At 38.9% G+C, this 72089-nt stretch overlaps 1 protein-coding gene across 1 annotated transcript; it reads left to right on the top strand.

Moving 5' to 3' along the window:
* Positions 1-17802: 17802 nt before the first annotated feature.
* BBOX1 (gamma-butyrobetaine hydroxylase 1) lies at positions 17803-62861 on the top strand (the record flags this gene model as incomplete). The annotated part of the gene is made up of 7 exons (XM_079788810.1): positions 17803-18021; positions 19169-19283; positions 34555-34753; positions 50000-50105; positions 55832-56028; positions 60781-60947; positions 62701-62861. The coding sequence occupies 7 exons, from the start codon at positions 17803-17805 to the stop codon at positions 62859-62861; spliced, it is 1164 nt and encodes a 387-aa protein (XP_079644936.1).
* Between the last annotated feature and the right edge of the window lie 9228 nt (positions 62862-72089).

Here is a 72089-nt window from a genome sequence, read left to right as displayed (position 1 = left end):
TGTCCAAACTTCGGCATATAATGCCAAGACCAATGTGTTGGATTAGAATAAGAATACAGCTTTCAAATGTCAAATATTCATATTAGCCTGAGCAGTCCATTGTCTCCCTCTAAGAAAAAAATAAAATCTGTGGAGGCCAAATTTTGACATAAAAATGTCTCTGTGAGCAAGAACTATCTTTGGGTCTCTGATGTTACTGAATAATACATGCTATCAGTCATTAATGCATCCATCTGTTTTGCCAAATCCTTGGATGGTGCTGGAGGGGTGACATCAGATTTCCTATTGTAACCCTTGTTTTTCAATGTTTCCTCACCTTCCTACTTATCCTTTCCTTAGATATGTTAATATCATTTATCCTACAAGTGCTTGGGTCCTACTAATGCAGCCAGGTGAGAGATGGAAGAAACTTTTCACCCACTCAATACTGTAATAATTTTCTAGAATACATTTTCTAGAATCGCATTCTCAAAACATATTATTTTAAGATCTTATTATGCCTTAGTATATTTCATATTTACTATTTGTGTCTATGAGTTCATACATTTGAAAATTGTCAATGACAATAGAAGTCATAAGGATTTCCAGATATTGGGACTGTTAAAATAATATTCCAATTTCCCCCTTTCAATAACATAGTTGGACTATAGTTCCCTACTTCCTTGAAGGGACAAGTGACCACTGGGCTTACTTTCCCTCTTCACAGCATCGGGTGGTGTTCCAAGTAGTAGAGACTTTATCAGTCTTGATCCCCAACCTCATGGAGCAGATCCCACTGTCTACACGTGATTGGCATGCCATGCGTGTGAGAAATACCCCTTAGTTGTCTTAAGCTGCTGAGCTTTTACAGTTATCTATTTATATACCATAACCCAGCCCATTCTCACTAATATAGACATGAAAATCTGAGTGTCCCTTGATGATATTTGGTTTTCCTTTAGATTGGAAGTATTCCAGATTCACTATCTATAGAATAAGATTGTTGGATCAGAAGATATCTAAGTTTCTTCCAAACTGTAAGTTGTATATCTATATTTGCTGATGATTTTCTGAGCTCTGCCTTTAACTTAAAGGCCATTTTGATGAATCTGTGTTTTCATTCAGCAGCCTGTTCAGATGAGTTTTCAACACTTAAGTAATCTGATAGGAGATACTCCTTTAAGGAGATCTTTTGGAGAAAGAACTGTTTTTTTAATAATATAAAGGAAGATTCCCAAAGTCCCTACTATGTTTACCAGAGATTTATTTCCTAAGGTTTTTGAGTTTATAAAAAACAGAGCTCAGTCAAACAACTGCTTTGTAGGAATTCGTTGGAGAAACTAAAAGCGATTTGTGGCCCTGAAAAGAGAAAAAAGAAATGTCTATCTAACTGCTGGAGCAATACTGAGGAGGGAAAACAATGGCTCATGGAGCTCATGTAGCAACACTGAAGTACTTTGGGAGGAAGAAAACATTCCCATGAGAAGCAAAATACCTTCTCTTAGGAATTACTGAAGGAAAAATAATGTTTATACTAAGTGTACCAACACCAACCAATGGATTTTGTTCATGAGTGACAACTATTCCAAGTAGAAATTATCACTCATAAAGCTTTACTAGATTAGCCAAGCAAATGAGAAGAAGGGTGCCACTGTTGAATCATTTGTATTTCCTATTTCTTATGGGTTCATCTTAAAAACTTAATACATTCCTCACTCAGGGTAACATATGGAATGATAAAATTTCAAGTATTAATTCAAAACTATTTTTCTCTCTACTATCTCAGAATATAAAATACAACTGAGAACAAAATTAGAGCATAAAACGCTGCCTTTCCTCCCCTAGGCTCAGACTTGCAGCCAAATGGAATTTTACCAAACTTTCTGAAGTGAGTAACATTATGTGAACACTGTTCCCTTGGGAACTGTATGAAAATGAGATGTCTATCACAAAAGGTTCTACAAGAAAAACCCTAAAAGCTATGGGCATGTGTCTTGACCTAGAGACAAATGCAGAAAATTATGAACACCTAAGATTAGTTTAAACTAAAAAACTTGAATTTTCCCAAATATGATAATAAAAAAGATAAGATTGATTGAATGGAAATTATTGTTTCAACATTTATTGATTATATATGAGGTGCCAAGAACTGTGCTAGATACTTTCACGTGAACTGTATCATTTGGTCAATAACTCTGCAAAGTGGAGATTAATTTACAGATGAATGGCTTACCTAAAGCCATACAACTAATAGGGCCTTTTATTCAAGAGGCATTTATTAAGGATCCACTACATGTCAGCACTTTTCCATGCACTAGAATGAAATATTAACATTTGGGGGTCCGAGGATGTGAATACAAATTGGGGGTCCCATACCATGCCTCAATATAGTCAGTCACACACTACATAACAATGTTTCAGTCAATGATGGACTGCATATACCACAGTGGTCCCATAAAATAATAATGGAAATGAAAAATTCCTATTGCACGTAGTGACATCATAGCTGTCCTAATGTCATAATGCAGTGTATTACTCATAATGCAATGGTGATGCTAGTGCAAACAAACTTACTGCACTTCCAGTCATATAAAAGTATAGCACATACAATTGTGTACAGTACATACTTGATAATGATAATAAATGACTGTGGTACTGGTTTATGTATTTACTATACTATATCTTTATTTTTTTTTAGAATGTACTATTTCTACTTATTAAAAAAGTTTGCTGTAAAACTATGCCAGTTATGTCGGCAGTAGCCTCATACATCTTCTGTTTACTGTCTCTTGATTGCATCATTTTCTCTTGTGCTTTATTTAATTCCATGTTGTTTTGTACAATTACATGCCTTATAGTCTTGTAGCATAAGAGCAATATGCTACACCATGTAGCCTAGGTGTGCAGTAGGCTGTATCATCTAGGTTTGTGTAAGTGCACTCTATGATGCTCCCACAACCGCCTAACAATAATTTCTCAGAACATACCCCAGTTGTTAAGTGGCGCATGACTGTATTTAAAATTATAAACAGGGGTGTGCCAGGTCCAACTGTTATCGGCTCAGGAGAACCAACTATATGCACCTTTCCCAAATTCACATTCAATGACGTTGCATTGGTAGCTTGAAATTGGCCATGGCAGGATCATTTACACCATAACAATAGCAAACACTGCAATCAAGTCATTGTTTTTTCAGAGAGCCTCTTGTTAAACAGCTACCAGAAACACACCACTGCTTATAACAACCTGTTGAAAAAAATGTGCTATATAACCTAACCTTAAAAAAATATACCTTCATAGCCTAGAAACTCAAGCTTGAATTTAGAATTGCCATATTCCTTGTTGTTCCACATTAAAATTTGGTAGGGAAGGGAGAACCAGTCCTAGACTCTAGCCCCCATCCTGCAGCCCATGGCCCACAACTATCTCCACTTCCCATCGCATTTCAAGTTTCATCCTGCAGTGGGAGAGAGATCAGAGATCGTGTGGGCACTCCAGACCATGCATCTCAGTGACATCTATCTATACAGCACACTCATAGAGAGCTGCCCTGGAACACATCCTGGGATGAACGTGTACAGACCAGCAGGGCAGAGCAACCTGGAGGAAGGGAAGGGAAAACTCACAGGCCCTGGAAGTAGACACAAGTCTTTGAAAGTCAGAAATGTCAGAGTCTGGCTGGCAGAGCATTATCTAGAATTGGGGTATGGTGCAGGCTCTGGGTGGGTCCCTTGGTACCATAGATATATCACTATGGAGAGTGGTACAAATGGAAGAGGGCCAGAATAGAGCCCCCTAAAACACAGGTAGCCTCCATTTCCTGTTGTAAGAATGGGACTAAATACGGAAGGCCCAAAGCTTTCATGGAGGGAATGTTCTACTACAAGAAGGTATAACAGTTTAAATATTAAATATTTAAATACCTAAGATAAATTATTTTCAAGATTAAATTGGCTTATTACCACCCTTCTTTTCAGCCCAAGAAAAATAACATGAAGAATTACCATTTATTGACAGCTTATTATTTACTCAAAAATTACTAAGTTCTTAGAGACTGAATGACTAAAACTTCAGAACTTAGCTATTGATTTGAGTTAGCAAAATGAGTACTAATATTTATTTATCATAATAGTTTTTGTTATTAGAAAGACTCAAGACAGCTTCCTACTCAATGCATATCTAGCCGAATCCTTTTGCAAATTCTGGACTGGGCTCTCTCCTTGCTCATGGGTCCTGTCATCCTCGGTAATAAAAGCACTTTCATTATTACCTGGGAATTAAAAACACATGGGCACACAGAGCGGATTGTTCAGTGTCTACCAGCATACCACTGCATTATACATGCATAGTAAATACTTCAGTACAGGCCAAAAAATTATTAACAGTAATTAGCTTTGGGAAAAGGAATTTGAAAGAAGGAGAAAAGAGAAGTACATGTCATTTAATATCTTTCTATAATTTTCTTAATAATATGAGGGCTGTGGGATTATAGGCCATTTTGGTTTTCTTCTGTTTATTAAAATATATATATAAAATTGTCTTTAGTATCATAAAAACACATTTTTGTGCTTACATGATATGAAATTTTTTAAACCTTTAGACAATTACCAAAATTTAATTTTAAAAAATGCTGCTATCAACTGTTTGTCTGAGAAATATCCTTGGCAAATCCCGTTTTTCCTTCTTCAAAATAGGAAATGGTGTGAGCTGCGGAATCTTTCTATAGGTACTAGATTTCACTGAAGCTAATTAGTCCTGCCCTCTATAATAACTTGTTATTCCCAGGACAGCTCCCTGAGCACCAGCATACGCTAAAAATAATACAAGTCTACTGCCACTGGAGTCACCAGACTCCAATGGCTTCAGCCTCAAGAAACACCACTCGCCATCAAATCTCTGAGTGATGGACAGACCTAGAGAATACCCTGCTCAGTAAAATAAGTCAGACAGTGAAGGACAAATACTGTATGATTTCAGTTACATGTGGAATCTAAAAAATGAAATAAAACAAAACAGAAATAAACTCATAGATACAGACAACAAATTAATGGTTGCTAATGGCAAGGGGGTCAGGAGGGGTAAGCAAAATAGGTGAAAGGGATTAAGAGGTACAAACTGCCAGTCATAAAATCAGTAATGTACATCATAGAAAACATAGTCAATAAAATCATAATAACTATGTGTGGTGACTGATGGTTACTAGAATTATCATAGTGATCACTTTGTGAGGTATATAAATATTGGATCACTATGTTGTAGACATGAAACTAATATAATATTGTATGTCATAGCTATAATAATAAAAGCATAATATGCTAATTAGACTGAATAGCCAAACAATCTTTCAGATGTCATTCCAGATGAAGCTGCCGTGGCAGGGGCCGAGGCAGAGGCAGTTAGGGGTGATCAGGCAGACAGGCAAGTGGTTAGGGCAAGCAGGCAAGCAGGCAAGTGGTTAGGAGTGATCAGCAGGCAGGCAGGCAGAGGGGTTAGAGGTGATAAGGCAGGCAGAGTGGTTAGGGGCAATCAGGCAGGCAGACAGGCAGGCAAGTGGTTAGGGGCAATGAGGCAGGCAGGCAAAGTGGTTAGGGGTGCTCAGGCAGGCAGGCGAGTGGTTAGGAGCCAGCAGTCCTGCGGGATCAGGCCTAAACCAGCAGTCGAACATCCCTTGAGGGGTCCCATATTGGAGAGGGTACAGGCTGGGCTGAGGGACAACCCCCCTCCGTGCACGAATTTCGTGCACCGGGCCTCTAGTAATAATAATAAAATCTCTTAGTGAGATCCTGCTCCATGTCATAAAACCCTGCTATTCAGACATTACTGAAAAAGTCTTTTAAGCAATCCATCCTGGCAGCTTTCATTCATCTGTGCTCCCTGATAATGAGGGCATTGGTATATTTCTGTTTTAAATGAACACTGAGTGTCAACGTGTTTCTAATGTCTAATGCATTGGCTACAGTGAAGTTCAATTAGCTGACCTTCTCATGGAATTAATTTTAAGAACAAACTTTTCTTAAATCTAAAAAAAAAAAAAAAAAAAAAAAAAAAAAAGAAGACAAAAAGAACACCTGGGCAAAGTTTGAACATTTCTTGCTCTGGTACCAATGCACCTTTGTCACCTTTTGTAGTTCATGAACCTCTATGGTCTCATTTTCTCCATCTGGATTTCAGAGTTAATAGTGTTTGTGACTTCCAGGATATTAGACTGAGAAGCCATATGTGAAAGCAAGCTGGAGACTGAAGGGTTAGCACAGGGGAGAGAGAACCTTCAGGGAAATGCTCCTTTTGTTTTTTTTCAAACTTAAAGGTGCTTCTCACACTCAAGGTTAGGAGTGTTTGTTTTGTTGTTTGTTTTCAATGTGGGGAGTTTTGTTGTTATTAATTTTCACTCAAGGATATTTTTCCATTGATTTTTAGAGCGAGTGGAAGGGAAGGCGGAGAGAGACAAAGAGAGAAAGAAACCTCGAAGTGAAAGGGACACATTCGATTGGTTGCCTCTGGCACACGCCTGACCAGCGCTGGGGATTGAGCCTGCAACTGAGGTATATGCCCTTGGCCGGAATCGAACCCAGGACGCTTCAGTCCGCAGGCCCACGCTCTATCCACTGAGCAAAACCAGCTAGGGCAATATGTACAGGTTTTTAAACTTTAACTATTGGCAGGTTTGTTTGCTGTTTTTTTTCACTCGTCTTTTAGAAACCATGTACATGCAACACCTTTTTTTCAGCAACATTTTTAAAGCTTAAACAGAATTTACCAAATGTATTCCAATAATTGTTACTAATCACCAGGTGTGAAATAAAAATAGTTGAGTGTATCTTTATTATATCCTCAGAAATTTTAGAATATAATTAACTGATTGCTACTGGCATGCCTGTAAACTCAGTTACCGTGGGTTTCAATGGCTGGGGGTGTTTACAAAAGCATCCCAAATCCACACACTGTCCTGCCCTGCATGGGAAACAAAACCTGCTGTTATTGTCACTGGGCACTGGGTGTCAGTAACTTGACCGGGACTTGGAGGAAGGAAGGAGAAGATGGAGGAGGGGACCCCATGAAGGGACACAATTTAAATGTTGCTGTGAAAGGAGTTGTCAGGGCATCATCGAGGGAGGGGAGGAGGGGATGCTGCAGCCCTGGAAGGGGAGTTGTCCTGGACAGCCAACCATGAAGGAGGCCATGGAGAGTTGGGCTTTCTCTCTGTCTAGCTCTTTTGTTCCTGAGTCTCCCAGCTGTGAATGCCCTTCAGGCAAGAAGCAACAAGTAGCAGGCTGATGCTGCTTCTGGTGGTGGTGAGAGGAAAGCAGAGAGCTCAGGCCCCTCTTTCCTGGGTATTTGTTGCCACCTGAAGACTTCCTTTAAATGGAATCTGGACCCTGTTAGAAACTAGGACTTTAGCCTTGTCCACCAGCCCTCCCCCTGCACTGGGCACTTCCCATCTGAATGCCCAGCACGAGGCTCTGGGTCCCTGGCTCTCTGCCCATCCTGGCCTTTCCCTTTTGTTGCCCTAAGGGCTGTGTGTTGTGAATCAAGTCACTGGGCAACCAGGTGCCTTCAGAAAAGTCCTCTCTGGCAGCTACTGTTCATTCCAGCCAAAGCAGCAGAGAAAGCAGGGCATAGGGCTCAGGGAGACCCGTTCCCGCCTTGTACCAGCCCAGGACAACTGATCAAGCTCCCTCTAAAGGGGGTCATATGGAATATTCTACGGTGGCTGGGTAGATACCACCTCACCTCTTGCTCAGGTGAGAGCTGGTAGCTCCTCCCTATTAAATGTGCATCTCAATGCCTTTTCTCCAAGCGAGTTTTGCAATAAGAGAGCTGTCTCTTGAACAGGTGGGACAGGAGTGACAGCTCCTTCACTTGCTGCTGCTGCTGGTGCTGGTGCTGGGACAGGAGACAAGACAGGTGAGACCTGCGCCTCCTTCGGTCAAAAAAGGTTCTGAACTAAGGTAATGCTTTTCACTGAATCCTGGGGCTTTGTGGTTTTAGGCACTTGTAGTAGTGAAAGTATTTTTTTTTTCTTTCTAACTGCTTTCACTTTAGGCCATAAAAGCTCTTTTTTTTTTTTTTCTTTTCTTCTTTAAAATTTCCAAGCTCCTCTCAGGAGTGGCTACACCTTCAGATTGTGACATCGCTCCTCATTTGCAAGCCTTAGCTGTGTCTGGGGGCAGGGCTGCGGTGGAGCTGCCAGTAGCAGAGAGAAAGGTTCCCAAGTACTAGCCCTACATCAGACATCGGAAACTGGGGGGCAGATCAATCCTGGAGGTGACGGGCACCAGGAGGCTCCCTCCTCAAAGAACATTTAGGAGACATTTTCTTTCGTTGGTCTATTTTGCGTGGTTTGTCGTCTAAAGCACATCTGAGAACAGGTATGATGGAGCTGAACTTGCCTATCTTTGAAGAGTCTGTGGATTCAGGTCTATGCGTTGGGGGTGGGGGGAACATCCGATTGGAAATCCAGGCACATGGATCTCATGGCCACGTGGGGTGCAATGGGGATGGTCCAACAGGCATTTGGAATAGACTTGATTTTGGAATAGACTTGATTTTGGAATGCAGTGGATCTGATTACTTCTTGGCAGCTTCTCTTTCCTAATTATGTTTGGCTTAGTCTAGCAGTCAAGTTACTTTGCAATCCCTAAGTTGATCCAGGAAGCATACAGAGGGGACAGAGAGAAGATTGTCTATAAAGCAGACTGGGTGGTAGGGGGTGGGGGAGGAGTGTTCTGGTTGGGAATGTTCCTCATTGAATAATTCACAGCCCAACCCAAAAGAAGGTGACTGCATATTAAACCTTGGCCCTTTGTTAAGCCCCAAAAGCTAGATGTACCAAGTGTCTTTAGGAAGGATATTGTGCACCCTTTCAACTGTTTTGCTCCTAAATGTAGCTCAAGAAGAGCTATGACAGATATTTTGCATCAATTTTATTGAAATATAAATTTTCTCATACTGAATATATGTTCTGGTTCAGAGCTTTAGAAATCTTCTTAAGTCTAGCATCAATACTCTGCATTACATTGGTAAAAGGACGCCTTGATCACTGGAGTTCCAATCTGAATGTGGCAATTCCATCAGAGCGAAGCTAAAGTTTTCCCTTTTATAATTTAGGAACAAGTGGGTGCATACAATTTGAGACTTTAAACAAAATAGCAAGCAGAATAGTGAACCTGGTCAGGATAATGAACTGGTTCTTTGAATGGCTTTATAGAATTTGTTATTCAGCTGAACATATATTCATAAATTAAGTAACTCAACCACTTATTAAATCAAGTTTAAAAAATAAAATAATATATAAGTTGAAGGGCCTATGTAGCAAGTATAATTATTAGAGCGTGTATATATTCAAATTATATTAAAGTTCAGACACTGCTAATAAAATCCGGTCAACCTCAACCTTACCAAGTGGAAGTTAATTGAGTTTTATGATTAAAAGTTGAAATATAAAGGAAGAGCAATATTTTTAAGCCTTTATGGTGTAATGTCTAGGAAAAAACTTTCGGTCTTCTCCCTCCAAGGATGAAATGTAGCATGGTGAAGTCAACTAACAACCAATAGTCTTGAGATTTCAGCTACTATTTTAACAGTACATTTTTGGTGAATTGAATTTATTGCCTGGAAAATTATTCAGCCATAGGTTCTCCATGATGTAGTACTAGGCAGTGGTCAAAAATTCCTATTTCCTCTGCTTTCAAGTCAGCTACTTCACCTATCCAAGCTCAAGACTGGTCTATAGCCCACTAGCATGGCTCAGTGGTTGAGGGTCGACCTATGAACTAGGAGGTCACTATTCAATTCCTGATCAGGGCATATGCCCAGATTGCAGGCTCAATCCCCAGTGTGGGATGTGCAGGGGATAGCCCATCAATGATTCCTTCTTATCATTGATGTTTCTATCTCTCTCTCCCTCTCCCTTCCTCTTTGAAATCAATAAAAACATGTTTTTAAAGGAGATTATCTATAAAATGGAAGTGATGGTACTGATCCCATAGGATTGTCAGGAAGATTAAATAAGGTTAACACATAGAAAGCACTATCAGAGTGGCCAGAACATAGTAAGTGCTGAATAAATGGTTTTATATATACACCTTATACATACACACCCCTACAATATGCATGTTTCTTGCATTTTGATCATTTTCTGATCCTACCACCTAGGAGCAGGAGGTCAAATACACAGGATCCTGCTAGTATGATAGCAGGTCTGATGGCTTACCTAAGGAAGAGAAGATGAATTTTAACTGATATTTGGTAACATGAGTTCACTCTATTCTTGTCTTCCAATTAAAAAACAGTCAAGAAATAATTACTTTTCATTTTGGGTGATGAGTAATCTAGTAGATGAATCAGCCTTCTCAAGTGTATATTATTAGTCTCCTTCAATTTTAATTTTATGTATAGTTACTATGAAGTTTCTGCATCAACTTCCTGAGAATCCCGCCTGAAACCTATGATTCAAATTAGTTATAATTTGCATTCGAGAAATTTTTGCACTCTCTTTTATTAGAATTAGAAAATATTCACTTTATTTGTGCACAATGGGCTGGCCAACCTGTTTTGGGACACCCTCTTCCACTAACCAGCAGAGTGGGCTCGGACAAGTTCACCCAACATCTCTGAGCTTCCCTTTTCTTTGCACCCGAACCCAGGGACATCCCAGGTTGTTTCTCTCTGGTTCAAGAGTTCTAGTTCTAAGTTTATTTTTTATTTCATTTCTAATTTCAATGCACAAAATAATTTTCAGAGCCACTTTCTTGACTTTCCAAAAAGCGCTGGAGAAACCAGCTGACAAAATGTGAATTCATCAAATTTTAAAAAAGATAAAAAGACAGAAACCACACCCATAGCTGCAGCAAGATAATCTCTAAAACAAACTTGGTTGTGCCAAACAGGAGTTTCAAACAAACTTCCATAACTCTGAAGGGGAAAAATAGGGTAAGGGAGTGGGGAAGAAATATACACATACACACACACACACACACACACACACACACACACACATCAAGTAATAGGATGAAATTAAAAGAACTCTATCACATCAGATAGGAATCTCCACCAATCCAAGCTCTGATTCTTGGGCCAGGAAAAACTACCTCCTCCCCCCAAAACTAATGTGATATTTCATAAATTAAATTATAACTGTGGAGTAAGTAGAAATATATATATATATATATATATATATATATATATATATATATATGAGTTATCTACTTTTTTCTATTTCTTTCCTCCAAAGAAACACAATAGTTTATCAAATATCTAAATGTCCACGATGCTTCAAATGGGCTCGCTTTTAACAAGTCAAGTGGACGAAATTGAAAAATAGATTTTAAAAAATTACACTCATATACAGCTTATAAATTTTCATAATTTGCTTTCAAATACTGATGATCCTTGACTTTTTTCTTTTTTAATGTTCTTCACATTTGCCCCAACAGACCTTTACATAAGCCAAGGAACATTAAAGAGGGAAACTGTTTCCCATTCGTTCCTCTGTGCTTTGGTTTGGATTGCAATGCACATCTGTCCTACAGCTGAGAAAGGGATTGTCAAGAGTAGAAATGACCCGCCAACTCCTTCATAGACACTCAAACAATTAACTTCAGCAACACCCATGTCTTTCCAGTTCTTCCACACTCTCATGTGCCTCAGGCAACCTCCCATCAGCCAAGTACAGATGGTGCAACCTCTCTTGAAATACCCTCCTAAGGATACGTACTGGTCAAGTGGGTTGGGGGGAGAGTCTCAGGTTCCCCTAATATCTGGGAAAAGTGCTTTTTCCTCTCCAGTTCAAACATGCTAGGTAGGAAGAGGAGAAAAAAACCAAACAGGAGGAAATATAGAGACAGAAAGCTTGAAGTAGAAGTTTGGGTTATAATTAGTGTTTGTTCGTGCAGATGTCTGTAGGTGTGATCACTTCAACAATAACTGGGACATGGGCACAGTGCCATCGTTAAGCACAGGAACAATGTTTATTGTGGTGAAAAAATGCACCCTTCAAATAATGTATCCATTAAGAATCAATGTATCTGATTTTAAGTTTTATAAAAATCCTTTTCAACCAAAACATTTTCAAACCTATTAATGACCACAGTACTGAAAATTAGTTGAATTTAGAATATAGATCAGCACACATGGAACTTGGATGATAAAAATAAATGAGTAAGATTTTTCTTAATAGTCTTACTCCTTTGAAGAGCTTAAGATGGCTTTTGTTATTACTTATATGCTAATACACCTTAACCTCTTTCTTTGCTGCTTATTTGGGTAATTGCAGTAGATTTCTCATTGGGTTGTAATGAAGATCCCATGAGTTAATATACATGAAGCACTTAGAACAGTGAGTGGGATGAAAAGGCATTCAATAAAGTAAGCTTCTACTGTTGCTATTATTGTAACCTTAATATCAATATAATTAAAACAAATATTCTTATTTTAGAACCAAACGACTTGCCCATAAGCAGTTATCACTATTCTTTAAAACTCACAAGGTAAAAAAATAAAATAAACTTCTAGATATTCTTTACTCTTCCTACATAGAAAGTACTAGTTTTCATATTTTTCTATACTAGAAATATTTCATCTATGGTATCTTGTAAACCAGTTTTGAAAAACACTTATAGACTGGAAAGGTGCAGAATCTAGATATCACATCTTATGAAAAATCGCCTGAAAAACTGAGTGGATTTAGAGAAGAGAGAGGATGAAGGGGGCATGATTATAGCCTACAATAACTGAACTAACAGGCCAGGACCAATATGTAAATGTATTTTTTTAAGATTTTATTTTTCAATTACAGTTTACATTCAATATTATTTTGTATTTATTTCAAGTGTGCTGCACAGTGGTTAGACAATCAGATGCTTTGCAGAGTAGTCCCCCCAATATTTTAAATACCCACCTGGCACCATACATAGTTATTACAATATTATTGACTGTATTCCCTACGCTGTATTTACACCTCCCTTGGCTATTTTGTACAGTGTACGTTAAAAATTAAATATGGTCTCAGGGTAAAGAAGATGTGCTTGAAAGCTACAAAGGTTTTTCCTCAAGTGTTGATATTTCAAGATATGTTTTTGCCTTTGGTTCTTGGCAAGTAATCTTAGCAAGTGATTAATCCATCAGTTTATAAATAGGTTAAGTACCAAAAAGAATACTCAGATAAACAAAATAGGAGATATGTAAATAATTTTTCTTGCTGCTATTTGGCCTCTGGGCTCTCCATCATGCCTGTGGATATTTATTTGCTGGGAAACCAGAATCTCCCCTTTGTCTGCTTTCCACTCACTGAAAAAGCATAGTCTCGTACTAGAAGAAATCTTGGTATAACCATATGCCTGGTAACACATCCGTGTTTTCACATGGCTGTCCATGTGAACAATTGCCTTCTGCATTGCATTTCTTGATCATCATTAGTAGATTATTGTAATTGCTCTTTTTAAGCAAGCTCACCAAAGAATTGTTTTCTTATATAATCAGAAAACAAAGTCATTCTCCTTCATAAAATGGTTTTTAATAGAAGGGCCAAAGAGAAATTAATGAGGACAAACACTGAGGAACACTTTCAAATGTAACTTTGCAACGTGGCTCACACCTCTCCTCCCAGATTTTCCTCTACACGTCCACTCCCAGCATTCTCATTTATTCTTAACCTCATCACTGCTAAAACTCCAAACAATTTCTCTAATTCCAGTGTTTTGACCTGCCTCCAATACACTATACTCAGTATCATCTCCCTTGTCAATCTCCCGCCTGGAAGAAATATTTTAAATGTTCCATTTTTAACAGAATAAAGGCCAAACTCCTGTGTGCCTAGTGCTTCTTGACCTGGTAACAACATACCTTTTAATTTCTTTTAACCTGTATTGTCTCTCATAGCCTTTGGCTCCCCCTAAAACTAAATATTTTCTGTTGTTCAAACTTAGAAAATCTTAGTTCCTTGGCTCATTCTGCCCCCTCTCCTTGGAATGACCTTTCACAAATGTTTCTGCTTGTGATCCAACCTATCTATATCCAGAAAAGCTGGCAGACAGTGGTTTACATCCATAAGGAGTTTATTTTTTTTCTTGTGTAAAAACAAGTCCAGACATGACTGTCCAGTACTGGGCATATGATTTCAGAGAACCATGGGGAGCCCAGGCTACTTTTAGATTTTAATCTTCTGCTTCTTGCCTCATGTTTGCAAAATGACTGCTCCATTGCCAACACCACATCAATATTCCAGGCAGGAAGAAGGGGAAACATCACATGGCAGCTAAGTCTGCTTATTTTTAAATTGTTCTAAATGCAGCCACTTTCAGATATATTTCATTGGCCAGTATCATATCACATACTAACCTTGGCTACAAAAAGAAGTTGTGAAATATAGCAAATTACTAGTCACATGCTTGTGCTAAAGAATAAGAGAGGAAAAGCCCTCGCTGGTTTGGCTCAGTGGATAGAGCATCGGCCTGTGAACTGAAGGGTCCCAGGTTCGATTCCGGTCAAGGGCATGTATCTCGATTGCATGCTCCTCTCTGGCTCCAGCCCTGGTTAGGGTTCGTGCAGGAGGCAACCAATGGATGTGTTTCTCTCACATCGATATTTCTCTCTCTTTCCCTCTCTCTTCCACTCTCTCTAAAAAAAATCAATAGAAAAATATCCTCAGGTGAGGATTAAAAAAAAAGAATGAGGGAGGAAAAAATAAGATGGAATCAACATGCATTCAGCAACATTGATCACAAAGCCTTTTTGGCTTACTCAAATTGCCATTTTCTCTAAGGAGGTGTCCTGGAGCCTCTCAGACAACTACTAGTATAAATGCCATTTGCGCCCAGACTTATTTTTTATTGACTTTCATAATTATCTTTCTTTTCCCCGAGGTCTAGAACTTCGTGATGATCTTTGTACCCTCTAGTGCAACAGGCACAAAGATAATCCTATCTAATAATAGAGTAACATGTAAATTACCATCACTCCGCTACACCCACGATTGGGCGGCGGGAGGCTGGGGGGCGGGACTCGGGGTGGCCTATCCGGCCATTGAGAGGCACAGATCCGCTGCCACTGAGGGGGGGCTACCCTGCTGTTGAGAGGCGCAAGGGGTGGGACTCCCCCTGTGCCTCTCAACGGCCAGATCTGCGGCCGCTGAGGGGGCCTGCTGCGGACACCCAGCTGCGCCTCTCAACGGCAGGGTAGCCAGGTGTCCGCAGCAGCCCCCCTCAGCGGCCGTTGAGAGGCGCAGGGGGTGGGAGTCCCGCCCCCTGCGTCTCTCAACAGCAGGGTAGCCCCCCTCAGCGGCTGCGGACCATCAAAAGTGGGGGAGCTGGGTGCCTGTCTGCTCCGGCACCAGGCCTTTCAGAAGCCTCCGCCGAGCCGGAGGCTTCTGAAAGGCCTGGTGCACCAGCGGACAGGCACCCAGCTCCACCGCGAAAAGCGAAAGCGTGTAGGGGACCCTACACGTGCATGATTCAATCATGCACTGGGCCTCTAGTTAGTATATATTTGAATAGGTTTAACCTGATATATGAGGAGGAAAAAGAGGGCCGTTTTCTGTAGTTAAGCGTGATTCTATTCCACTGTAGTGAAAGCATGACTTAGGTAACTTGACCAAAGACAGGCAACCCTCCACCAGATATGGCCTACAGCCTATTTTTCTACAGCCCATGTGGTAAGGATAGCTTTTATATTCTTATAGTGTTTGAAAAAATAAAACAAGAATACACAATAGGGATTACATGTAGCCTACAAGCCCTGAAATATGTACTATCTGCCCTTTTACAAAAATTATTGCCAACTCCTGACTTAGATAAAATTTATTACACTTTTTCATTTTGTCCATGTGTATCATGTGTGATTTAATGGACTGGTTACACTATGCCAGACTTACTGGAACCATCACTGTCCTTGGAAACCATTCTTATGAGAAAACCTGCCAACTGCCCCTTCTATCAGGAAAACTAAATTCCCTACTCCTTCCACAGAGAAACTGACACTGGGACTTCCCGAGGGCCTCTTTTTCAATCTGAGATAAATACCCAGGTTTGAACTAAATTAGATTTTTGATGATTTTTTAGGTAACAGCGCTCTCCTGTAGCTATATAAATTATTAAGAGAAAATAGATGGGAGTTCCCAAATGGGAATAAGCAAGAATCCCAGTGAATTTTATTTTCCTTTTCATCATTAGATAACTTTAGAGGGATTTAGCTAAATGAAAAAAGAGGCCCCTTTTTTTAATTTTTTTTATTTTTTTGTCTTGGCCCTCCTTTATAACCTGACTACATTATCCAAGCTAATGAAGTATATGTAAAACAATGACCTAAAAGCTGTTTTGTTTTAATGTTGTGGGAAGTATTTTTTAAGTTCTTTTAATGATGTATCAAGTTTTTCTATCTATGAGTTTAAGAAAGATGGAGAGCTATTCTGTCTTGCTTGTCACTGAACCCTCCATGGACAATTGCTGTGCCTGGTACAAAGAAGATACTTGTTAAGCAGTCACTGTGTGTGTGTCTGCCTCCCCTTCATCCCAAGACAATGAAGCTTTGTTTCTATTGTCACATGTCCCCTTCTATTAATGATGACCTAATTATAATATGAAAGAAATTAAGAAGTTCTACTTCTTCAGTATAAATTCTATTTCTTCCACCTAAGTTTAGATTCCTGGAGAATGACATATGAAGAAAGTGAGATTTAAAACATTGATATGATTTCTGAAGGTCAAATTTATAGCCATGATTGGAATCAGAATCAACATTGAGGTGCTCAGTCCACAGCACATGGTGCCTCTCTCTCACTTGACTCCCTTTCCTGCCAATATTGCATCTTCTCAAATTTGGTGGATTTCTTAATAAAAAGAAGTGATGCATTCCCAAGGAAAACCGTGAAAGTACTCATGAAAAGGTTAGAGTAAACTAACCAAAATCTCAAAGTGCACTCTATTCAAACAGAAAATCTTCAGCAAACAAACCAAACACATTCTTTGCAGAGCCCAGGAACTTCTATATCACATTGAGAAAATGCAATATATAAGTTAAAGAAAATAATGATAGAATAGACATAGTACAATGTATTGGATTAGAGTAGCTCTTCAAGTAAAATTTAAAATTGCATTAATATTCTCCTTATTAGAACAAGCTTAGTAATTTTGTGTCACAGAAACATTTTTTTCAAAAGGCATGTGCAGCTCTGGCCCATGTGGCTCAGTTGGTTGGGTATACTCCCGGGCACCAAAGGGTTGCCAGTTCAATTCCCAGTCAGGGCGCATGCCCAGGTTGTGGACTCCATCCCTGGTAGGGGGCATATAGGAGACAGTCGGTAGATGTTGTGCTCTCACAATGATATTTCTCTCCCTTCCTCTCTCTCTAAAAATCAATAAACTATTCTTTTTTTTAATGGCATGTACAATTAGGCATCCATTAAAATAGTACAAGTATGATTGTTGTGCTTTCAGTCTATGGAGCATTTTTCTCTCTTACAAAAATTCCAGAGCTTTTATACAAACAGAACTTAAAAGTGCACATCATTGGTTCTGAATTTATTCTTTAAAATGACTGTGAGAGAAACAAGGAATTCTTTGGATCCTGACTCAGCATGTTTATCTTATTGACTTTTAGTCAATGTGTTTCTATTTACCACATATGAAATACTCTCACCAGGACAAAGGTCCCAGCGCTGCTAAGTCAAACCTCAAACTCTGGCAGATGAGCAAATAGCCAAAGCCAGGGTCTACTTGAATTGTTTACACTCTTAGAGGTCAAGTTCAGACCCCATCTGCCTGCTATGCCTTGTAACACTGATTTGCCATAGCAGGTAGCTGACGAGATTTACCTGCGAGGACCAGAAACATGCACTGCGCCATCCAGAAGGCAGAAGTGCTGGATGGGGCTCATCTGATGCAGATTCTCTGGCAGGATGGTACGGAGTCCTTCTACCCTGCCGTGTGGCTGAGGGACAACTGCCAGTGCCCCAACTGCTACCTGGATTCTGCGAAAGCACGGAAATTTCTCGTGGAATCTCTTGATGTGAACATTGGTATTAAAGACTTGTCTTTTGACAGAAAAAGGGTAATTATCTCTAAATTACCATTTCTCCCTTCCTTCCCAAGATAAATAAAGGGGTTGATCTCCAACAATGTAAATAATGAATTATTATTGGATCATACATGTCATCGGGTTTGGGTAGTGCTGGGTGCAAAGTAAGCCTGCTCAGTAACTGAAAGATTCTGTTATTATTACTACTATTTTTATTACTACGACTATTGTTCATAAAATCTAGTGTTGCTCATTATTCCTTTAGTGACTGACAGCCTTGAAGACACAAACCAACTATTTCTATAATAAAAAGAATGCTTCTGGGCCTCAGTTAACTCATCTGTGAAACAGGGATACTAACAGACTTTGTTCGGAGCGATAATGTGAGGGTTCAATGAGATAATATGGATAAAATGTTTAGCATAGTGCCCAGCATTATAGTAAGCACTCAAAATTAGTGAATAGATGTACAAGGCTTGTTCTAGAATTCCCAAAAGCATAGCTCTCAAAACCACAAACTAGATGTGGCCACCACCCTATGCTTCTCTCTTCCAAATACTAGGATAGTTACCCGAGAAGCAAATATGACCAGCCAGGTCACCTTCCTCCCACTCTTGTCTTCATCTCCACTCGAGCACTTTACTCCCAGGGTTCCCTGCATGCTAGCTGTGTGACCATAGAAATAGTATTTACTCTTACATTCCCCACCTGAAATAATGTCAATGATAGTAATGCCTTCTCCCTAGAGTTGCATGAGGACTAATGAGTTATGTTTGTTGTGCTCATTATACAGCAGGCACTCAACGTGGTGTTATTTTGTGCTATTATTATTATCTGCCTGGTCACATCATTACTATTTCTGATACTCTAACATCAGGTCATGGCAGAAAGTTTGGAAATCATAGGTTTAGAGAATATAGAACAAGAATGTCAGGTCTAGCTAGGTTTTATTGCTTGTGTGACATTTAAGGGGCCTCAGAACTCAGGTAGATCCCAGTGGCTTTCAGGGATCTTATTTTTTCAAAAGCTTATTCTATGCCTGTGCATACATAGGCAAAAAGGGGGAAAAACTGATTCCCTGATTATCTTAAATGACATTCAGAAACAGGGTAATAGTGGAGAACTGAGTATATAGAAGCATAATATACATATAGGTGATATTTGCTTTCTGTGTTATAAGGTTCTTATCACATGGCCAAGCGAACATTACAGTGAATTTGAAGCTGACTGGCTGAAGAAGAGATGCTTTTCACAGCAGGCCAGAGAAAAACTCCAAAGAGAATTGTTTTTTCCAGGTAACCTTGTCGTGGTCTTCAATGTCATTTAAAACTCGTATGGGAAGAAATTTGCTCAGAATCAAATTCAAACCCTTGTGCTTTCGTTAAAATGTTATGGTAATTTATGTGGAATGTCTAATGACTTACCAACACAGGTCATTTGGATAGTGATGAAAGAAATATAGATCCGTTCTAGACATTCTCAAGAGACAGGAAGGAAAGAAATACAGCAAACTTGTATCCTTGTCATATACTGTGAAATCTGGCACAGCAGATATTCCGAAAGTGTCCGCTGCATACTGGCAGAACAAACCAGAGTTGCTCTTCTTAATAATTTGACCCAAGCCCAGAATAACACCAAATCAACAAAGCAGGAATTCCTAACCTGGTATCCACAGATAAAATTGTGTGATCCATGAACCCCATGATGTGTTTATATGAGTGTCTGTGTGTGTGTGTTTGTGTATGTTTGTATAAGTCTGCACAGCACATTTGCTTGGGGAGAATTTATATGGGTCTCAAGGGAACCTGTGACCACATAAATGTTCAGGAAATCTGCATTAATGAATGCTATGGAAGAAAAAAAAAGACTTCATTCTTGAGCAGAGAGACAAAATAAAATAAATACTAATATAGGTATTTTTAAAGTGTGACTTTTAGGAGATACACAATAATTACAGCTAAAGAAGAGGCACTAGAGAGAAGTGGGAAGTGTTAATAATTCACTCTCTGTGTATTTTGAAGATTTGTATCAAAGATTATGTGGGACAAAGGCAAATTCTAGAAACATGATGATTCTTATGTATTTTCTAGAACCTCAACTTCTACAAACACACTAACAAGGAAAGTTTTCCTGAGCTATCTTTTCCACTGTTAACCAGAAATATTGGACCCCTGCCTCTTTGAGCAACTGACCAGGCTCCTTGAATTTTGTAACACCTCTCTGGGAATTTTGGGTCATATCCCAAGATAGAGATAGTACCTTACTCCTTTCAATTCTGAACATCTCAGATGTGTGCGGTAACTCTCCATGCTTTTAAATGCTAGACTTATAACAGTTTACTGGGTATGGAAATGTTACTAATTAATTGACTTCAACCACACAGCTTGACCTTGTCCTGTGGTTATCAACAAGGTATGACTGTTCCTTTCACTTCAAGTACAGGCCAGTCTTGTCAAGAACTAGGTCCCTAGCCAGCAGGCTTTTCTTGGTGGATATAGTGTCCGTCTTCAGACTGAAGGGTCCTGTCCTGGGCACATACCTCGGTTGTAGGCTCAATCCCCAATAAGGGGGGGGGAGGGTGCAGGAGGCAGCCGATCAATGATTCTCTCTCATCACTGATGTTTCTATCTCTCTCTCCCTCGCCCTTCCTCTCTGAAATCAATAAAAATTTTAAAAAATAAAAGAATTAGGTCCCTCTAGTCCCTTAGCCTCACCATTCTGACAACTGACATGATTTTGTTCCAGTGCTTTCTGTCTAAACCACCAGGAATCATTCTCCTCTTTCTCAAGCCCAGCCAGCTGGCGGAATCCATATGGGTACCCAGGGAAATATGTTTTCCCTGCCTTCCCCAGTTAGTGCATTGCTAGTTACTTCACGGACTCTCCAGTTACATAACCGAGTAGCAATTGGGTCAAATAGCAGAATCGCAAATGTATTATTATTTTTTTATTTATTTTAAATTTCTTCTGGCACTCAAAATATTTTTCTTTAACCCTGCCCTGATTTTGTAATCCTGTTGGATTTTACTTTCATTTCCTTCAGGCTCTTCTTTTAATTATTTCAGGGAATAAAAGCCAACTTCTTATTATTACAGCTTAAGCTTTTAAGCATTGTAAAAGGATATGGCCACCCCCCTCCCATTAATATTGCTTGACGAGCACAGTTTATAGCTTACATTTCTCAATGCTATCAGGCAGTAGCAAAATGGAAATGATACTACACTCAGTTAAGTAGTGGAAAAAGCTGGTCACACAGCAATCATGAATAATATAAGGAGAACTGGCTGCTATTTAGACACTGGAAAATATTTTAATGGTTTAAAACAAGATCAGATTTTTAAAATATATTCTCAAGCTGTGCAGTCAGTGGGTTAAAGAATAAATTAATGGGCCATTTTAGAGAGTATGGCTTTTATGGCTTTTTGCCCGTAAAACTTGACACGTTATTTTACTGCCATTGCATATTTTCAAACATTTGTACTCCAGAACATGTAAACAGACTCGGTGACATTTGTGAAAGGCCTTTGTTGGGTTTTCGGTCCTCGGTGGCAATTCCTCCTCTTCTGCGCTTTCCTTAGAGTGAGGAGAGCCTTTTAAAATCTGGCGTCAAGATGCAGACCACTTTCCCTTGATCTTCCCTTGGCACTGGTTGTGGAACTCAAAACTGAAGAGGCAGATGATAATCAGCCAGAAAAGGCTTTTGTCATGGGACAGGCACAGCTGGGAGGAAGACGTGGCTAATAATCATCTCTCACAATGTCCTCTCTAGTAGCACATAGATTGGGTACCTATTTTGTGCTTGAAGCTCTTTAAGGAAATACCAAGTTTAAAAAAAAAAAAAAAGATATGGATTCTGTCCTCCAGGATATACCAAGTCTAGGAGGGTGCATGAGCCATGGAAACAAATAAGTAAAATACATTAGTTTAAGTCCATGACGGTACGCATAGAAGGTTAACTACAACATAGAGGAAGGAATCTGAAGAGATGAGGAAAGGGTCCCCAAAGGGAAGTCATGCTTTAGCTGGGTTTTGAAGAATCCGTTTGTCAAGCAAAGATAGAAAGTGAGGAAATTCTCAACAGAGAAAAAAGCCTGTGGAAAATCACAGAAGTATAAAATAGCAGGGTAGGTTTAGGAATCTGCAATTAGTTTAATGCTGGTAAAGTTAAAATTATTAGTCCACAAGACCGAAGGAAGGGGCCAAACCATGAAGAGGCTTAAGTGCCCTATTAAGAGTCTCAGTCCTAAATCCTTCGGCAAAGGAGTTTCTCAACATAGAGCTCAGGATTATTCCCTCCATTAGTTCTCAGGCTTATGTTATAAAGCCAGAGAAATGAATTTAAGATCTTGATAAATGTAATAATAAGGTTGCTTTGCTTTTTTTTAGAATGCATTTTACAGTTTCAGAGTTGAATCTTTCTGATTTTGACCAAAGGCATATAATTTCTTAAACGCTTACATGTTTGTGAATGTCTCCTTAGCTTTGTTGCATTCCCCCTTCTCCACTGTACCTCGTTGGTTCTTGGTTTGTATTCATTTTAAAAAAGACAGTTAAGTGATTGGATCTGTGTTGTAGAAAGGTCCTGGCCTGGTCATCTGTGTTGAATGGACTGGTCTGGGGAGTGACTGGGAGCAGGGTGACCATAGCACAGCCTAGAAATGATCCTGCAAAAGACTTTGAGAGCCTAAACCAGGGAAGTAGCAGAGAGGATGGGGGTAGAATCTGTATTCAAGAGAAACATATATCGACCTGTAGGATAGGAGGTCAGTGGTCCTGTTCTTTAATCTCTACCAAAACACTAATTCAAACAGATATAAGCACCCTGTATTCATTGCAATATTATTCACAATAACCAACATATGGAAACAACCTATGAGAATGGATAAAGATGTCACACACACACACACACACACACACACACACACACACACACACACACCAGAATACTAGGCAGCCATAAAGAAAGAAGGAAATCTTGCCATTTGTGACAATATGAATGGACCTAGAGTGTATTGTGCTAAGTGAAATAAGTCAGACAGAGAAAGACAAGTACTGTATAATTTCACTTATATGTAGAAGCTTAAAGAAAAAATCAACAAACAAAACAAAATAAAATTCATAGATACAAAGAATAGATTGGTGGTTATCAGAGAAGAAGGGAGTTGGGGGATGGGCAAAATGAGTGAAGGGGGTCAATATGCTGATGATGGTAACTAGACTTATTGTTGGGATCACTTTGTAGTATATACAAAGATCAAATGATTATGCCATATACCTAAAACTAATATGTTATGTACCAATTTTACCTCGATTAAAAAAATAATAAATAGAAAAATGTTTAAATAAATAATATCCTGGCCATGTGTTTTTAATTACATTTTTAAAAAGCTGATGTGTTTAAAAACATTTAAAACGTTTGAGGATATTTTTGAAAACCTAAAGCAAATCTAATTCCAGGAAGAATTATTACAGTCTCCTTCCTTTTCATGTTTTTTTTTTCAGTATATTTGCCACATCAAAAATTAAGGAAAATATACCTTTTTTACTATTGGAAAAACAATGTTCTGCAGTTACATTAAAGTAAATTTCCTCTTTATATTTCTTTTTTTTCCTAACAGAGTAAAAGTAGAATGAGCTTTCTTCAATGAATGAAAAACTTTCATTTCTCAGAAACTAGGCTTACTTTTTCTTGCAGACTAGAAGTGGGTTTTATAACATTGGCAGTTGGACTCTAAATTTAGCATTTATAAATTTAGAAAATGTAAAAGTGTGGCAATTTCAAGAAGTAAAGTTGGACCACTTTATATGCTGGCTTCATTTTTACCAAACCTGCACATATGTTATATATTTAGCCTGCCATTTTTGCTAGTGCCTACACATCAGGAGAGTCATCAGACACACACACACACACACACACACACACACACACACACACACACACAACAACAACAACTGGTTAAAAATTGTTACCTCTCACTTCTGATTCTACTTTGCTTTTTCAAAGTGGCAGATCACAGAACTACAAAACTTTAGTTTGGGGGTAATAAATATTTTCATCATACTTAAATTTCTTCTTTTTAAGTTTCAGTCCCAAACTTTTAAATGTGCCCATGGCAAAAAATAAATAAAAATAATCAAACAAATTAGCTGACTTTTAGCCTCTGTTCTATTCAATGAATGCTCTAACATTACTATATTTTTTTCTCAAAATTCTGCATTTTCCTCAGTCTATAACTTTGCTGTTAATCAAGAAAATAGTGTAGCATTGAAGTTAAGAGTGCTCTTGATCTTAGGTGTTGCTAGTTCTATGATCTTGAGCGAGTTACTTAACCGTTTTATGCCTCCAAATCTTATCTGCATGATAGAAATAGTGTCTAGTTATCCTCTAGAGTAGTGCAATGCTGAATGAAGGGCAATGTCACACTTTATGGATTAACTCAATCTTCACAAGTTTCCTAGAAGGCGGATGTAAATAACTATAGAGACCAGCTAGTCCTGAGAGGCTGCTTGAACCTCTTGAGCAGTGTATTTGTTTACAAAGAAAGAAAAAATGCTGAATTCTATTAGTGAAATTCATTTCTCCTTTTTTCCATTGGCTGTCAAAATTCCATGCATATTGTATGTTTTCCCAGAAAAGACTGATACTCAACAGGTTATAGGGGGGAAATATTGCTTTGGTTATCTCTTTTGCCAACAATTTAGTTGGCTTTTATCATCTCATGTCTGGTTGGAGCTTTTCATCATCTCATGTCTGAAATAATACTAAAATAATATGCCTCTGTGTTCACACCTGGCTTGCACAACTCTGTAGGGTAATTCTCCTGTTGCCCACCATCTTCTCTGCTCCCTCTTACTCTGTGTCTCACTGTGGCACAATGAAGTCCGACTTTTTCCCATTATCCCACAACCTTGTGCCACGCCCACAAGCATATGAATTCTTACTCTTATCCAAGTTCTCCTTGTTTCCCAGATTGCCTATTCCATTCTTTCTGTCTGACCAAATTTCACCTGCAGGGTCCAACTCACATCCCAATGAAGTCCTTTACCAATGATTCGATCTGTTATTTATATGCATCCCTGAGCCAAACCATAAACTATAGATTAGAAGGTAAGCAAGCCCAGGAAATAGACATAATTTCACACTAAAATGCAAGGCTGTACTATAACAATGGAAGCATATACATTTTTTTTAAAAAAAAAAAAGGTGACTAGAGAGAAAGTGAAAGAGTGTTGTATGTCAAGAATGCTCTTCACCTATGGAACACTGTGTAATGAAAGGAGATAAGGCTTTGGAGTCAGCAGAGCTGTCTTTGACTCTCTGCTCTGTGAACTTGACTTAGTTTCATAAATTATCTGAGCCTCACTTTTTTCTATGTAAAAGAGGCAGTCCTCTCAGTTTGGGGATGTGAAGAATAAATGATAAAATGCAACTGCTGGGCTTCACACAGTGCCTGGACACAGATTTCAAAGACTGTTAGGTCCTTTCCCTCTCCCTTTTCCCTCCAATTCAGAGAGCCATGAACTTGGAGCAGAGGCATAGTGAAGAGCATTTGGGTGAACAGGAGGAGAGAGAAACAACAGTGGTATGGTAAGATCTTATCTTAGACTTTCCCTTACGTGAAAATAATCATGCTACATTTCTGATTAAAAACATGAGAGTGGCTTAGGAGTGAACTATTGCCCTGGAAAGAATTTTGGTCACTCAGACATTGGTTCAAAGTCTGGGCCAAAATTTTACCTTCCTGGCAGATAGTTTGAAATAAAGTTAAGGATAGCAGTGAAAAGTCTGATCAACTATAAACCTAATTTCAATCTGTGAGTTAGAAATGTTTGCTGAAGCTGGCATGGCCAGCAAACTTGAGAGAAAGTGACTGTGTAATTTAGTAATAGTTAAAGGATTTTTATAGATGAAAATACCAGCAATCGGCAGATATATTTCATGTGTAAGCTAAATACTTGGATGAAATAAATTTCAGGCCCAAATTAGGCATAATCTCATGACTGTATACAAGTAGATAACCTCAATAAGGAAGATAAAGGAAAGATAACTAAAGAAAAGCAATATGCTCATACCAGGAGGAAGCAGAGTCTCCAAACTCTAACTTCAATAGGGCATAATGGGAGTTTCTACCTCAGAATAACGTGATCAAACAAAATATATGATGGACAGCCAAAAACGGAATTTATAAAATAATATACTTGGAGCAATAAGAAAAAAAAAAGAGAGAAAAGATGATCCTCCAATGAGACTCAATGGTTTTAGATAATCCTGCTCCTCACACAGTCTTTTCCATCTCAGTTGAGGGCAACTCCATCTCTCTGGCAGCAGAATCACCCTTGATTCCCCTTTATCTCTTATACTGTACATCCAGTATCTCAAGAAAATCTATTAGCTCCATCATTAAAATAATTCAGAATCCAATCGAGTCTTACTGCCTTCACTACAACTCTCTGAACTACCAACATCATTTGGCTTCTTTCTCCTCTATCGCTTTTCCTACTCCATTGCCAATCTTCTTCCTCACATTTCTTAAAGAATTTATATGTGAATAGAATATTATCAACTCATATGCCTTGAAGAAACCCTCTTTTTCATCTGCAAGGCAAGGATTAAGTACAAAGACAACTTTCTAGTTCTGATTACCATCGGTGTCATCAGTCTGTTTGTATCCTGGAATTAATGTGTCATTTTATCAATATTTAATATATTCAGATTTTTTTTAAAAAGCATCACTCTATGTTAGGCACTGAGCTCAGTACTTTATATTTATTTCTCAATTTAACTCTAGCAACATCTTCACAAAGGCTGCATTATTATTACAATCATTTTACACATGAGGAAAATGAGGCTGATAGAAATGAAGTAATTAATCCAAAATCAAAGAGTCAAGCACTAGCAGAGCCAAGATTTAAATAAAGATCATCTGTTCTATTAAATACCGTCCACCCCCCCTCCCTCTTCTATGTGGTCACAGCAGTTTGTGTGGGCTCCTCTCTCAGTGTCACTGCAGTTATTGCAATGAATGGTCAGTGTCTGGGCATTGACCGTCTTCCCCACTAGACAGTTGGAATCTAGGAAAATATCTAAGATTAATGACCATTTATTGAGCATCTAGCATTTATTATGAATTTATTCAGCAAATGTGTATGAGTGTTTACTATGTACCAGGCACTGTCCTAGGTGCTGGGGATGCAGTGGTGAACAAAACAGAGGAAGGCCTTGTCCCTAAATAGTTTACATCTTGGTAGAGAAAGCAATCACTACATTTATAAATATATCTTATACTACATCAAGTGGCGATAAGGACATGGGATGCAGGCAGGTTGGTGATTGTGATGGTGGGAGTACATGGAAGGTCTCTTTTGAGTCCTTCTGTGTTTTTACTGAAATACGAAGCAAAGTTGTCAGCTGAGCATGAGTAGGAGAAGGAAGTGTGGGAGATTTGATGACAGAGAACATGAGAAACTGTCAGCGAGAAGAGTATAAGACTTCACTAGAGATTAGTGGGCGTGTAACAAGATCAGACATCATAGTGTGTTTTCTTCCAGATGGTCTGGTTCAAGTGCATATTTAATCAAGTATACTATGGTGAGCTTTTCGTAGACATCATCTCATTTAACTTTAACAGCAACCCTGCAGATTGTTTTCATCCCGTAACTTCCCAATGAAGAAATTGAACCGAGAGAATAGATCACTTTCTGAGGGTCATTAGATGGGAAGTATCAGAATTCATATTTGAATCCAGATCTGTTACCTTCAAACCTTGAGTTAGTAACTTTGACACAACATCCCTATCAAATTGGACCAATATCTTCATCTCTGGGTGTGCCTCATACATCCTCAATGAACTAGCTTTGGAAATAACTTCCACTTCATCTGCTAAATGCCCTTGTTGCCTCGTGTGTTCTCCCTCAGTGACTTTGAGTTCCTCCAACAAGCTAAGAGATTCCCCATCTTCCTTTTGCCCCTCCCACCAGGACACTCATCTCCTTGCCCCCTTGACGTAGGCATGACTGGCTTCTCTCACCGCTCAGGATTTGACTTAAATAGCATCCCTTCAGCTAGTCCTTTCATAACTGCCATGTATAAATAGGTCCCCATCTATCTCCCAATGAGTATCAATATGCCCTGTTAACCCCCCAGCACTTGCTGCAATGTGTAATTTTATGTGCTTATATGTTTGTTTCCCTGTTTATTCACTGTTTTCCTCACACGGGAAGCAATTACATCTATTTCTATTCACCCATGAGATCTCTTTTGCCTCACAAGGCTTTCAATAAACATGTGTTGAATAAGTGAGAGATCACTTCCACATAATGTGACAAGCACTGTAACTGTGGTGTGTGTCAGGCTCGGGGACCAGAGAAGACAGCCAGCTCACCCACTCTTACAGATCCTGAAGGAGGCACAGCAGAGGCTGCCAGTGCCTGCTCATAGCCCCCAGCACTCTTCCTACACTTGCCAGCAGCTTCATGCTGCTTGGTTGCCTCTCTGCTGGAAGGTTTCTCTGCCTGGGAGCACAATTGGCCAGGACACACAGAAGGCCAGAAAGACCAGGAGTGAGGGGATTCCCTGCCCCAGGGTGGGACAACTCTGAAGTGTATTCTACAGTGTTGCCATGAGGTCCAGCATTGCCAAGCCCTGTGGCCAAAAGCAGTAACCTGTTCAGTAATACACCTTCCACCTCCTAATAGTGCCCCCAGGAGAGCTCTTTAATCAATTGTTTGCATTCACATCCTCATCTCAGAGTCAGAAGATCTCAATCAAAGTGAAGACACGTGACCAAAATCTTGAAAGACGTGTTGAGTTCACTAGACAAGAAGTAAAAGCACATCCAAAGAGGGCTGGATTCCCTTAGCACAGAGAGAAGAATCAAAGCCCCATTTCCACTCGGGTGTCTTAGGGGTCAGATTTTTGTTTTAACTGGACCCCTAAGAGGCATTTGTAGGAAAAGACACTAAGAGATTGGCTGTTTCAGAGCCAACAGCACAGTTAGGCGCAGGTGATGGGAAGGCCCTAACCTCTTGAAATAACACGTTGCAACTCGGCATGTCGCACTCATGAGTCTGTAGCTGAAGCGCTTCTTTGTGCCTTTTCCTTTTCTGAAATAGAACTTAGGATCCGGGAATGTGATTCATAACCCCAAGAAGGAAACCTTGTACAAATGGTTTCTTGAAAGCCAGCCTGTAGCCTGTTCGTAAACTTTATGATGTGTGAAGCACATGTTCAAGGAAGTCTTTATTAGCGGGCCCATAAGTTAAATTAGATGGGGTGGTTCATGCCTTAAATACTCCGTCATTTTCCACACTGTTTATGTATCCAGACCCAGGTGGGAAATTTCAATTAGCTTTCAGTGTATCTGCCTGATAAATGATTTACTCTAGTCAAACGGGTTTTCTTTTGGGCCCCCAGGAATCAGGTTTTACAGTTGGGGGAGACTAAAAAAGATGCTTCTAAATTACATTTTCAATATTAAGGTTTCTGTGGATTTCGTAAAATGTAGTTTATCTTTCATGGGTTTCATAAAAATGCAGTTTATCTCTCAGGGAAATTTGAGTGGCTTACATTCGAACTGTGATGATAGATTTGGAAACTGATGAGTCACAGTGCTGTTTCTGAAAGTCACCCTTAGCGTTACGAAGTGTATGAGGAGCTCATGCTAGGACACAGGTTCCACACGGGACTGTGGCCCTCGGTCGCTTATTTCTGTGAAGCTCCTGCCAGGGCACACCACAATGAGAGCTATAGCTGGAACACTGCAAACTTTGTGCAACTTAAAAGTCTTTGTAACCACACTCTGAAAGTGAAGTCCTGCGGCCTAAATTATTTATAGTCCACACCATGCTTCTATGGGACTGATGATAACCTTGCTTTATACCCAGTATCTTTGTGTGAAATTGGTTAACTTTACATGTGCAGAGTATAACCTAATTGAAAGAATCCAACTCCTTCTGCAGTTTTAAAACAAAGGGTACTGTGTGTGTGCACTTGTGTGTTGGCGAGCATGCTGTGTGTGCGTGTTATTCTATCATGGGAAAGTGACTCACGTAGAAACAAATTCACTGAAACATGCTATAAATGTATACAGATGTATTTAGTGTATGCCCAAAGCAGATGCTTCTGGAATCCCCCAAAGTAGTCAAAATACAAACTCAAAGTTTTAAAAACATTTACATCTGGTGAAATTGTTTTTCCAATCTCTCTTTATTCTATTTCCTGGCCACGGTCACCAAAGCTCTCTGGAAAGTGATACTGGCCTCAAGTAAAACCAAACTGACATGGATCCCTGAGTTACAATGGCATAAGGTAGAGGAGCCGGCTGATTTTGAAGCCGCGGTTCATTTCACAACAGGTGAAAAGCAATGCTGTTGTAGAGTTGTGCAATGGAGCCTACTCATAATGTTTTCTTCTGCGTGTAAAATCCTGACGAGGAGCCAAGGTTTATCTTTAAACACCCATGCTAGAACAAGTTCAGACACAGTGTTCCTTACTGCAAATTGCTCTGCTTTCTTATTTATCTAGTAGAATTCCTTCAATAAGGGACAGGAAAAGCTATGGACATTCAGGCATGGAACATAAAAATACATGGGATGACAGTATTTCAGGGCATCCAATGTTTGTTTTATGTGTAGTTGTTAAAATTACAGACTTTGGAATCAGTCACCTAGCTTTGACTGACTAATTCTGCAAATCATTAGCTACAGGACTTGGATCTCTGTTCCCTTCTCTGTAACATGAAAATACTGAAAGCATCTCTCGTGTATATTTATTGTGGACATTAAAGGAAATAATATAGAGAGAGCACCTAGCACTACTCCTGGCACCAAGAAAGTACTCAGAAAGTATTAGCTATACTAATTACTATTATTATTATTATTATTATTATTATTATTATTAGTCTACTATGTGCCAGGCACTGTGCTAGGCTCCTTGTACAATCTCACTGCATTGTTAATAAAAGACCTGCAAGGTAAATATAACGATGGCTATTTTACAAATTATGAGACAGAGGTTCAGAGAAGAGACCAAGAAACTAGCTGCTAAGAGGCAAAAATTAATACCTAAAACCAGGCCTCTTTGCCTCCATGCACTTTACTTTATTCATGTCCTGTCTCATTTACTACCAGTCACATGTAACTACTTAAGTTTAAGTTTAAATTAGTTAATATTAAATTTTAAAACTTAGTTCTTCAGTTCCACTTGCCATATGTCAAGTCTCAATAGCCATAAGTTGTTGCTAGTAGCCACAGTACTGGGCAGTACAACAGAATATTTCTGAATTTTCTCAGAAGTTCTGCTTGACAATACTGCATCTGGAGCATACCAACTCTCCACGCTGGTCTGTTGTCACCAGGACATAAGATTTTCTCTAAACATTACAATGAAGGTTCATCAGTAAAGTATTTAACAGTTTGTAATAAAGGTAACACATTTGCTATATGGCCATGTAGAAAACTAATCTATCTAACAGTCTACTCAGCAATGATCAACCTATCCTCAGTCAAATCATCATAGTGTCCAAAAACTACGAGGATCCTCGGATGTGGTTTAAACAATCTTGTTGGTCAATAATGAGAACTAATGATGGTGGGAAATCCTAAAGCCCTGGGAAGATGCCAGCTGAGTCCCTAACATCACACCTGCCTCTAAGACTCTATGGGCCTGTGCTTTTCATTGGGGCCAATAAGCTTAAAGCAGTTTGAAATATTTTTCAAGTTTCTAGATATGGTTTACTTAGGGTAAGCTTTGGAAAGAAGAGATGGTGATTTGTTATTTATGTCCTTAAACACTGACGTTTTGCCCAGGAAATGTTTCTCCTAACTGGAAGCCAAATGACTTTTCTAGTGAGGCAGCCAATAAGCATTATTTATGACATGTATCGCCTTCTTTCTGCAGACTTTCTTGACTGGTATCAGATAGTACAATCTGGAGACTTTAAACAAAAAGAGCAAGTGGGATGGCGAAGCAAACAACCACATAATTGAACATTCACACAAAGTCAAGTAGAGTGCCTCTTTGAGAAGAGGCTCCTTCATATGAAATCAGGTCTGTTTGATTTTAGACGAAATAGTTGAGCCGTGAGGAACAGACCTGTGGGACTTCATGCATGTAAAAGAATAGCTGCCAAAACCGGTTTGGCTCAGTGGATAGAGCGTCGGTCTGCAGACTGAAAGGTCCCAGGTTCAATTCCGGTCAGGGGCATGTACGTTGGTTGCGGGCACATCCCTGGTAGGGGGTGTGCAGGAGGCAGCTGGGCGATGTTTCTCTCTCATCGATGTTTCTGGCTCTCTGTCCCTCTCCCTTCCTCTCTGTGAAAAATCAATAAAATATATTTAAAAAAAAAAAAAAAGAATAGCTGGCATCCAAGAAGGAGCATGGGAACAGGGGTCAGAAGATCTGATATCTTCATGGTATCTTGAACATATTTCAACTATAGAAGGGGTGGGGAACGTCCCGCCCACGGGCTGTATAAGGCCTGCAAAATCATTTGTTCTGGCCCTGCCAAGGCATTAGGGGGAGTTAATTAAATGTTTGACCAGATATAGCAGGCTAATTTTTAAGTTGATAATTTTGTATGGCCTGTGAATGATGTTATAAATATCCAAATGGCTCTTGGCAGAACAAAACGTTCCCCACCCCTGAACTATAGCCTCTATCATATTGTCAGTTCCCAGGTCTACTTCTTCCATAGACTATGAGCTCCTTAAAACCTACCGCCTATCACAGTGCCTTGACATGGTAAAATATAAGGCTTCTTGAAAAGATAAACCAACAAATAATTGTTGAGTCACTAATATAATCAAGGAATACCAAGAACTTGCATGTTAAACCGACCTAACCCCCCCCCCAAAAAAAAGTATGATCATTACTCCCAAACCTTCACATGTCATTGTCTGTTATTACTTTAGCCAACTTGCTTTGGCATAATACAAAATGGCCCATGTTCTGAGCTGCTTCTCTTTGCCAAAGTGATTTGGTTAACATTACACCTAAGGTTGTCTCAAGTGTAAGAAGCACTTGATAAGCAATGCTTTAAAAAAAGGGGGGGGGGGGAGCAGGATAAGGCTATTGTTCTTTCAGTTCTATTGGTCCCAAAGAGAGAGAAGAGTTAAAAGGAGAAATTATAAAAGGAGAAGTTAGGAACCAATGGCTGGATATAAACTCGACTTCTGGAGAAGATGCAATAAGTTACTTTGGCTTGTGGAATGTATGAAATACTAAACAATATTAACACCCAAAAGTATTAATTCGGCAACCTGAAGGAACTAATTTATAGTTTTTAATTTAGGCCCCAGAAGTTCTGCCTCATTATGCAAGCTGTTATGCATAATAACCCAGAAACGGCAATATATGCATGCATAGTCTGATTGGGTCTTCCCACAGGCACACACCTACTCACCTCTGCGAATGTCCTTCTGCCACTAGCTGGTAGAGGAACAGGAAGTGGCTCCTTGCACCTGCCTGCATCTTTTCACTATCTGACTCCTAAGAAAGCCATGTTGACGTTGAAGGAATGATTTCCACTCCACAACTACTACCAGGCAACATTCACCCATTCCTCATTCTTAAATGGGAGGGGTGGTGTTAAGGTTGTTTTCTGTAACACGGCGTATAGTCCCCAGTTAGAAAAGTGAGGCATTGCTTAGATATTGAGATCATAATTTCTCATTCTGCCACTTGTTAGGAAGGTTTGCCTTCCTAAGGTAAATTCATTCCTGAAAAAAATAAAGAAATCAAATGGATTAGCTCGAGTTAAGTCTTCCCTGAATGCAGTTGTAATGTCTGAGTTATTTCCCCTGGCAAAGTTCCATCTCCTCTTTGTTCCACCTCTTTTGGGAGATCCTGGTTTGCAATCAAATTGTTTTTTATACTTGTTTTCCTTTCTGTTGTGTGTTTTTTTCCAAGCAAACATTTTATGAGCATTTAAGATAAAGAATCAAAGAGCTAAGGCGTGCATTTGACTTTATCTCCTGTGGCTTTGTCACCAAGGTGTCTATGCACCCCAGGACCACACCTTCCAACTTCTCTCCCCACTGCCAGCCTTTGCTGACTCCAAAGGACAATGCAACCCCAGAGAAATCATCTTATCAGACAAAATAAGAAAGAAGGAACTGTACCTACCATGAGAAACAGTCCCCACACTCTCAAGATTAGGCATATGATGTTCTAGGCCACCATCCCAATTTTATCTATTTGGAGTTGAGTAATAGGACTTGGCTGTAAAAACACACAGTGTTTAAGGTTATTTTTAAACAGTGCCCAGATAGATATACAGATCAAGAGTCATCTATGAGCTAAACTACCTTTTCTCAACAACTGTGGTATAATGAATATCTGTCATGGATCAGGCATAGTAGAAAGCAGGGCGGGTGGCGGGGGAGGTATATAAGTAGACTAGAATGGCTCCAAGGAAGAAAATCTGGTAACTTAGGCATTTGCAATATGACTGAAAGTCCACGATGAATCAAAAGCCAGCTTCAAAGAACTAGCCCCTTCCCTGAGGTTATCACTGTAAATAAAAACAAAGAAATCCCATCTGGTTTCTTCATTTTCTTAATTCACAGAATGTCAGTACTGGGGTTCAGAACTCCAGCTACCTACTCTGGATTTTGAAGATGTTTTAAAAAATGATGAGCATGCATACAAGTGGCTCTCCAGCCTCAAGAAAGTAGGCATAGTGCGACTCACTGGAGCATCCGACAAAAGAGGGGAAATTGTCAAACTTGGGAAAAGAATCGGTTTCCTTTACCTCACATTTTATGGGTGAGTTATCAAAAGTTTATATTCTGCCATTATATGTAAAGTTTAATATATTTCTCAGAAGGGATAATCTTTTGGTTGGAGATACAGAAATCTCTATAATATCTTCAGCAGGAAATCAGATGAGAAGATGAGTCTAAAAATTAGGTTGCTCTGAGAATGACTAGAATTTTTAAAAAGTCTAAAAGTTCAAAGACATCAGATACCAAAGGCATCAGGCTAGTTAAGGTGTGTATGAGTTTGCTAGAGCTGCCATAAGAGAATACCATAGATTGGGTGGCTTAGATAGCAGAAATTTATTTCCTCACAGTTTGGAGGCCAGAAGTTCAAGATCAAGGGGCCAGCAGGGTTGGTTTCTGGTGAGACCCCTCTTCCTGGCTTGCGGATGACCACTTCCTCACTGTCTCCTCTGTGTACCCACAGTCCTAGTATCTGCTTCTCTTCTTACCAGTCCCATAGGCCCCACACTTATGACTTAACCTTAATCCTCCCTTATTGGCCCTATCTCCCAACATAGGCACATTGGGGGTTAGTTAGGGCTTCATCATATAATTTTCAAGGGGCACAATTCAGCCCATAAGAGGTAGGATAGAAGACTGTGTTTCTTCAAGATTTTTACAAAACACTTAGCTTTACAAATGTTCAAGTTCATTCAAGTTTTACCTCCCAAGGGTTGGTGAAAAATAAAATTGGACCCTGAGCAACATTGCTCAATGGTTAGAGCACCAGCCCATGCACTGAGGGGTCATGGGTTTGATTCCTGGTCAAGGGCACACACCTGGGTTGCAGGTTCGATCCAGGCCCCATTTAGGGCTGGAGGCAATCTTACAGGCCCTATCTCGTGTCTCTCTCACATCGATGTTTCTCTCTCTCTTCTCCTCCCTCCCTTCCACTCTCTCTGAAAATAAATGGGGAAAGAAAATATCCTCTGGTAAGGATTAACCAAAAAATTAATAATAATAAAATAAAATTGGGCCCTGGGGGATTGAAACCAGCCACCAGATGTGTTTAAAAAAAAGGATAAAATTAACATGCAGAAAATTAAGTCTAGGCACTTCAGCAAGTAACAGGAAACATATTTTAACTTTGGAACAAGAACCTGTCTGCATAAGAAATGCCTGGGAGGTAAAACTAATTATAGATGGTGAAACACTAACAACAGAAAACACTTATCTGGAAGTGGGGGCATGACTTTATTTCCAACTTTTAGGGTGAACCTCTCATATGAGATATAGATAATTATTCTTGGGCTCACAGAGTAGAGAACACTGGAAGTGAAAAGGACCTTCAAAATCCCAAGGTTGAAAACTGATGGCACACAGGCTGTACTCAGATGTTTTGTTTGGCCCACATGATGTTGAAATAAAATTAAATTAGTCATCAGTACTTTAAAAGTGGGAGATTTTACATTAAATATGGATCTGACTTTTCTTGAAAAATCAAATCTGGCAAAAGCTGAGCCTAAGTTCCTTCATGCCAACAAATGTGGACCTAAGTGGAGGCTGCCCCTGAGAGAACACACACTCTCCAGTTTGCCAAAGTCCTTCCCAGCCTCAGGCCTGCAGGGGCCCTGCTAGCCTTTGAGTTCGCCAGCCCTAAACTACTAGTATAATAAGACCTCAAAGAGGATTGAAAAAGCTCAATCACTTGCCCCCAAGGATTTCAGCAAGTTCATTCATTACAGAAGATGCTATATTTAGACCTGGATGACCCACTCCACGAATGCCATGTAAAATGTGTACCTTTCCTACATCTGCAAGACTTTGAACGGCCTTAGAGATCACAGCAGTGACAACAGGCAAACAAAAAATGACTAAGAGCCTCAACTGTATTATTTGTTCTTTATTAATTTTCACAAATTTCTGAACCAGTTATTATCCCCCATTTCACTGATAAGAAATCTGAAGCCCACATTAAACTATACCCACATTCCCACAGGTGGTTAAAAAGGAACCAGGGTTGGGACCTGGGTCTTTTCTATCCCCGGGCTTCTTAATCCATGTCACTATCAATAGTATAAAGGAAAAAGAGAGAAAGGATGCTTTCAGGCACCAGAGGTAAATAGAACATTTCAAAATAAATCTCTCCTACGTTGTTGCACTTAGCTTTTATTTGCTGACAGCAGATTTTTTGTATCTATGCCAACACATTTCACAATTTCATAATAGTGGCCAAATGAGGGGCTCTTTGTTGTAGTTCCCTAACGCCCACCCCCATAAGGGTCAGATTCTGAGTCCTGATTTATGAGTTGTGTCTTTGTTTGTTTGTCTTATTATTACAAATCGTAAAAATACAATTTGGCCACTGATCTAATATTGTTTAATTTATTGGAATAAATGCTAAGGATTTGTTGTCAAAATAAATCAGACCTCCTTCTACTATTGCATTTCCTTTGTCCAAGACCTGTGCATCTAATCAGATAGGTTTAACCTACTCAGTCTCACCTTCCTCAGATGATCACATTTCTTTGCTGAATCTCTCAAACTATATACCCCAGGCCACAAATGACCTTCTTGCCTCCTTACTGCTTTTCCCACCACTGATTATCAAGATCTCTCCTTTGGTGGGGAAGGGGGGGGAATTTTTTTATTTCCTATCTTATGAACTTACAGAAGAGGACAGTTTTGTTGGGTTTTGCTTTGTATTTGTTTGCTTATTTGTGGGGTTTTGTTATTGTTGTGAAGAAAATGAGAAAAGTGAATATTTTCCCTGAAGTTATTTTTCTTTCCTGCTCCTCTCCATGGTAATGAGGGAAAGTGATATTAAAGTTTGGGTAACAGGAGATTTAAAAGGACAGGGAATATTTAGAACAATGGTTCTCAACCTAGGCTGCACCATTCTCCGGGTATTTTTTTCTTTAGGTTCCATTATAAACTTTTTAAAAAATTTATCTTATCTTTATTGTTGACAGTATTACAGACGGCCCCTATTTTCCCCAGAGGGAAGGGGGAAGGGGACGGGAAGAGATTAACAAATGCATTTATATGCATATATGCATAACCCATGGACACAGACAATAGTTCTGAGACTTTTTTTTTAACAGGACTTGGATTTGGCCCAAATATCAGGACTTTTGAAAATTCTGTAGGTGATTCTGATGTGCAGCAATGGTTACAAACCTCTGGTTGAGAGGAAGAGGTTCTTCAAGGGAAGGCAGGTCTCAATTGGCAAATAACTTGGGTATTTTACATCTTCTGAGCTCTCACAATTATGTACACTAAATGGCATTTATCATGTTCATCTTTGTACTGTGCTGATGCCTGGACATGACTTATCCTAACAAAAGAATCAGTAGCTGCCTTAATCAGGGCCCCTCTCTTTCATATCTTTGTTTTTCCACTGGCGAAGTGCCTCACTCTTGCTTGAAAAACAATTGGTTGGAAAGGACACAGACAACAGGGGGGTGAGGGCATGAGTGGGGGTTTGGGGGGCAATGGGGGATAAGGACACATATGTAATACCTTAATCAATAAAGAATTTTTTAAAAAAGGAAAAATAATTGGTTGGTGAGTGAATGTATGTAATGAATAAATGAAGACAATAAATAATGGAGAAGAGGCATTGCCAAAATTAGGAGAGGGATAGAGAAAGGAAAATGGATAAGGTTACAGGTAAACTTTGCTTTTCATGTAGATTTTTCAAAGAGACTGGTTTCCACTCTTGTTTAGATGCCAAAACCAGTAATAGTGTGGTCTTACTTTACATATGCCACCCTTGCAAACTAATACCCACCTAGCACTTTTCTATTCAAATAGGGTTATATTTGGCGAATTTGAATTGCATGGGTCTAAAATGAGAAGTACTATATCTACTTTTGGTGTTTGGCTCTCATCTCAATTGTTAAATGGTTGATTGTATGAATAAAAACAGTAGATTCCAGAATTTTGTGCAGCCTCGGTATATAGTGGGCAAAGAATAAATTTTTAGTGGATAAATGCATGCCTAGATGTTTTTAAAGGACTGCAAAGCAGCAGATGAAGGCAGTAATTTTTAGAACACTTTATAACTATAAAATTATGTTCAACTACTAAGACAAAAAATGGTAACAGCTTTGAGGACAAACGTGCATGTCATTATCCACACCTGTATTTTCTCAGATGCTTGTCATTATTATGTTAGTGTATCATCAGACAACACACTTTTCATGCAACCATGTGAAATGCTCAGCAACCTATTGTCTTGATGATGAAAGCATTCCTGGCAGAAAAGATTGAGAGTTGGTAAAGAGACTTCCATTGTCAATGTTATCAAATATATCTACCTGTGGGACAGTCTGTAAAATGATAACTCTTTTAGGAGGATTTAAGCCTTTGATTTGGGGCAATGCAGTTTTTACAGAGTGGGGCCAGAAGCCCCATCTCATATCCCTGATGCTCACCCCCCAAAATTTGGCAAAAATTACTTTCTTTATTGGAGAAATTATCTGAATTTTATGGCAAAATTTAACCCAACAGAAAAGAGGACTAGCTCAGTGCCTCACACACACTTACCTCTCAGGAAATTTTAATGAAAGGGAATATATGCTAAAATTCTTTCTTAGCGTTATTGTCATTTGCCAGTCCTTACTTAGAAAATTAACCTCTTGACCAATTCTGAGGGACCCTTCTTCATTAGAAAGTCAATCAGGCCCAGCCAGCGTGGCTCAGTGGTTGAGCATAAACCTATGAACCAGGAGGTCAAGGTTCAATTCCTGATCAGGGCACATTGCTGGATCGATCCCTAATAGGGGTGTGCATGAGGCAGCTGATCAATGACTCTCTCTCATCATTGATGTTTCTATCTCTCTCTCCCTCTCTCTTCCTCTCCACAATCAATAAAAATATACTTTTTTAAAAAGTAAAGAAACTTATGGATCTTGATGATAGTTAAATTTTACCTGAGAAAATGAGCATGGAAGCTGTATGATTGCTGAATAAAATTTATAAGGCCACAAATTGTAGAGAAAATATAAATAAATACTGAGAAATATTTAGTTCCAATAGAATTGAGGACCCAATGCCCCAAAGCAGCTGTATTCTGTTACTGCCCTGGACAGCCGACCATGGGACCAATAGGGAAACAGTTTAATCATGGTTTCCCTGTTGGCTATTTGTGAGAAGTAGATCCAAACTTTTCATTTAATTTCCCAGAGCTCTAGGACTCTCCTCAACTGCAGGCTTGCTTCTCTCTTTCTGTAGGAGTGTGTGAATACCTGCCATGCCCTTTGAGGCCTTCGGATAAAAGCTGGCTGTAGAAATGTAAAATTCTATACTACTGTCCAGCTTTGCATCTGCCTGGGTGCCTTGCACGGAGGCTTCATGAGGTGGATAAAATAATGTCAACCAGAAAGTGTCCACAGGGGGGGCTTTGTCAAATACACCAGCCAGTCCAATTAAGAATTAACAAAATTGAAATGGCTCCTGGGGAATACAAGAATATCTCCCTTCCAGCATTTACTGAATTTCTGCTGGCATTTCTGTAAGCCAGCCCGGCAGCATTTCACACATTAGGTTGTATTAGAGATTGAGGATGTACGAGTGAAAAATATTATTATTCCTTGGCATTGGGACCCTTAGAAATTGCTACTACCCTTACTGGTAGCACACCCTCCAGAACTGACTTTGAAGCAGCTGCTTGCTTGATATTCATGCTATCAGAAAACATTTGTGAGTGTGGGGCTGAACTGGGAAGGAAAAAAACGTATTTACCCATTTTGGTGAAGTTGTAGCCAAGAAATTGCTTGAGAAAACCACACAACCCATCTTGAATAAAAATGGCTTCTGAGTTATGAAAAAAAAACACAAAAAACCTAAAAGCAATTCAGACTTGGGAAGAAAGCAAAGAAAACTTGTCTGAGTTCTGACTTTAGTTGTAATTCCATCCTACTTTGTAAAAAATTCACACTGGGATTTCTTAATGAGTTGTTTAAAGATTTAGTACTAAACATAGTGTTTGACTTGGGGCAGGGGCCTTTAAAATGTGTGTTCTTGTGAGTATTAGAGTTTCCTAAGCAGAGTTACAAGCTATGTTCTTTGGCCATTGTGAACCCCAGATTATGTTATCAGCCAAGAGTCAGTCCCTGGGGTTCCCTCTGTAATATCAGGTTTCGTGGTAATTAAAGTTGCTGCCAACAAAACCACTTGAGTATGAGGTCATCTCATGAATGAAAGGAAAAATAACTTCTGTGCCGCATGCTCCTCTAGAAATCATTTGAGAAAATTTATAAAATACCCTAATAAGGCAGTTGTTTCTCCTCAAGTCCTCTGAACCCCATTGTCTCTGTGGTTATATTCTAAGTAGCCAGGACAGACAGCTGTTATTATTGGGATGGGAAAAATAATTTTTTATGAAGCATCTTTTATAGGCTAAGTATTGAGCTAAATGCTTTATTATCGTTATCTTGCATCTTCATTATTCTGATAAGAATCATTATCCCCATTTTAAAGGTAAGAAAACTGAGGCAGAACAATCAGGTTGCAAACCCAGGGTTACTTGATTCAACAGTCTGCAATATTTCCTTTATATTATAATACTATGGCAGTTCGTTATCGTCTAACATTTCCCCTATAGTTCCTAAGCCATGATCATGTTGACTATCATATGTGGCTTCTACTCATATTTTTGGCTCAGATACTAGGAAATAATTTGATAGAATAAGATAGAAATTTCTAAATTATAACAACAGCAACAGAATATTAATTCCCTTCCCCCCTACTAAGTTCAATTATAGCTAAATGTTTATGCAAAGGGAAAATGACAAAGAAGCAGCTAACTTGTCACAAGAGAAGACAGAGTGTATAGTTTAATCTTTCACATCAGGAATCTAAACTAGCATCTAATTCTTGTTCAGATGAAATAAATAAAGCACAATTTGACCTCCCACCCCACCGCCCCCCCCCCCAAAAAAAAAACCTACTAAATATGCTGAATGTGGAATTACTTTGTAATGCAATGCATTCTAAGTTTTTTCATAAGAAAGGCCTTTGGGACTTTGGAGCAAGTTGCTGTAACATTTTTCTTTAAGTTTTTAGAGGGTGTTATCTTTTTATAATTACCTGTCTTCATTTTGACTATTGGGAGTATCATTAACCTTTAAAAATAAATTTTTAAAAGCACTTCCCATGGTAACATATAATACAGATACATAAAAATCACATAAAGCAAAATAAATTATAGCAAGGCAAACACTTGAATACCATCCAGGTCAAGAAATGGAACATTGCCACTCCCTCCAGAACCCGCCCACATATCCTAACCAGTCCCCAAATGTAACGGCTCTTCTGAACTTTATGATATTGACCACCTTATTTTGGGGGGGGGGTTAAAGTATTCTCACCAAGTGTGCATCACTTAGCACTACAGCTTGGTTTCCCAATTTTGCAGTTTTTGGTGTCTGTTTTTTTCCTTCCCTGCAATTAGTTCTGTTAGTAAAACAAGATGAGTAATCAGCACCAGTGCTATGTCTATGTATCACTACTCACTTTAGTTGTCTGAAGCTCATTCCCTTGTAAATTCCTCAGGAAGGACTCAGGGGAACAATATTCTCTGAATTCTTGCATGTTGACAGCAGTTTAAGTCCTTTATACTTGAAAATCGAGTTGGCTAAATATAAAATTCTTGGCTCAAGGCATCTACAATATGCACTATGGTTTTATTGGTTATCTAATTTTCTTTTCCTTCTAAATAATTTGATTTTTTTTACCTGGATGCCCAAATATATATATTTTAAGGATCAGTAAGTTTACAGACTATGTAAAATTGATGGTTGTTCTAGGGCAATTTTTAAGAGAGTATATGATATGGTCTTTCAGTATGTGGTTTCAAACCTTTTTCTTTAATTTCAAGAATTTTTTTAATTGCAATTTTTAGTGTTTGCTCTGGTCTTTACTTGGGGTTTTTTCCTGTAAGGAAATCTAATATGCATATATTAAATCATCTTGGCCTTTTCTCTTGTTACTTTCTCTCAGATCCTTCTTATCTCTTCTTTTTTTTTTTTACATTTATATTTTTCCTTCTTTTTCTTCTAATTATCTAAAGGCATTATCTTTTATGCATATTGATCTTGCATTCCTTCTAGTTTTGTCTTCATTTTTAATGATTTTAAAAAAAATTCCCAAATATGTCACCCTATTTTTTAGTTTCCAATTCTCAAGTAGATTATTTTTCCATATATGGTGTCATTTATTAAACTCCTTTGGTTCATTAGATGTAGCTATAAATAGACTAAACTTTAATCATTTTATGTTGCCAATTTCTATGTAAAAATCTGTTTTCTTAACTATTAAGGAGAGATATGATTCAGAAACCTTTTGAAACTTGTGATTTTAATCTGTATTTCAAAACTATGGCGGATAACACTCTAAGACATGGTTCTTCTCCTTCACTTTCATCTGGAGCTTTTCTTACTTTGTCCCTATAATGCTCAATTTGGATTTGTTGTTTTTCTCACATGGAAGCTTAATCATGGAAGGGAATGTGTCTGGTAAATTTTTAAGAGTTCATTGGGCCCAGACTATTCCAGTCCCTTACTATGAGCTTCTTGTACTCAGCTATTTGGAATGTGAAAATCCCCTCTCAGATTTAACTGCCATTCATAAATTGCCTTTCTGAACTTTCTAGCAAGTACCTATTAGCGATTTGGGAATTTTTCAGATCCGTTAGGTACCTAGTTGCTTCCCTCTGCTTTCTCATACACAGTTGTTGATACCACTTATTATGAAGGTCTATCTATACCCACTCATTGTGTGTTTGTGTGTGTGTGGGGGGGGGGGGTCATAGATATATCTCTTCACCTAATTTTGATTAGATGTTGTCCCTGAGTTTTGGGGTTTGCTCTCCAGAAGTCTTGCAGGGAGAATTCAGAGAAATTAAAAACTATGTCAGCATCTTAACCTCAAAATCTTCCTTGTTTACATCTTTATCTCATAGAGATTTACATATTAGCTTAATGGATTGAGTAAGAACATATCAGAAAGGTTACTTCTGTCTTTCTAGTTTGTGTCTGGGAATATTAATTCTCACCTAAAAATGGTATGGACTTTTTCATATTTAGGAATAAATGCAATGTAATATGTGTCCATAATGCAAGTACAACGGAAAGATAATGATTTTTTAAAACATAAACTTAGTCCCTGGCCAGTGTGGCTCAGTTGGTTGGAACATCATCCTATGCACCAAAAGGTCATGGGTTCAATTTCTGGTCAGGGCACATACTTAAGTTTTGGGTTCAGTCCCATATGAGAGGCAACCAATCAATGTTTCTCTCTCACATCCATGTTTCTCTCTCTCTTTCTATCCTTTCCTCTCTCTAAGATCAATAAACATATCCTCAGATGAGGATTTAAAAAATGCTAAAACACAAATGCCAAGTATTATTTACCAATAACCATAACCCTTCCCCTAGAAATAACATAACAATAATAATGGATGGCTAAAGTAGTCACCATGAATAGACCTAAAATATAGAGCTTATAGCAGGATTAAAGTTAATAGACAACCAGGAAAATAACACTATTTACTATTATCAAGTCTGTGTTTTCTTTCAAAAAACATTTTTGATAGAGGGTCCGTTGTTATGAGATAATGAATATGTTTTAACTCAGTTCCCTAATGCACTAAGATATTTTTGTAAGACTTTACAGGACAATAAGGGAGCAGAAATTTGAAGGGAATCCAAGAGTAGACATAGAGCAAATCGTCACTCGGCCCAGCATGAACTCTCACTTCTGTGAGGCCATGCTCTCCCTCCAGCGGGCTTTCTGACAAACTCTTTCTTCTGCCTGCAATGACCTTTACTCTTCCAGGCAAATCCTATTCAACCTTCAGTTCTCCATTCGATCTTCACTTCTTTACTCTAATAACATTTTGTACTTTAGCTTTGAAAAATTAATCATATTGTCTTCCCCATAGACTGTAAATTTCATGAGGTGCAAGTTTCATTGTGTGTTTTTTTGGGGGGAAGGAGAGAGTCATAGATATATCTCTTCACCTAATTTTGATTAGATGTTGTCTATTCTATTCTATTCTATTCTATTCTATTCTATTCTATTCTATTCCATTCCATTCCATTCCATTCCATCCCATCCCATCCCATCCCATCCCATTCCACCCCATTCTATATCCTCAATCCCTGGCCCATTGTGTGTGCCTTATAATGCAAAAATAAATGATGTCTGGAGCTCCAGTGAGTGACTGCCTCTAGGAAGTCATATGTGGAAGTGTCACAACTATAGTTACAAATAATACACAATATGACATTCCTTTGGATGGCTAACTATAAAATGTTTTGTTTATTTTAGCTAGAAGATCATTTTGCATGTTAAAATTTAAAAAATAATATACTAGCATGTACATATGTTTTCAATTCATTGGGAAAAGCAATGATGTCCCAAAGAAGGTATTCTTTCATGACCTGACAAGAAGAGCTTGCAGCAGGTCAACATTGGGAGTTGTAGCTGCTAGTGATAAAATATAGAACACCTTTTTATATAAGTAGCATTTCAAAAGTGAAAAAATATTACAAAAAAAAATCCAGCATGATTCACCAAATGGGAGCCACTAACCAAAAAGGAATAAAATGTATCATCCAGGACAAAAAGGACCAATTTAGCAAAAACAATAAACATCCTAAACATTCTGAAGGTTTTAAAGTTGTCACAAAATACTATTAACATCATACAATATCATCTAGATTAGGGTGAAGCTAGTAAATTAGCTTTTAAACCAAGTCCATGAAATATTCTCAAAAATAAGTATTGTAATACACAGGAGCTATTCACAAAACCTTCGAATGGAGAAAAATATAAGGAAAAAATTCTAATTAAATTCTGAGAATGACACCTTGTACTTTTAGCTCACTGGTTTGTTTAAAATAGCATCTTTGTTTGTTTAGCTTTGTTTAAAACAGCATCTTTGGCAAAAGCAGGATTACTTGTAGCACTATACCGAGCATCTACACCATTAGATAAAAATGCTATGCTGAGGCCCAGCAGTGTGGCCCAGTGGTTGAGCATCGACCTATAACCCAGGAGGTCACAGTTCAATTCCCGGTCAGGGCACATGCCCAGGGTTGCAGGCTCAGTCTCCAGTATGGAGCATGCAGGAGGCAGCCAATCAATGATATATATATACATATCTTCCTCTCTGAAATCAATGAAAATAAATATTTTTAAAGGGGGTAGGGGAGATGCTGTGCTGAGCCTGCCTGTTCAGTTGCAGAAGGATCAGTCCTGCCCCTCTGCTTCAGTCCTGGGAATTCTTGATAATCTGTTTGCGTTTTGCCTTACTTGGAACACTTTAGAATATGTCTCAAGTGAGAGGTGCATGTCAGTACACCCTCATCTCATGACAGCTCCACAAGTGGACTTTTAAAAGATAGTTTCTACACAGGCCGATGGATTGTGTTTGCATTTGTTTCAGCCGTGTTTCATGGGAGATTTGGATTTGAGAAGGATAAGTGAAAGCCTAGAGTCCCAGACCGTCAGCAGTCTTCTTGGCATGATTCATTTCTACAAGGAAAGGTAGACCAGATGACGTTTTCAGGATTTTTCCAGACTTATGCTAAAACTATTAGGAGGATATTTGTAATTGGAACTGGCAAGCTCCTTTCTTGGGACTTATCATTATGTATGAGCACAGACGTGTAGACTACACATCCCAAAGATACTCTAGGGCTAAAAAATGTTTGTCATCCCCTGCCAGTTAGATCAGAGGACCGGAGAACTGCTCCGATGAAGCCAAGTCACCGGCCCCCTTCCCTGTAGAAGCCAATTAATGTCAAACAAAGAAGAGAGTTGTTCCCTGGCTAAAGCTCTCACCCGCTCTCTCAGCCAGCTCTTGTCTGCAGCAAAACTTGTTAGTTGACCCTTGATCATAGGAGGAACCAAGAAAGAGAATGGAGGTGGATCAATGCAAAACTATCATCACTTTTGAAAAGAAAATTTGAATGCAGCCATTCCCTACTGACAGTGTCAAAAGCATCATCTTCTTAGTCAGAAGATATTATATATTCTGCAATGTGATGAATTTATTTCTTTTGACTACTTAAATCCCATCCCTTTCTAAGTCTTGGTAATTCTTAGGATGCTGATGCTGAGAGTATTCTGAATCTGTATTATATATGTTACGTGGAGTGGCATGAACTTCATAGAGATCGTGTGTTTCTTGGCATGTTGCTATATATACTGGATTGCTTGACTCATACTTGAAATGATTTGCAGCAGGATATACACTGAGTGACCAGATTATTATGACCACCTGACATTTGTAGGCAAATTAGCTGTACACTGCATCATATGGGATATGGAAGCCGAAGGTCTGTTCGAATACCTTTGCTGTCTGCAGTTACCAAGATAAAATGTCTCCAATTCGCACAGGAACACAAGGATTGGACAGTTGAACAGTGGAAATAAGTCATGATTTGGGCCCTTTAATTTGTGTGGAACAACGTCTGAATAGCACAACATACCTAAGTATTGTTGCTGATCAAGTTCATCCTATCATGTTGATGGCGTATCCCAATGGAGATGGCTTCTTCCAACAAGACAATGCGCCATGCCACGGTGCTCATATTGTGCAGGAGTGATTTCAAGAACATGAGGGAGACTTTACCTTGCTTAGGTGGCCCCCACAATCACCAGATCTCAATCCAATTGAGCATTTGTGGGACGAAGTTAAAAGAGCCATCAGGCAGCTGGTTCCACAACCATCAAATCTCACAGAACTGGACAGTGCTATTCATCAGGCATGGTGTCAGATTCCTCGCATCACCTTTCAACATCTCATGGAGTCAATGCCAAGAAGAATCACCACAGTATTGAAGGCAAAAGGTGGCCCAACGAAGTACTGATGGGGTGGTCATAATAATCTGGCCACTCAGTGTATATGCTTCTCCACTTTTCACTGGCTCTCTTTGCAGTTCATAGCCACAAGTGGATAGCTCTTTAACCTTTTCTGAAAGATATGAAAGATACACCAGGCTTTCCATCTAGAATTTATATGAGAAGAAAAAGCCCTGGCCGATGTGGCTCAGTTGGTTGGGCATCATCCTGTGCACCAAAAGGTTGCTGGTTCAATTCCCAGTCAGGGCACATGCCCCAGTTGTGGGATTCCCCGGAGGCAGCCCATGTATAATGTTCTCTCACGTTGATGTTTCTTTCTCTTCCTCTCACTAAAAATCAATAAAAATAGTTTTAAATGAGAAGGAAAAAAAATAGGTAGTTTTACTCTCTGCCCCAGAAAATGGGGAGAAAACCCAAACTTTTCTTGTCAGATTCCTCTGCCTAAAATAAATGTCCCAGAAATGCATACTTCTCCTTCCCTGACTTCATTCAAATCTCTGTGGAAAACTCCAGCTCTTTCCAGAGCACTTCCCAAAGCATCATCTCTGCCATGGTAGTACTCTGGCCCCCAGTTCTTACCTCCTTACCTGACTTTACTTTTTTATAGCACTTATCCCTGTGTGAGATTAGATTTGGTCATTTGCTTGACTTTTTTGTTCCCTGCTCTAGCTCTATTGAAAAACAATGTCTCGAATAGAATAGGTGCTCAATATACATTTATTGAAAAATGATTTCATAAATGTGAACATAGTTAATAAATATACATTATAACAGCAATAAAATCATGTGCATGTATAGTGACTTTTTTTTCAAACTACACTTGGGTTCATTTAGGAACACCGTTTCTTTCTAATTACCCATTGTCTTAATCTTCTGAAAAGCTTTACAAAATCTGAAAAATGGTTTCTTTCCTTGTCACAGGGTTGCAAGTCATTACTAGTTCTGTTAACTTTTTTTTTAACTTTTAAGGCAAGCTATTTTTTGGTAATGGAAGTAAACTTTACATAACTTAAATTTAACCATTTTAAAGCATACAATTCTGTGTCATTTAGTAAAATGACAATGTTGTGAAACCATTATCTCTGTCTAGTTTTAATACATTTTTATCAATAATGTTATTTTTAAAAAATTAATCATTCACCTTATATTGGTAAAACACTAATCCATTACATTGCAATATCTATATATATAAAAGCCTAAGTGACTGAACAACCGGACAACCAGTTGGCCAGTCGCTATGATGCACACTGAACATCAGGGGTCAGATGCTCAACACAGAAGCTGCCCTCTGGTAGTCAGTATGCTCCCACAGCGGGAGCACTGCTCAGCTGACCAACGGGCGCCAGACACCTGGCTCATGGCTGGCGAGCACAGTTTCAGCAGCACGAGCCTCTCCCGCCTCCGCAGCAGTGCTACCTGTGGCAGCGGCGGCGGCAGATGCAGCGGGGCCAGGATGAGTGGGAACAGCGTGATGCCCAGCTTGGGCTCGGGCTCCTCCCTGGCCACCTGCCACTTCACTTCACGCACTACTACATCCTTCAGGAGATTTCAGACTGCTGGTTTCAGCTCAATCCCCACAGGCCAGGGAATCGGGCCAAAACCAGCAGTCCAACATCCCCCAAGGTGTCCCGGATTGTGAGAGGGCACAGGCCAAGCTGAGGGATCCCACCAGTGCACAAATCCATGCACCGGGCCTCTAGTGGTAAATAAAAAGAAAGAATTAAGCATTTTTCTCATCATCCCTATATAAGCTATTATATGGGGAAACCAAATAGTAGTTGAGAGAAAAGTTAAAAGTCAAGAAACATTACAAACAGAAAGACACCTAGATATTCTGTCTTGTCATAAAAGAAGATAATATCATCTATAGTTTTGCTAAAGAAAGAAAATAGAGTCTGTCCAAGCCTCTGCATTTTTCAAAAACACAGAGGAGAGAGGAAGATGTTGAACTATGACTGTAGAATGGAAAGAAACTTCTTAATGGGTAAGAGGTTTTAGAGTAATGGAAATGTTTTTGAAACCAGATAGATAGAGATGGTAGTTACCAACATTATAAAGGTATAACATGCCACTGAATTATTCATTTTAGAATGGTTTATGTTATATCAATTTCACCTCAATAAATCATTTCTAGAAAGGCATGAAGCTATTAAAAACAACCTAAATTCCACATACACCTCTTTATGAACTCTGTCAAATAGACAAATTTACTCTCTTTTGGAGAGGAGAAGAGCAGTGAGGAGATGCTAATTCGGAAATGATTACTTTAGACAAAGAAAGGTCAGACTCGTCTTCCTTGGCTCATCATCATTATGGGAATTATTTCATAAAATGAGAAGTTTCCATTCCCCCCATGTATCAAGTTCATTTTAACACATTTCCTCTGGCTCAGTTACGGCCTGTTTAAACATATGTTTCTTGTATTTTACAGACATACTTGGCAAGTGCAAGACAAAATCGACGCAAACAATGTGGCTTACACAACTGGGAAGCTCAGCTTTCACACTGATTACCCAGCGCTCCATCACCCACCTGGGGTAAGGTGAGCCTCGCCACATTCCACAAGGCAGGCCAAGGACCAATATCCTCTATTTGGAGCCTAGATGATCATAATATATAGCTAATTTGCCCTATGCTTTCTCCAAATACAACCCAAACTCAATATCTCTGTACCTAAATCCTGAATAGCTTCCCATTCCCAAGGGATCAAAGATTCTCATGTATATTTCTTAACATTGTTTGTTTTTTCCTTCAACTATTGGCACTTTTGGCTTTGCCTAGACATTTTGCCACAGCAGTACATCTTTACTGAGAGGAAGGGAGAGGGATAGAGAGTTAGAAACATCCATCAGCTGCCTCCTGCACACCCCCTACTGGGGATGTGCCTGCAACCAAGGTACATGCCCTTGACCAGAATCGAACCTGGAACCCTTCAGTCCTCAGGCCGACGCTCTATCCACTGAGCCAAACCAGTTAGGGCCAGTACATCTTGAGGTCTTTTTGCACATTTACCAATCGCAGGAGATTTAAAAGAAAAAATAGGGAAAAGAAAAAAGAAAAAGGGGAACACAATGTAGATTTCCCCCACAAAGTCATACGGCCATCATTCATATTAATTAGCTATTACTAAAACCACAAAAACAAACACCATCTCCATAACTTAGTGGTTTAAAAGAACAGCCACTTACTTAGGTCATGTTTTTACAGTTTGGGCTGCGTTCATCTGGGCAGTTCTGCTGCTGCTGCTGAGTCGGCTGGGACTGGTTGACCGAGGTGATGGTTGAGCTGGTTCGTCCCTGTCCCACTTGCTCTATCATATCATCCTCCAGCTGGCTGGTTCAGGCTTATGCACATGGCAGCTGGCAGAGTTTCCAGAGAGCAAACCAAATATACAAAGCCTCTCAAGACTTAGGCTAGTAACCAACATAATGTCACTTCTGCTATGCTTTTTGGTCAAAGTAAATCATAAGTTTAGACCAGATTCAAGAAGTGAGGGAAGTAGAGTTCACCTTTTATGGGAGAAGCTGCAAAGACAGACTACAAAGAGGGTGTAAATGCATGGAGCAGAGTAACCCTGGCTAGTTTGGGAAACCATCTACTCTCCCATCTATCAGGTTCCTCGTCAAGGCGGATGTTCAGCGTGGAGCCACAAATCTCTCGGGAGAATGTCTAGGATCCTCTTCCCCTATGTTATTACGAAACTGTCATTTTATTTTATTTTTCATTTTTTTAATATATATTTTATTGATTTTTTTTTACAGAGAGGAAGGGAGAGGGATAGAGAGTTAGAAACATCGATGATAGAGAAACATCGATTAGCTGACTCCTGTACCCCCCCTACTGGGGATGTGCCCACAACCAAGGTACATGCCCTTGACCAGAATCGAACCTGGGACCCTTCAGTCGGCAGACCAACACTCTATCCACTGAGCAAAACCAGTTAGGGCCGAAACTGTCATTTTAGTAAACCAGCTACATTTTTGCAAAAGCATCATTTTGCTAAACCAAAAAGTATATGGTCAGGAAACTACCTTTAAAAAGATATTTTGTTTCTATTTTTTTAATATATTTTTACTGATTTCAGAGAGGAAAGGAGAGAGAAATAGAAACATCAATGATGACAGAGAATAATTGATCAGCTGCCATCTGCACACCCCACACTGGGGAGCTAGCCTGCAACCCAGGCATAAGCCCTGACTGGGAACTGAACCATGACCTCTTGGTTCCTAGGTCATTGCTCAACCACAGAGCTGGGCTTGTTTCTATTTTTAGAGTTAAATAGGACAATGCATTACACAGAAATCCATATCTTCAAGGGCAAATGGAAGTGGAAATTTGGGTTAATTCTCTAGTTAATGATGGTAAAATGGATAAAAATCAAAATTTGTCTGTTTTTTTTTCTTCAACATGTTGACTGAACACCTTTTCTCTGTGCCCTTCTTGTTACCCGTTGTCCTAGCCTGCATTAACTAAGCTAGTCTAGAATATGACTTCATATTTTAAATTATTTTGTTGAGAATGATACCACATGATTTCTTTGAACTAAATGATACTGAAATGACCATTCTGGTCACATTTTCAGATGGGGTTTGGAGGCAGGAAGAGACACACACAATGTGATTTGTTCTAATTGTGGTCCAGACATTTTCTAAAACCCTTGGGGTTAAAAACCAAACTAATCGGCCCCATTCATCTGCTCAAGATAGGTTGGAGAAGTTAGATGAACTTCTCCAACTTCTCTAGTTTGATTTTTAAAGTTTTAAAAATCAAACTAGAAAGCTTTTATTTGAATTTTTAAATTATCTGCTGGTTTTGTTTTGTTTTTGTTTGTTTTTTATGAGTTTAGGTTTTGTTTCTGGGTTAAAATTGAAAGCCTATGGAAAAGTGACTAAATGACTTCATAAATATTCCTGAAGTATAATGCTTGACATTTTCACAGCATTTTACACCCCTTCAAGGTATTTTTACTTATACCATTTTATCGGCTACATTCCTCTAAGGTAGACAGAATAAATCATGTCTTTTTTATGTCAAATGAGGAAATGATGCACAGCAAGGCTGAATACTTTCACAGGGTGACATCTGATGAATAGGGAACTTGGACTTGAACTTGGGCCTCCATCTTTCACTGCACAATATGGGTCTTGAGTTGGACTTTCAAATTTCCATCATTTATATAATGTGATGATTATTTATAGACATTATCATATATAACAAACTCTTTAAATACGGAACTTAATTTTAGACTTCTCTATATCTCAAGACTTAACCCAGCACCTTTCCTTGCAATCGAGACATACTAGTAACAGGTATGCTATAAAGAGGCAAAGAAATGCCACAAAAGTGTGCCTGTCTCCCATCAGCAAATGAAACATCTAAAGTTAATGACCAAATGGGAGATTTTTAAAATAAAAGATGATTCCTGAAATGTCTAAATTCTAGCAGAGGAATCATTAAAATGTAGGCACTGTTTGTTTATTGTTCAAGTTTCCATTTTGAATTATTGAGGGGGATTTGTCCCTAAGTTCCAGTGTTTTCCATAACAAACAGAATTAGTCCATGTTCTTCCAGTACAGATGAAATGATCTGGATAAGTTACCTGTCGAGAGTTCCATTTGATCAATTTGGATCATATGGGGCAAGGACAAGGAGACACGGCTCTAATGAAACACAGATGTTGCTTTGCCGACTTCTCTGACTGGGCCAGAAGTCACATGCTGTCATAAAGCAACATTTAGAAAGAAAATATTTTTGGTTCTGTATGACTTACATGAAATAAAATTGGGTTTTATACACATCACGCAATACAGTATTTTTCTTTTGAGTTAGCAGTGAAAATGTTGTCTGGCTCCATCACCTTTTTTCTTTCATAAGATTGCATTAAAATGTAAATATACAAGAGAAGATTATTAGTTGGCCTTGCCATATGTAAAAGGCATCAGTTGACCTTTTTTAAAGATGTATATTGGAAATATTCTATGACTTCATTATGGCAAATTCTAAAAGGATTTAAGGAACATTTTGATTCTCCCAGGGACAAAGTTATGCTATTGTTTTGTCTTCTTGGAGTTTAATATATTTGAAGTGGAAATTTTCATTTTATCTTATTTTTAATCATGCTGCTTCACCCCTCACTGCCCTAGTGATGAGATGGTTTTCTGCAATGACTTGGTCAGCTTTGGCACATGTGTGTGTTTTAGTTTAAAAGAAAACAGCATAAACTTAAAGACTGAATTATTATTAATTTAGACCAGTTTTCTCCTAACATCAGAAAATAAGGCATCATCAATCTACGATGGAAGTTTATATTTACAAACCACAGAGACACACACCAAACAATACTGAATTATTAGGAGTGCTATAAAGAGATTTCTCTCTTTATAGGAAAGGAAGTTGATGTATGAGGATTTTGAGGCAAATAGACCAAAGTTTGAATAGCAGTGTTACCATGGGTTAGCTGAGTTTTACTAGCTGGCTGAATTTTTCAACTCTAGGTCTCAGCTTCTTCACCTATAAAATGAAGACAAAAGTATAAAATTCTAAGGACCAGATTGAGGACTTAATAAATGTAAATTACACAATCATAGTTTGAGAACAAGTATGCATAAGATTTAAAACATTGAGAAAAATGTATGTAGTTTGGGGAGGTTGGAGGATTGTGGTCTAGACCTGCACTATTTCCGACAGTAGTCATGAGCCACAAATGACTTTTCAAATTTTAATTTAAATTAGTTATGATTAAATAAAAGCTAAAATCTAGCTCCTTGGTTGTACTAACCACATTTCAAATGCACAGTAGCCATGTGGGACTAGTCACTACATTTCCATCGTTACAGGAAGTTCAAATGGATGGCACTGTTCTAGAAAATCTATGGAGATAAGCAAGTTAAATCGATATTTTCCCCACTCATAATTACCCCCTAGTCTGGGTATTTGATCATATTTGCCTCTTCCTTTCAATAAGAACTGCCAGACATTGGGTGCTTTTTTGTTTTCTTTTATTCCACTCTGTAAGAATAAAGTTTTCACAGCTGAATGCGGTTAGTCTCTCTAAGCAGAAAGTCAGGGTCTAAATTTAGTTATTAGAAATAACCCACCCATGCTGACTTACCAAAAGGAGTCACATAACCAAAGAAAACAAACTGCTTAATAGAAGAAAGTATTTTTTAAATTTTACTATGTTTTGCTTTACAAAATGAAATAATGTTTAACGTTTCCTTCTAAACCTTAATAAAAATAACTAATACTCTCCTTTTGGTTTCTCATTCCCAATATTTCTTAGGTTTATTCATCCTCATAGCCCTCATCATTAGCTTCTTTATTTTTAATATTTGTTATTGATTTCAGAGGAAGGGAGAGGGTGAGAGCGATAGAAACATAAAAGACGAGAGAGAATCATTGATTGGCTGCCTCCTGCATGCCCCCTTTTAGGGATCGAGCCTGCAACCTGGGCATGTGCCCTTGAGCGGAATCGAACCTGGGACCGTTGAGTCTGCAGGCAAACATTCCATCCACTGAGCCAAACCAGCTAGGGCCATCATTAGCTTCTTATCCGTCCATATGAACTATTATATTACACTCTCATTAGTTCCCACCTTAAATAATTTACCCCATATAACACCACTGGACTGATATAGTTTAATGCAGTCTTTACTTCCATATTCAAAAGCCTTTAATGACGCTCCTCTGAGCACAAAACAAAGTCCAATACCCCTTCATCTGATATTTAAGACTCTCCATGATGAGGTTCCAAATTGCCTTTCCAACTGCATCTACCATTCCCAGGTGTGATCCTCTATGGCAGCCAAACTTTTTGATGCCCAGGGAAGTGTGCGTTTTTGCATACCGATCATTGCTGCCACCTGATTCACTCTCTCCATTCTTTTCTACGTTTTCAAAATCGTATCCACCCTCCTTGACCCAGATTAGGTCCCACCTCCTTTGTAAGGCCAAGGCGAGGGGCATAAATACTCCAACGTGAAGTGCTAGCACCCTGCCCCTATTTTCATCTGTGCCTTTTGTTTACTAATGAACATTAGTATGCCCACGTCCATGTCTTCAACTGCAACAATCTTTGAACTATAAACTATTGATGGTGAGCAACTTTTTCTCCCCAGCCCCTTTGTCTGATGACCCAAAGACAGATAAAAAAAGGTTTGTCGATTTTAGTGCATTCATATCTTCCTGTAGCTTTCTTTACTGCAGTGTCAAAAAATGTGAGTACGTATCATTTAAAAACCTATTTCTCTATTTCTTTTTATAGGTTCAGCTTCTGCACTGCATAAAACAAACAGTCACCGGGGGTGATTCAGAAATTGTAGATGGATTTAACGTATGCCGAAAGCTTAAGGAAAAAAATCCTCGGGCATTCCAGCTTTTGTCCTCTACCTTTGTGGACTTCACAGACATTGGAGTGGATTACTGCGACTTCTCTGTGCAATCCAAACACAAAATTATAGAGTAAGAGTTATTTATAAATTTCTCACAGCAATACAACAGCTGACAGCAAAAGCTTCATTAACCTAAAGCTAAAACACAGAAAGCTTCAGTTAATGCCAGAGCTCTACTTTTTATTACAGTAAAAAAGACTCTTTCCACCATAAAAAAAAAAAATTATCAAATTTCATATGAGACATAACTAAGACTTCATATACACTTAATTTTTACTTAGTTTTTAAAACCTAAGTTCTACCTAGTTATGATCAGTATGATTGTGTTAGTCAGAACATTTTTAGACAGAAGTAGAAGAATCTAATGATGAGATAGATCCAGGAGTTAAAACAGTGTTATCTGAAATTGATCTCTTTTTTTCTTCACCCCTTAGCTTTGCCATCCTTTGTGTTGACTTCATTTTTCAAAGATAATCAATGAAAGTTCCAAGTTTTCACTATCCTGAGATCTGGTAAACACAGCACAGAGAAAGTGTTTATTTCCCAATGGCTACAACAAAGCTAAATGACTCACTGCCCAATTTGTGTCCAAGTGTATCCTTGAAACAATCACCAAAGACAGAAAGTCAGACAATTCTTATTAACCATTCTTAGGTCACATGTTCATTCCCGGGGCAAGGACAGCCGCATCTGAACCACATGGACTGAGAATGAAACGGGATGTCTTCCCAAATGGATGCCAACAAAAATCTTATGTTCCCTACATGGAACATTTGGTGTTCTCTTTTCATCTGACATTATCTGATCATAATTTTTTAAGTATCTACAAAAGGCCAAAAATGGATCCTTCTACTTGAAAATTATTTTACACTGTGTTTCTAGGATATGGTTTATTTAATAAGATCCTATTGATGGATTTTGGGGTGTTTCCAATTTTAGAATTGAGTTTATATTCTTCTTTCAGGAGAAATAGCCAACTAATATGAAAGTAAACTCATTTAATAAATAATCAGATTTCCAGTGTACTAACTCAGTTGTCTGGTATACACAATAGAGCCTTCATTTATTCATTTAACAAATATTTATGGAGGCCAGCCACTCTTCTTGGTGCTTGGCATATATCAGTGAACAAAACAAAGATCCCTGCTTACAGTCTAATGGAGAATGAGAGAATTAGAAATTTTAAAACAAATGAATAAATTACAATGAATGTTAAAACATTTTTACGTACTCAAGAAAAAAAGGAAAGGTAGGAAAGGATAAGGAGAATCTGTAGGACCAAATACTTAGGGAGGATAGAACTTGCATGATTAAATAATGTGGTGATGAAAGTTTTACTGAATAGACAATACTTGAGCAAAAACTTAAAGAAATGAGGAAGATTGCTCAGAGGTAATCATTTTCTGAAACAGCTAGAGCAAAGGACTTGAGAAGGCCTAGGAGCATGTCTGGTGCAATCAATCAAGCCAAGGGCCAGGGTAGAGCTGAGTAGTAAGAGAGGAGGTCAAATGGGGGAAAGTCCATGAAGAGCCTTGCTGGCCATTGTAAGTCATTGGCTTTCACTGTTAATGAAATAGGAGCTGCTGCAAGATTTTGACCAAAAGAGAGACATTTGCATTTATACAAACTTATGTACATTTTAAACCCATCATCCTGGCTGCTGGGTTGAATGGAATGTAGAAGAGCAAGGATTGATGCAGGAAGACCAGTTTGGAAGCTACTGCAGGACTTCAAGTTAGAGGAGAGGGTGCCTTGAACATGAATGGTCCCAGTGGTAATAGTGGAAGTGTGGAGACACATTTGTTTTGGGACATATTTTGTAGGTCAAAACAGCATATTTTTCTGACATAGTAGATGAAGGATGTGAGAAAAAGACAGAGGTCAAAAATAAACTCTAGTTCAAGATAACATTCTCTGAGAGGTCAGTCATTGAGATGGGAAAGAGAAGAACTAACTCTTGGATTACTTGTTTTAACATGACAGTTTTAACTGTTCAAAAGTTACCTTAAAAACCTATGAGAGACAGAGAATGACTAATACTATATGGTTTCACTTGTATGTGGCATCTGCAGAACAAAATAAACAAACAAAACAGAAACAGACTCATAGATACAGATAATAAATTACTGGCTCTCAATGGGAGGGGTTGAGGAGGATGGTTGAAAAAGTAAAGAGATTAAGTAGTGACAAAGTAGTCATGGGGATGTGAAGTACTGCTCAGGTAATATAGTCAATAATACTGTAATAACTGTGTATGCTGTCAGGTGGGTACTGGACTTATCAGAGGGGATCCACTGGAGGTGGGGGACCCATGATAAATGTTAATTTTGTTGTGGCCCAATATGATTGCCGATTCTGCAAGGCTAGTGAAGAGAGGCTAAAAACTTAGCTATTGAGTGAAATTACCTGAATGTTCACCATCTGAGTCATGATTTGGCTTTGTTATTTTTGGTAGTAAATTTCCAAAATTTGACCATTTTCAAGGTCTCAGAACATGCCTAGAGAATATCAAATGGTTAACATTAACTCGCTTAATAATGTATTTTTAACAATAGGAGATGAAACAATGAGGGTTTTAGTTAATCAAGGGCCTTGGTCCTCTCTGTGTTTGGGTTCATTTCATTTTCTTTGTTTGTACATGCTATAATTCTTTTGAGATGTTTATGTCCTATCTAGTACAAAAAGACTTGGAGGCTGTTAACAGAGTTAGATACAGTACAAGAAAAAAATAAACAAATAAAGAAACTTGGACAAAAAATAATAATGGTGAGGTTAAGCTATTAGCAATGCTTCTTAGTGGTTTCAAATTCAATCACATAAAGAAAACTCCTTCCCTAGTTTCATGATTTTGGTCAAGTGACTTATGCTGGCTAACCCATGGTAAAAAGGGAGTCAGTAAAGGGGATTAATTTAATAACTACCACATATTATTGAAGTAGAAATGAATAAAGATGATCAATGAATGCCCCTTTCTGACTCAGAAAGGGCAGAATAAATTTTAGCTAGCTAGAATTTCCATAAAGTTCAACACATATACTGGTAATAGATTTCAGCTCCAAGTTTGGTCTAGAGAACAAAGAAAGGAGGGAACATATTTAATTTGCAAGATTCAAGACGCTTCTAATCTGAAATAAATTTTTATTGCCCATCCTCATAAAATGTGATGTAGTGGACAACACCATAGTGCCATTTCCTCAACAAATTCAAGAAGTCCCATCGAGTATCATTCTCTCTCAATGAGACATAATATTGTAAGTAGTGAGGAGGAGTCACAGCACCAGCAGATTGTAGGAGGTGATGCTACAGTTCTTTCATTGTGTTCTATGGTTGGCATCACTGATGATCTCTTGCTGGTTTATAGTTACCATGGTGCTAGTTTATATTTAAATTCTTGTCTTTGTATAGTTAATATATAGCCAGTCATTTCTCATTTGGGGGAGCTTTTTACCTTTTCTTAGCATGTAACCCTGCACTGGAACCTTCCTTTTATTCTGTTATTGTACACATGATTTCCTTCTTACAAAGCTTTTACATATTTAAGTATTTTTTATGTTATAATGTCATTGGCAGCTTTTCAAGATGCCAGCTATTCATCTCCTCTAACATTTTTCAATCAACAAAACAATGTCTTCTATAGACCTTATAACTAATTTGCTTTCTATTTCCCCTCACGTCATTGCTGAGAATGCTAAATAATAAATGTGTCTTGTTTTCTCAGATAGAGAGTAAATAATAGGTGAAAGGAGACAGAGATTGTGTTACACACATGCACACACACACACACACACACACACACAGAAAACTGATTATTTTTGCTTATGTATGTGAACTCTCGGAAATTAAAGCTTAGCACAATATACCATGAGATACACAATTATTATTGCATTTGATTAATAAATCACAAGGTTCCTTTCACTCTAGAAGAGAGAGTTCATAATTACCATAACTATTCTCATCAAGGAATTATGGTATTAGTGAAAAAAAGAACTGCCCGGCCATCATGGCTCAGTGGTTGAGTGTCTACCTATGAACCAGGAGGTCATGGTTAGATTCCCAGTCAGAGCACATGCCTGAGTTGTGGTCTCTATCCCCAGTGTGGGGCATGCAGGAGGCAGCCAATCAATTATTCTCTCTCATCATTGATGTTTCTATCTCCCTCTCCATTCCTCTCTGAAATCAATAAAAATTTTTAAAAAGAACTGATTACCAGAATGGCTAAGATGAAAGACCCCCAAGAAGTTAAAGTCATGGCATCCTTGTCAGTAACATGGAGGATGGCACAAAGGGTGCCACAGGTAGAAAGATTCAAAGAATGTACCTTAGGCTAGGCTCTTCTTTTCTCTGTCCCTCAGTTTCCTCATCTGTAAACTAGGGATTGAGTTAGAAAAGTATGTTTCAAACTTTTAAAAAACAGGTATTTCTTTCTAATAATGTTCCAATAAAACCATACTTAAAAGCCCAATTTCTAAAGTATAACATAAAAATACTTTAGTAATGTAAAAGCTACTGTTTTAAAGAATGAAGAATGAATTTGTTTCTCCAAAACGTAAAAACTTTATAATGATAGTCTTCGGTAATGTTTATTTTAAATCAATTTGAATCATTCTGGCACTTATGGGGTAAGATTTCAAAAATACTCTCTAAATGAAAAAAGAAATAAATACATTGTACCACAGATAACATTAACTTTTTCTGTACATGCACTTGGGTTCTTCAATACTGTATTTCAGAAACATCTTCCAAGACAAATTGACCCTTATAAATGTAAATCGATACTTTGTGACTTATATATTTAACTTTTTCTCTTTCAAAAAAAAAACAGATTAGATGATAAAGGCCAAGTGATTCGAATCAACTTCAATAATGCAACAAGAGACACGATATTCGATGTACCTGTTGAAAAGGTTCAGCCTTTTTATGCTGCTCTGAAGGAGTTTGTGGACCTCATGAACTGTAAAGAATCCAAGTTCACTTTTAAGATGAATCCAGGTCAGTGAACATGTTTTCAACAACTGAAAGGATGTATTTCCTTCAACCTTAACCATTTAGAGCAATAGAGAGCTGTTTTGCTCAAGCACTGAATGTGGAACACTTACAGTAGAATCTTGGGGAGCAGCCAGCTTGCTTAAAGAGCAGACTCCCAGACCCACTCCGCTCTATTGACTCTCGGGGCTTTAAAATAATTCATTTTTAACAAGTTCCTAGGTATTTCTTAAGCACAGCAAAATTTAATAACTCCAACCTAAAGAATAAATACCTGAAAGATAAGCTATAGACCTAAGGAAATCTCATGCCTGATGTCAAGACTGATGACTTATATTTTCTACCCTGATAGCCAATCAATATAAACTGAAGCTTGTACTTAATTCTTCTATCCTGGTAGACATCAAATTACCCTCATGATTCTCACTCTAAACTATAGGAGTAATGTTTATTCATTAACTTATCTGATCTGGTTGACATAGTGTTACCAGAAATAAAGCAGTTCTTTTTAAAAAACATATATATTTTTATTTATTTCAGAGAGGAAGGGAGAGGGAGATAGAGAGATAGAAACATCAATGGTGACAGAGAATCATTGATCAGCTGCCTCCTGCACACCCCCTACTGGGGATTGAGCCTACAACCTGGCATGTGCCCTGACTGAGAATCAAACCAGTGACCTCTTGGTTCATGGGTCAATGCTCAACCAATGAGCCACAACAGCCTGCTCTGCTCCTTTATTTCAAGTAGCTGGAAAAGTTCAAGAACTGCTTAATTTTGCTGGGCCGATGTGGCTCAGTGGTAGAGCATGGACCTTTGAACCAAGAGATCTCTGGTTCAATTCTCTGTCAGGGCACATGCCCAGGTTGTGGGCTCTGTCTCCAGTAATGGGCATGCAAGAGGAAGCCAATCGATGATGTTTCTATCTCTATATCCCTCTCCCTTCCTCTCTCAATAAAAAAAAAAAAAATGTTTTAAAAATAAATAAATAAAGGAACAGAAAGCACTGTGTTTTTCCTGGACCATCTTGACTCAGTAAAACAACATCAAACTGAAGGTTTCAAATAAAAAAGTATAATTTCTCTCTGCCACTGATTTGACCAAGTAGAAGACTTTTTTCACTTGTGATTATTTTTTTAATTGATCGTGGTATAACAAAGTAATACTAGGAATCTTCATAAACCCACTACTGTGCAGTCACACCAGGCTGATTTTTAGAGTAGTAATGTAAAATGGAAATACCATGGGAGAAAAATACAAAATAAATAGGAGCTGGAATCCAAGCTTTACCATTTAATGGCAACGTATGGAAAGATGAGATAATACTCTCTTTTTTTAGGATTTTTACAAGGCTTAGAAATAATGTGCATAAAATACCAGGAACATAGAAGACAAGCCAAGAAGGTCATTATCTTTATAATTATTTGATGCTATTAATCTGGAAATAAACATTTCTAAGTAAGAGATAAGTAACAGTCAGGAAGAACAACTCAAACATTTTACACAAAGATAACCTTTTAAGTAAGAACAATATAAGTGCCCACAGGAGCCGGCCAGGCTGTGTAGTTTAAATGTCAAAATGTCTAAAGCTGTTTGCATCCAGTGGCCTGATTTGAGTGCAAAGTGAATGCATGGGTTTTATGTAAAGAAGTAAACATACTGTTTCTTGATGTGAGCTAAGCAGCAAGGACATTTTGCATTTTCTAGCTCTGCAAACATTAAAGACATGATTATTCATATTGAGAAATCTTTTGTCCAGGGGATGTGATTACTTTTGATAACTGGCGCTTACTGCATGGCCGCCGCAGCTACGAAGCTGGGACTGAGATATCCCGCCATCTAGAAGGAGCTTACGCCGACTGGGATGTGGTCATGTCAAGGCTTCGCATCTTAAGGCGGAGTGTCCAGAATAGAAACTGAATCCCCTGCCTGTGATCTCAGTAAGATTCCCATGAGTGTATCTGGTCAGCTAAGCTAAGGATATTTGTCTTCACGGACCTGATCCCTGTCATTTACATATTAATTTCTTTGGCATTGAACGTGTCACTTTCCTCACGAGAGCTTTCTTTTCTTTGAAATCACCTCCAATGCCAGCTCTTTAGATGTCTGCAGCTGTGTTCTCTCTTTTTCCCAACAGAGCATCCCTTCTGGTGTAGCGCATGTGCAATCTAATTTCTGTTGCCCATAAATGAGTCTCCAGAATGCCTACAAATAGTGTTGTACCAAATAAAACCTTTCTTCAAATAACACCTTTTCTAAAAAAAAGCCTTTGTTTCAAATAAAGCTTGTTTCAAATAAAACTCGTCTCATGTAAAATGTGGTTTTGCTCTATTGCCTATAGGGTCTCATTTTTGTGTGACTGCATATGATTGTCTTTACCATGCTTGAGAAAGGTTCATATTTTAAAATATTTGTTTTATTCACTTTAAGTTTATTTTTTATTGTTGACATTATTACAGACGTTGCCTATCTTCCCTCCACTTCCTCCCTCCCCCCAGGCCTTCACCAAACTGTTGTCTGTGTCCATGGACTATGCATATATGCATACAAGTTACCCCACACACACACACACACAAAGGATGCCTTTCTTGGTTTTTTGGGGGGGTTGGGGGTTTGTTTGTGTTTTTTGTTTTTGTTTTTATTTTTGGTTTGGTTGTTTGTTTTTAGGGTGGTTTTTTTTTTTTACTTTTTTTTCTTTATTGATTAAGGTATTACATATGTGTCCTATCCCCCATTGCCTCCCACCCCCCTGCTCATGCCCTCACCCCCCTAGTGTCTGTGTCGATTGGTTATGCTTATATGCATGCATTCTTTAGTTGGTCTTGTTTTATTCACTTTTGTTAAAGAATTCTATTACCCAAATTTCTACACCTCCTGGACCTGGTGATTTCAACATTTCCTTTAAACATAAGTTATGACACCACACCCAAGCATGCACATTAAGAGAAAATCTAGTCTGCCCAAGTTTCTCGTGCCAAAAACAAATATTCCAAGACCTGCCAGGATAGCTTACACCTGTCCATGAGCCAGCTCCCCTCATTCCTTGCCTTCAACTCATAACTGGGAAAGGTATACCCAAGACACATGCAACCCTCCTAAATGAACATGGTGTCTGTGAACTTCTGGACAGCTTCACCTGATGGTCTTGGCTTCCTCTGTGGCCACTGCCTTGTCCCCAATAGTGGAACACTGATGTCACTGGCAGCCATGGAAATCCCACTCCTGTGAGCCCGGTCCCTTTCGTACCCCTGCCAAAAAGGGCAGCCTGAGCATTACCGTTTGCTGAAATCCTGGAAATATGTAGACCCTTAGTCCATACATTCTGGGCCCTCACCAAGCCTCCTGTCTTAAAAGTCTTACTCACTGACACCACTACAGAGCTCTCCCTGCTGCCTTAAGACCAAGTGAGAACACTACTTCCAACCATGTTTTAACTTTAGCTTTGCATCCATAGTGCACCCATAGCACTGGGAGTCTGGATCGAGAGTGCCCCAAGCCCATGTCAGCACACCTCTCTAATTCTCTGAACTCTGACACTGAGCCTTCCATATCCAGAGTTCACATTGCCAGCTCAGTCATCCCTTCCCCTCATAACACTGCCCCTTTCTGGCGTCTTCATTCTCTTTTTCTATTGGAGCTACCAAAGTGTATCACACATTTGATTCCTTTGAACTTCAGAAAGAATGGGTTGGTTTCTCAATCCCATCTCTCCTCACAACACCCCTAGAATGAAAAACCAAGTGAGTTCAAAGGGGCATGGCCTGGTTCTAAGAGGCAGCATTCAATACCCCAAAACAAGTAATTCTCTGGAGTGAGCCTAACCCCATCAACTCACAGCATCTAAACCCCAAGCACTTGCCACGCTAAAGTGACTTATTATACTTTTATTCATTCAGAAGGTATGTATCACATAACTTGGATATGCCAGGAACTCTGCTAGACCAAGGGCACAGAAAGACTGGAGATGTGTCTGCTTCTAGTCTGGTAGGGGAACAGGCAAGGACAGAAATGATGATACATTATGTCAACAAAATAACAGAATGGTTCATGGGAAAGCAACCAACCAGACTGGGGAGGTAATGAAAGCTTCAGCTGAGTTGAACAAGGATTGATAGTAGTTTTCTAGGCAAAGATGGGAAAACGACTTCCCAACTCCAAGGGCAGAAGAGGCACAGAGAATTGAGAGTGCACACAGCACATGTGCTAACACACACGTGAGAAAGTAGAATTTAACAGTGGTGTAAACTCTGGAATTGGATGCCTCCGTTCAAATCATAATAATGACAATCAGTTAACTATGTGTCTTTGGACAAATTACCTCTTCCCTTAAGCCTCAGTTTTTCTAGCTATAAATGAGACTAACAACAGTTCTTATCTCATTCATTTATATGAGGTTTAAATAAAAGCTTATGTAAAGCATTGTTTTCCCAAATGTCTCTAATGATAAGAGACATTTCCCAAATGTCTCTCCATGATGGTGTGTGTGTGTGTGTGTGTGTGTGTGTGTGTGTGTGTGTGTTTATTTCAACTTCCCAGAGTCATTCCCTGATGATTTTGATTCAATGGGTCTGGAATAAGGACCAGGAATTAGATTTTTAGCAAACACCTCAGAGAACTTTGGAAAACACTGATTTAAAGCTTTTAGCATAGTTCCTAGCTTAGGGTGAGTGGCCAATAGATGTTAACTATTATTAGGTATAATAAGAGGCTGAAGAGGGAGAGGATGGATTAAGGTGAGAAGACATATACAAGGCTGGAGACAGAGATGGGAGCCAAGTCATAAAATGTTGAAACATGTGTTGCCCTAAAGAGTTGATATTTAATCCTGAAAGCAATGAGGAGCCTTTTAAAGGTGTTCAAGTGATAGACTGCCTTGATCAGATATTCATTTTTTAAATATCCATCTGGGTACATTGTGGAGGGAATTATAAATGAGAAAGATTAGAGGTCATAAATCCATGTATGCGTTTATAAATCTACCTTAGGAACTCATATGAGAAATTAAGAAGATTGAATTAAAATGCTGGAAGAGGGAATGGAGAGATACTTACAAGGCTCAATCTAGACTAGATGACCCAGTGTAAGTGAAGGATGAGGGAGATGCCTACGATATCTCCCAGGTTTCTAGGTGGGAGAAATTAACTGTAATTCCATTGCTCAAGGAGAGAAGCCACAATAGCAGAAGCGAGATTTTGAGCAAGAAAATGAATACAGTCTCAAACAGACTGAACTTGCATTGCCCCTGAGCTATTTCACTTGGCAGTTGGATATATGTACACATACAGCTCACGACAAAGACCTGGATTAGAGATCTCTAGTTGGAAAGTATATCGATGGTGGATGAAATCATTACTTATTTTCCTGGAGACATTTAGTGATTGGGACCAAGGTTATAAGCCTCATGGTATGATGATAACCTAGTTATATTGGCCTCGTTTGTGGAATCGGTTACACTTTATACATAAAGAAACAATGGTGGCTTGTATTCAAAATCAGCTAGACCTCTTACACGTTGTATTTTGTCATTAGAAGACAGCATCCCAAGCCAGCACCCCATGGACTAGCTGTTTCCTTCTCTGTTGAAAAAAACATTATTTTTGTCCTGGAAAGGAAGAACAGAATGATTGGATACAGTTGCAACAATTTCTGAAGTGTTATATAGGACATGACATATTATGGGCTACGGCAGCTGGTTCCGACTACAGATGATTAGGTTTCCTGGATATAACGGTCTAAAGATTTGACTTTCCCCCAAATTCATAATAGATCTGATGTAACTTGGATTAGAACTTACCCGTATTTGGCAGCATGGACTCACTGTCTATTCATTTCACTGATTTGACTCGAAGCACATTACCTTCTTGGCTGGTTCATTGGAATGACTCCCCAGGTCACCAGAATGATGTGTCAGACACAAGGTATCTTCATTGGTTTCTATTTCTCCCCCCACCAGCTGACCACTAAACAGTGAGTACATAAATGTCTACTAGAGAGGTAGAGAGAATTTATGCAACAGACAGAATTCTATGGAAAAACTGAATAACATGGAGGGTAATTTCTCTGTTCGGGAATTTAAACTAAGAAACAGGAGACATTTTATAAACAAAAATACGTCTTTATGTCATCCTCAAAAAAAATATCATTTTGAGGATAAATTTGAACTGTAAGTTCTTGCAATGAAAATGTGATTTGGTTGGACTTAAAGGCTTAGCGCATACCTCTGGGCTTCTGCACATATTTTTCCAGCTGCCTGGACTCCTCTTCCCTACAACCTTGTATGCCTGGAAAACTCCTTCTCTTCCTTCAAGATTCAGCTTAAGTTTCACCTCCCCTATCAATCCTTCCCTAGTTCTCCCAGTTAGGCTTAGGCACTCTTTCCTCGGGTTCCCATTGAGCCTTACATACACGTTTTTACATTTATCCATTCATTCTAGCATTACTCATGCATACCTACTATGTGCCAGACACTATTCGGGCCGCGGATGCACAAGACAGACATAAGGGATTTCATAAAGCTGAAGTCTAACAGGAACATCAGGCATTGATCACATAATCACAGAAATAAACTACTAACTGTGGTCAATGCCATAGATGAAAAGTCTGAGAAGCTACAAGATCAGAAAATAAGACAGGACTCATCTCAGGGGAGTGGGGCTCGAGGAAGGCTTCCCTAAGGAAGTGACTTTTGAGCTATTTGATGAAGGATGATATGCAATTATGATACTTTTGGCTTCAATTAACAGAAACTCTGAATATAAGTATAAGGACTTTTTTTAATCTCATAAAACATAAAGTCCAGGATATAAGGCAGGATCTCCACATTATACATCCCCTGTCCCACATCTCCGTAGTTCTCTTGGTTCTGTGCTTTCTCCTCAAGCTGATGAAATGGATAAAATAAAGAGGCTAACTTTTCCTGTGTCTTTCTTAAAAGCAGAGAAACCTTCCTTAAAACCCCTCCTACAGGCTTTCTCTAATGCCTCCTCAAACAGAATTATGTGAAATACACTCATAAACTAATTACAGCTATAGAAAATGAAATGTCCATGATTACTTAAATGTATCAGATATACCCTCAGGCTAGGGAGGTGGTTTCTACCCCCTGAAGTCCATGATTGTGTGGAGGAGTGGATAACTAAAAATGAGGATGAAGATGAACGTTAGATAATGTGTAGGCACCTACCAGGGTCTGCTCTAGATCAGAGATGCTTCTCTAGGTAAAAGGAGAAAGCAGGCAGGGAGAGTGTACCAGGCAGAACAGAGTAAGGACTCTGACCTAGTAGGCAAGATGGAGCTCCTGAATAAACAGATAAAGGCCATGAGTCTAGCAGTTGAGTAGCCAACCAACAGTGTCCAATAAATTGTGAAGTGTTTAGGCAGAGATATTTTTGTGTCTCCCCAATGCCTAAATATCTGTGAAACAAATGAAAGGAGCTAGGGTGACTCTTTCCTTCATCATTCTCCATTTTATATCTTAAAACCAAATAACATCTCCAGGAATTCGGTCATGGAGAAAAGTCTCAGTTTCTATACCAGGGAGGACTTCATTTCTCTTCCCTCCTAACACGTTTTATCTGTGCACATACCCAATGTTAGCCTCAAAAGCTTTTCCATTTTCTACTAGGATCAGGCCATTCAGCAATTTAAAACATCCCAGCAGGGAACTTCCAATGTCCAGACCATCATGTAAGGAGCTTCAATATCCTCACTCTATCCTAAGAACAAGTGAAAGCTGGACAAACTGAAAAATCAGTGACTCGGTTCAGATTCATCAGACAAGTGAGGTCACAGGGCAAATCATTGCCCCCAAAATTGTAGAGACAAACAGGCAAACACAGAAAAGCACAACTTCCCAGAGCAAAAACCTCCCTAGGAACCAGGGCCAGGGCAGGCTCAATGTGGACAAGCCTAAAAGAGAAAAACTCCAGGGGGACACAGCCACAGGGAGGCCTTACATTTGTGTGTGTTTTGCCTCCAGGCACTCTAACAGATCCTCGTAGTGACTAACCAAAAAAAATCTCCTGTGTTTCCAACAGGGGGAGGGGAAGGGAGACCATTTTGAAATGCGCCAGATTCTTCTGTTCTTATGGTGGCCTGCTCTCAGGAGAAACTCTTTTATCATACCTTACCTGGAGGAAGGAAAATACACAACTAAGATGCCCTGGTGAAGTTCACAGCCCAGGGACACAGGTTCACCGAGGGACTGAGACTTAATCAGAGACTTAATTAGAGAACACCCCCTTTCCCTCCCACATCTAACCACTATAGTATTAAAGACCTATCTACCACATTTCCTTTTGCCTAGCATATCATGGCCAGGTTTCAACAACAAAAAATTTACACGACATGCTAAAAGGCAAAAACCCAGTGTGAAAGGCCTGAACAAGTATCAGAACCAAAGTCAATAATGTAGGCCTGTTGGAATTGCCAGGCAAGGAAATTAAACACACACACACACACAAAAAAAAAAAAAAAAAAAAAAATTAGGATTAGTAGCTAAGGTCTGTAATGGAAAAAGTAGAAAACATGCAAGAACAGGTGGAGTGCCTAGCCAATTTGGCTCAGTGGATAGAGCATCAGCCTACAGAAGGAAGGGTCCCAGGTTCAATTCCAGTCAAGAGCACATACCTCAGTTGCAGGCTCCTCCCCGGCCTAGGGCCCTGGTCAGGGTGCATGCAGGAGGCAACCAATTGATGTGTTTCTCTCAAATTGATTATTTCTCTCTGTCTTTCCCTCTCTTTTCCACTCTCTCTAAAAATCAATGGAAAAATCTCATCAGGTTAGAATTTAAAAAAAAATAAGAACAGGTGGGTAGTGAAAGCAGAGAGATGAAAATTCTTCTAAGAAAGATTCTAAAAGAAATTCTAGAGATCAAAAACACTATAACTGACACAAATAATATCTTTGATGGACTCATTAGTTGAGTTAACATAGCTGAGGAAAGAATTTCTAAGCTGGAGAAAATAAAAATAGAAATTTCCAAGACTGTAAAGTGAAGAGAAAAAAGACTGGAAAAAATTACAAAGCAGAATATTCAAGGACTTGCATTTCAGAGCTTCAGGGATAAACTTTTGAATTTTAATTGTTATCTATTTTATAGTGACAAACTTCTAATTACAGAAAGTGATGATTGATTTTCCATTTATGGTAATGATATAAAGATTTTTTTTTTTCAAATGAAACTTAACTATTGAAAGAAAAAATATTTCTAACAGTACAGGTGATACTATTTTGAAGGTGGTTCTCCATTGACTGCAGTTTGGAAAATGCTGATCATTTTATGAACAAGCAAATGGAATGAGAGAGGAGCAATTACTTCCCTTGGCCATGTAGAGTGAATGACAGAGCCAAAATTCAAACGCAAGTTTTGGTTTTCAGTTCAGTTCTCTTTCCTTCTATTTTTCCACACTGTGAGGATTTTAATTTCATGTAGAATTAGGATGGCTCCTTGCTGTTTCCAAATGTCTGACCAATGGCTTTACTTCACATTCTCTGTAAAGTAATCCCAGAATTGATCTAGAGACAAAGTGAAAGGGCACCAAAGTCATTGATGTGAGGGTCTACTCAACATGAGAATCTAAATCAGTGCAAAAGGTCTCAAATTATAGAATGTGTACAAATCATTGGCAATCCTGTTTAAAACACTGACTCCAAAAACAATCTCAGTTGGATTCAGTAGGCCTCGGTCTAGGAATCTTGATTTTTAACAAGCATCCCAGGGATCTGGTGGTAGGTGGTCCATGGACCACACTTAGTGCCCTGATCACATGGTCTAAAAGAAGTATTCCAGTCCTGTCTTCAAAGGCCTCTGGGAATTCTAATAGCCACATATTATCTGCATTTGCTTCACCTTCCTTGCTCAAGATTTTCCTTGTCTTCCTTTGGTACACAAGTAGGGAAAAGAGATGTCAGAAAGGGTCTCCTTGCCCTACTCTACGTTATTAGGAGTCAGTCACTAGGTCTTTCTGTTAGCCCCAGGAGGTCAATTTTTCCTCAGAATCTTGCCCACCACACACTCTCCTTATAAATAGAATGTTTCCTTGGAAGTATCTACACTAATAAAAGAGAAAGATGCAAATTGACCATACCTCCGTGATGCCCACCAGCCAATCAGGAGGGAATATGCAAATTAGAATGACAAAGATGGCGGCGGCACCGCCGCCCAGCCACTCCAGGCGCAGAACGGCTGGGTGGGGCAGGATGCCTGCTATGAGAGGAAGGGCGGGGGTGGAGGGTGAAGGGATCTACAGAAGCAGCACTCTGGTCGCAGCAAAGACAAAGATGGCAGACTCGGGCCAGAGCAAAGGTGGAAGGCGGCGGCCTGAGCAAAGGCCTGGGTCCTGGGTGCCAGAGGAAAACCGGTGCCGGAAGCCAGGGGAAGAAAGGCCTATTGCACAAATCTTCATGCAATGGGCCTCTAGTTTATCATAACTGTAATCAAAGGGTTTTCCGCATAATTAATTATCTAGGCATTGTGATCATTTTCCCTGGGCATTGTGATATTCATAGTACACAGCATACAAGGGACACAGGAGATAATCAATGGATTGTTGCTGAATACACAAGAAAAGTATCACTTTGGGGTACAGATTTTTTTTTTCTTTTGAAAAGGATCAAAATTTTATATTTGGTAGGTAGAAGAAAGGAAATCTTCCTCCCTGTATTTTAGGAGAAAGTGGCACTTCCAAAGTCATTCTATGTTTTGGCCTGGAAGATTCTAGATATAAATGTTCTCCAACTGTTAAATCAATATAATAAGAAAACATTTACAATAAGCAAAAAAAAGAGGAGCTTCTTTTGGCTTATGTATGTATAATGTAAGCAGTGGCCCTGAGCTATGCTTTCCATTCTCTGGAAGACATATGGAAAATATCACTGTCAGTGATGTTTGATGAACCCAAACACTGTTAGTTTCCCTCCAAGACATCTTCCTGTGCTACCCCAGCTGCTTAATGCTCATTATATATTTAAAGACATAAATCACAAGGTTTCCCTTTTAATAGATTTAGGCAACATTACAGATCTTACCACACTAGTTGTTCTGGGTTAAGTCATACACAAAGAGACCTAATTCTCCAAATGGTGGTGGGGAAGCAGGGTACGGAAGATGCAACACACATAGATATTCGGTTTCATTTCAAGACGTCA

This window comes from Cnephaeus nilssonii (assembly GCF_951640355.1).
Source record: "Cnephaeus nilssonii genome assembly, chromosome: 13".
Taxonomy (NCBI): domain Eukaryota; kingdom Metazoa; phylum Chordata; class Mammalia; order Chiroptera; family Vespertilionidae; genus Cnephaeus; species Cnephaeus nilssonii.
The sequence above is the reverse complement of the archived record's forward strand: the minus strand, read 5'-3'. Positions and strand labels throughout refer to the sequence as shown.